Below are 72,089 nucleotides of genomic sequence, written 5' to 3'. Positions count from 1 at the left end.
TTTTTTATACTCTTTCTTACAGTAAGTGTCAGAATAAGCATTTTGTTGTGGTGGTGTTCTAAAAACTGAGAAGGGACCTTCTCCCCTACATTCTGTTTTGCTATAACCTGATACAGCCTAAGAAGTTAAACTCCCCAGAAGAAGATGCTTGCTGACTCTGGGAGCTCGAAAGAGGATCCTACTGGTGGCCTAGTTTCTTGCAGTGGGGAAGGGTTCATGCAGAACAGCAGGAGAGAGAAAATTCACCCAGAAAAAGCCATTGCATTTTTCATCGCTCCCAAAGGTACAGAGAACATCAGCAGAGCTGTACAACGTGTACTGTATTTTCAAAGGCAAGAAGTCTGTGTTGTACCCTCCAGTCGGCACCATGTGTGAAATTGCAAGGAGGAAAGGAGGAGGAAGGTAATTGCATCCTTAATTACTGGCTTGAACGTGCAATTAGCTAATTTGGGGCACCTAAGTATATCCTTCCCAGTCTAGTTGCACCTGCTCTGAAAGCAACAGGGCCCAATATCTTCATCTGGAGGCATCTTAGTCTAGTCTGTGATTTTAGGCAATAGATAGAGTAGAGGGTAAGGAGACTCTCAAGGCTGCTTTGGCTCTTTACTACCCCCAAACTGTGTTTTTCCCTAGCTGACATCGCAAGCTGTATGACCTCATTAAGTTCCAGAGCGAATGAGCTAGTGTCCCTTGGTTAAAAGAACACCACAGTATACCAGACCACTTTAGGAATATTTTGCAAAGTCAAAAATGAAATGTTTGTCATGGGGTAAGGGACAGACTTCTATGATCTATTGCAGGGGGTTAGGAATCCGGGGTTCAATTTTTTTTAAATAATAATAATAATAAAAAAAAAATTAAAAGGAATTTGGGGTTCAGGGGCCATATTAACTTATTTTATTTAGAACGTTTTTGGGGACAGTACTCACCAGAATGGAGTACTGGCTAGGCTTTTTTTGGCAAAGCTGTTGATCTTTTTTATTTTTTGAGCTTTTTTATTGATAATTGCAGTATCACACCACTTTAAAACGTAATGGCTTTTCCCAAAGAATGCTGGGAACTGTAGTTTTCAAAGGGTGCTGAGAGTTGGTAGACCCCTATTCTCCTCACAGGGCCATAAATCTCAGCGTTCCCTGGGAAGAGGGGTCGACCATTAAATCACTCTGTAAACTGTGGCTCTACGTGGGGAAATGCGGTCTCCTAACAACTCTCTGCACCTGAAAAAACTACAGTTCCCAGGATCATTTGGGTGAAGCCATAGAATAAAGGAATTGTAGAGTTGGGAGGGATCATGAGAATCATCTGGTCCAACCCCTTGCAAAGCAGGAATCTTTTGTCCAACGTGGGACTCAAACCCACAACCCTGAGATTAAGAGTGTCATGCTCTACCGCAGACATAGGCAAACTTGGCCCTCCAGATGTTTTGGGACTACAACTCCCATCATCCCTGACCACTGGTCCTGTTAGCTAGAGATGATGGGAGTTGTGGTCCCAAAACATTTGGAGGGCCAGGTTTGCCTATGTCCAACTGAGCTATTGCATGTCTTTTAAAAGTTATATGATACTGCTTTAAATGTATAGTGCAGATGGAGCATAATTCTGTTTTTTTGTTATACTTTTTGGACTTTCATTTTTATTTTACTTTCCAGAACAGCACTGTCCCTGTTTTTGCTTCCAGAAGAGGGATTACCCAAAAAATGATATTTGGTCCCAGGTGTCGCAGGAAAAAAGAGCAATGGGTCAAGTGCTTCCAAAGGCCGTTGCCTCAAGGCCGGGACGCTTCGACCTTCCCAAGGAATTGCCAAGGTGCCATTGTTCCTCTGGCAAAAGAGAGGCGTGGGTCGGGCCTGCGTCATTGCTCCTTGACAAGCCACCCGTGGAGAAGGTAAGGAGACCGGAAGTCATGCTGGCAAATTGAATAAGCCACAGAGCCTAGGACTTGCTGATCAGAAGGTCGGCAGTTTGAATCCCCGCGACGGGGTGAGCTCCCGTTGCTCGGTCCCTGTTCCTGCCCAGCTAGCAGTTTGAAAGCACATCAAAGTGCAAGTAGATAAACAGGTACCGCTCCGGCGGGAAGGTAAATGGCGTTTCCGTGTGCTGCTCTGGTTCACCAGAAGTGGCTTAGTCATGCTGGCCACATGACCTGGGAGCTGTCTGCAGACAAACACCAGCTCCCTCAGCCTATAGAACGAGATGAGCACTGCAACCCCAGAGTCATCTGCTACTGGACCTAATGGTCAGGGGTACCTTTACCTTTACCTTTACCTTTAAGCCCATTCCTGACCCGAGAGTGATGGGCCACATCTTCCTTTTGAAGAAGATGACTGAGAAGAAGACACTCAACCCAAAGCCAGCACCCAGCTTGACGGCAGAGTCAGCCAAGCACTGGTCCCACTTCCTGCCTCCGATGCCATCTTGGCCACCACCCCCTGTTCCCCATAATTCTAGTTTTGTCCCCATCCTTTTCCCTGCTGAGTTCTACAAGGGTAACACTGAGATGTAGGAGGAATGCCCCATTCACACATATGCACCACCCTCCACCCTCCACTCTCCATACTGAGAGCCAGTATGGTGTAGTGGTTAAGAGCGGTAGTCTCATAATCTGGGAAACCGGGTTCGCGTCTCCGCTCCTCCACATGCAGCTGCTGGGTGACCTTGGGCTAGTCACACTTCTCTGAAGTCTCTCAGCCCCACTCACCCCACAGAGTGTTTGTTGTGGGGGAGGAAGGGAAAGGAGAATGTTAGCCGCTTTGAGACTCCTTAAAGGGAGTGAAAGGCGGGATATCAAATCCAAACTCTTCTTCTTCTTCTTCTTCTTCTTCTTCTTCTTCTTCTTCTTCTTCTTCTAGGTGGGTGCAGCTATTGTGGCATCTGGTTTCATAAAGGAGAGCTCATTTCATCTCACTCCCCCTCCAGTTGTTTTGGAGTAGAAGTCCCATCAGCCCCAGTATCTGGAGGGTACCAAGAAAGCTAGTTTAGTCCCATGTCCAAATGTGGCCTGGCTGTTCTGTATTTTATTTTGTCTGCCATCAACCTGCATTTGCCAACAAAACTCATCTAGTTGCAACCTCAGCCCTCCAGATGTTTTGAGACTACAGTTTGCATTATCCCTGACCACTGGTCCTGCTAGCTAGGGATCATGGGAGTTGTAGGCCAAAAACATCTGGAGGGCTGAGACTGAGGAAGCCTGACATAGATGAACAAAGTCAGCCAACATTGCAGATCAAAGATGGAAGAGCCTGCGCTAGCAAACGCAACTCATCAATACTTTACTCAATTTTTTAATAAAAAAAATCAATACTTTACTCCCAGAAAACTGGAGGGCTGGAATGGGAGGAGATTGAAGGCTGGGACATCAGTGTGAATGGCAGAAATAGCCTCATACCATCTCAGGATTTCCATGCTGCCTGAACAGTCAACCCCAAACTGGTTGAACACGGCACTAAATCATTAAGAGAGACATAAAACTTTCAAGCCAGGCTGGTCGCATCAAAGACTCAAACTGCTGTGTTGCCGTGGGAGGGAGAGAACAAGAAAAACGAACTGTGTGACCCACGTTGGGCAATTCCTCCATGATTTGTGGGGTGAGAATGACCTTCCCTACCAATGAGCTAGAAGACTGGTCCGTGAGCCCTAGAAAGATACAGACCCAACTAGGCAGGATGCACAACTTGGAAAGCTCTAAAAGGGGCTAGTTATAATAGCTCAAGTTCAACATGTACCCCAAAGAAATAATTCAAGTTCATGGTTGTCCCTTTGCAAAATGAATTAGTTCAGTTCGTGTTCAGTTCACAGTTCAAGTTTTTTTCTTTTTTTAAAAAATCAGCATACAGAATGTTACAAGCAGCTGTGCTGAAGCACAAAATATACTTAAGACAACTAAGAAAACATCAAAACTATTAGTATAAAAAGCCCTTAACAACTTGGGACCAGTTTACTTGCAAGATTGCCTTACCATATATGGTCACTTGACTGCATTGTTTGGCAAAGCCAGCAGGTGCCATAGTACCTGTTCCACATTTACAAGAAATCAATATTTTGTGTGGAACTTCCTTCCTATTGAGATCAAGCAGGCCCCTTCACTGTACTCTTTTTGCCACCCACAAAAAACATTTTTGTTTAGACAAAACTACCCAGATGTCTAGAAAGTTTATGCAAATATAATAATAATAATAATAATAATAATAATAATAATTTTGATGCAAGTTTTAATCTGTATTTTGTCTACTGTTATTTCAACATCTTAAGTCTTAAATTGTTATCACTTACAGATAATTTTTCATCTTTATCTTTTTTGTAAACTACTTTGTGGTTGTTGGTTTTTTTTAATATTAAAAAAATCAAGCAAGGTTTAAATTTAATAAAATTAATTATAACCATTTGGCTTAAAGGCCGAAAGAGTCTAAAGTACTTTTTTAAAAGAAACATGTTACGTAATGAACTTGAACTAGAAATCATTCAGAGTTCTACCCCAAAATGAACTTAGTTCACATTCAGCTCACCCAGCATTTATGGAAACGACATTCAGGTGCAGTTTTTGAGATTTCCGATCTAATTCGGTGAACTTCATTGAACCAAACTATTTCATTCCAAGCACTGTGTTGATGAATGGATCAGACACAGATCTGCCCCTATAATGTAGAAAACTACTGATTGTGGTGGAGGTGTGATCTGACATCAAAAGGATGTCTGTACATGAGTGGGGCTGAACCCTCCCCGCCACCTACCACTTTCCCTTCACAGTCTTCTTCCCTATTATTATTTTATTTATGATTTTCAGTTTTATATATTTCAATAAATTTACAATCATTTTAACATTTCAAAACTCGACTTCCTTCTTCCACTTTCTGTGGTTCCTTAAATTTATCTTTCTATATTTTCTGCATATTCCAAATTAACCTCATTTACTCATTTATTCATCTGCTTTAAATATATAAGACTGCAGGTTACTATAGTAATCCTGCCAATGTTCTTAACTGTCAACAGTTTATTTGTAAATATTCAATAAACCATTTCCAGTCTTTTATAAAAAGTTTTGTTATCTTGATATCTAATTCTTCCGGTAAGTTTTGCCATTTCTGCATATTTCATAATTTTTTGTATCCATTCTTTTTTCACTGGGACTTCTTCCTCTTTCCATTTTGGGGCAAGTAACATTCTTGCCAGTGTAGTCGCATAAATGAATAAATTTCTATACTGTTTGGGTAGTTCGGTCCCTATAATTCCCAAAAAGAAAGCTTCTGGGGTTTTTTTTTGGGGGGGGTTACAAATGTTATTTTAAACATCTTTTTCAATTCATTATATATCATTTCCCAGCGAGCTTTAACCTTAGCACAAGACCACCAGCTTCACAGACCCCTTTTCAAAGCACTTTCCTTCAAACGTAGATCACTTCCAGTGTTGGAGATCAGGTGAGGAAATTAGTGCTTGGAAAAGGGGTCAGACTGTTTGGAAGAAAACTATCATTGAGGGACCTCCTTTGCTCACATGACCTTTTGTTGTCCAGAATGAGCTGCTGAGGAGAGACATGGGCTGTACCCAATGATGGGGAACAAACTTAAGAGGCTGAACCAGGATTCAGAGCTGGTCCCCCATTGGAAAGGGGCAGAGCTCCACCTGAGATTTCCTGGGGTGGGTGGCTTCTGAGCTCCCTAAAGAATGGACATGCAAAATAAGGTTGCTCTTGTAGTCGAGGCTAATGGGTCGGGAGAGCTGCCAGTCATTTTGTAGGACTCAGCAACGGCTCGCTTGCTTCTTGTGCCTTGGGGGCAACACTTTGCTGTGGAGAGAGGAGAAAGGAGTTGAGAGCTGATGAGCAAAGAAAACAGGAGAGGGTGAACCAGAATCAATACCTAGAGAGAAGAGGCCAAATCCTAAACAGCAGGCTTCTAGGTCTTGTCTTCCACCATCCTATAACACTCATCAGCTGTGTCTTTTCGGTCCAGTTGGAGTCTCTTTTGAATGTAATGCTTTTATTACAATTTAAACATAGTTTGGGGAAACAAAAAAAAAATTCCTTCCAGTAGCACCTTAAAGACCAACTAAGTCAGTTCTTGGTATGAGCTTTCGTGTGCATGCACACTTCTTCAGATACACTGAAGTTTGGGGAGTCACAGCTAGGAGACCACTGTGGTTCAGGCAAAGTTCCGTCTCAAACAGAAAGCCTTATATGGCCCTCCCTGTCGGCTGGGGGGGGGGACAGGACCTGCAAATTCATAATAGCCCCCCAAGCTGCAGTTCCAGCAGTCTATCATATGGGGCAGCGTCTCCACCCCCATCATTCAACCCAAACACTGAGGTCCAGCGCCAAGGGCCTTCTGGAGATTCCCTCACTGTGACATTACAGGGAACCAGACAGAGGGCCTTCTTGGTAGTGGCACCCACCCTGTGGAATACCCTTCCATCAGATGTCAAAGAAATAAACAACCATCTGACATTTAGAAGACATCTAGGCAGCCCTGTTTAGGGAAGGCAGCCCTGTTTAGGGAAGTTTTTAATGACTGATGTTTTAATGTATTTTTAATCTTTTGTTGGAAGCGGGGAAACCCAGCTGGGGAAACCCAGCTGGATGGGCGGGGTATAAATCTGTGATGATGATGATGATGATGATGATCATGATAAACTGAGGCTTCCTTGGTGGCTTCTCCTGACATCAAATGAGATTCCTCGCTTTTTCTGAGGTTGGGGCAACTTTTCTGTAGTCATGTCTCCTTTGGCTCCCATCCTTCTAGGTCCATGGGACCTATCTTCTGATTTGTTGGTGAGGATGTGGGACACAGCGTGAGGAAACATTGAACACAGATGAATTGCAAAACCCGAGTCCTATTTCATGCTTGTCAGTCCCTTCCTGAGGCACTGCAGCAATCTCAGTCTTTACGTTCCCTGGCCCAGCCCAAATGTTTTTGTGTCTCTTTGTGATTTAGTGCCACGTTCAACCAGTTTGGCAGATGTCTCTCTTTGCAGACAAATCTGCAGAAAGGCAACATTCGGTCAGATGAGTGATTGAAATGGAGCCGTATATCAACAAGTTGAGTCCTCGAGATCCTCAAGGGCACTGCCGCTTCCTCTGGCAGCTTATCCGAGTTTTCCCTCAGATCCACCTGCTTGGGTGGCAAGCAGAGATTCAGCAACCATCTGAGAGTCCCAATCTAAAATTGCACACAGGGAAGGTACGAACCCTGTGGTCAAAAGAAACTGGGATGCTGAACAAAATCTGGTTGTTTAGCTCATGGGTCGGCAAGCTAAGGCCTGCGGGCCAGATCAGGCCCAACTGCCTTCTAGATCCGGCCCGTGGACGGTCGGGGAATCGCCATGTGGATTGCCAGTACGCACATTCTTTCCCTCTCCCTCCCTCTCCCTCACATGGCGGTGCTTTTCTCATCAGGGATGGAGCAATCTTGTCCCATGCTGGGAGATGGCTCATCAGCCTGCCCACCTCAGCAGGGCAGCACTGTGAAGGGGGCATGTGACACCGGCTGCCAGCTGTTGCTGCATTTTCCTCCTGCTGCTCCTCCTTCTCCCTCAGTCCACTCTTCCTTCCTTCTCCATGCCCCTTTTCCGCACCACTTCCTCGCACACTTTCTTTGCCACTGCCTGCCTCCCTCTTTCATTCCTCCCATGGCATTCAGGCTGGTCATTGCGGTGGCTGTGGCCGCAGCTTGTGGGTTGGCGGGTGGCTCTGTCTTCTTCTTCATGGTGCCTCTTGGGAAGCAACAGCAGCAGCATCAGGTGGTGGGTAAAAGCTCTGGCGACGCCCCAGTTCCCCTACCTCCATCCGTGGCTCCTCCGCCAGGGCTGCTCCTTCTGTCTTCACTGGCCAACACAGCCTCCATCTCTGCCATGGTACCCAGCTGGCTGGAGAAGCTCAACTGCAGTTATTGAGACGACAGGTAAAGTGAAGCATCTTCAGGCCTCTTTGCGGGTGGGCAAAAATTGTTCATTCCCCCCCCCAATATAGTACAGCCCCCCACAAGGTCTGAGGGACAGTGGACTGGCCCCCTGCTGAAAACTTTTGCTGACTCCTGGTTTAGACACATGTGTCCCTCGTAGGACGCATTTCTCAGACCAAGAGCCAGACCTTCTCATAGACAACCTTCTGGGGGCCACGTGCATGTGGTGGGTGGACAGGCCCAGAAGCAAAAGTTGATGGAGAGATGGAGGAGCAGGGGGTGCCGCTACCCACGTGCACATTGGTTTTCTGACTCCCTGGTGAGAAAAGTGAGGAGGAGCTGGGGATTAATGGTGGTGGTGAAGAGCAACTGTGGAAAGGGGACCAATGGAGAGAGACTTATATGAGAGCCCCCCAAAACCTTGAGCTAGCTGGTGCTGAATGTTCTTTCTAGCATGGGTAGCATGAGAAGCAAGCTCCTAGCAGCTTCTCCTTCTGTGGCCAACAGCTGGGGCCAGGTTGGTCTTGCCCTTGCCGTGATGTTCTTCCTGGGAAGCAGGGAGTGCAGCCTCCTATTAGCCCTGGACCACAAGAATGTGGAGGAGAGGCCTTTCAATGGCTACCGGCCACCACGGCTATGCTCTGCCTCCACCATGGGAGGGGAGAGGGCTCTTCTGCTCATGTTCTGCTCACTGCTTTTAGGGACATACAGTGGTACCTCGGGTTAAGTACTTAATTCATTCCGGAGGTCCGTACTTAACCTGTAACTGTATTTAACCTGAAGCACCACTTTAGCTAATGGGGCCTCTTGCTGCTGCCGCGCCGCTGGAGCATGATTTCTGTTCTCATCCTGAAGCAAAGTTCTTAACCTGAAGCACTATTTCTGGGCTAGCGGAGTCTGTAACCTGAAGTGTCTGTAACCCGAGGTACCACTGTATCAATAATGTGGTATATATGGGCATCAGAATCCCCTTGCTGGGTCAAACCAATGGTCCATCCAGTTCAATGTTCTGAGATGGCCAGCTGGATGCCATTATGGGAGGGTCAGGATCTGGGCATGACAGAATTATCCATCTCTTACATCTAGTGTTATCCATCTCCAGCACTGAACAATCAAGACTTTAACACCTGTGCCTGAAAACTGAGCAACTTTCTCCAATTGGAGGCCGCAGTCCTTCTGATAGCAGTTGCTGGAAACCACAGGTGGGGAACATGAAGTTGGTCTTGCTTTCTTTCAGGATTTCCAGAGGTATCTGAGAACAGGATGCTAGACTAGATGAACCATTGGCCGGATCCAGCAGGCTATCCACATGTTCTTCTGCCCTTTAGCTCTGTACTTCCAGGGAAAGTTACACAACGTCCCTGTTTTTTGCACAACACACATTTCTTTTCTTCTTCGTTTTTTTAAACCCCCCCCCCCCATATTATACATAATTTATTTTGGAGGGGCCATGAACTACAAGCCCCACTCCAAGCATCGGAAGTCACCTTCAACCTCCTCTCTGGCTTTTGAGGTTTCCACAGATATCACTGGCATAATTTCAAGGATCTTGTCACAGCCTTAAGGGCTAGAAGGACTTTTCTGTTTTATTTTTAAAATCAAGCTGGGGTTCCCAGAAGCTGTGTTCTTCGCTTTTCAGGAATCATGGAATCTGTCTTATACGCAGCCAGACCATTGGTCCATCTAGCCCAGGAGTGTTTACACTGACTGGGCAGCAGGTCTCCGGGGTATTGATGTAGAACATGGGTAGGCAAACTAAGGCCTGGGGGCTGGATCCGGCCAATTGCCTTCTAAATCTGGTCCATGGACTGTCAGGGAAACAGCTTGTTTTTACATGAGTAGAATGTGTGCTTTTATTTTAAATGCACCTCTGGGTTATTTGTGGGGCCTGCCTGGTGTTTTTACATGAGTAGAATGCATGCTTTTATTTAAAATGCACCTCTGGGTTATTTGTGGGGCATAGGGATTCGTTCATTTCTCTTTCTTTTTCAAAATATTGTCCGGTCCCCCACAAGGTCTGAGGGACAGTGGACCAGCCCCCTGCTGAAAAAGTTTGCTGACCCCTAATGTAGAATATTTAGATTTGTTCAGGGGACCCTGAAAGGTCTGCTACGATTGGAAAAGACTGGCGATTCCAAACCGAGGAGAAAAAGAAGCAAGCAGCTTTTAAAGCAAAAGATCCTATATTTGATGGCAGTTGGGTTCCCTACGTCAATATGTCAGCAAAGGTAAGTTCAGAATTACCAAGGTAAGTTCAGAATTTTTATACAACTGCAATTGTGGGTGGTCTTAATCCACATAGATTTGTCATTTTACAAAGTAAGGGGGAAGTTACATTGGACGCAGGTGGCACTGTGGTCTAAACCACTGAGCCTCTTGGGCTTGTTGATTGGAAGGTTGGCGGTTCAAATCCCTGCCATGGGGTGAGCTCCCATTGCTCTGTCCCAGCTTCAGCCAACCTAGCAGTTCGAAAGCATGCCAGTGCAAGTAGATAAATAGGTACTGCTGCAGCAGGAAAGTAAACAGCATTTCCATGAGCTTTGGTTTCCATCACGGTATCCCATTGTGCCAGAAGCGGTTTAATCCTGCTGGCCACATGACCCAGAAAGCTGTCTGTGGACAAACGTCGGCTCCCTCGGCCTGAAAAGTGAGATGAGTGCCGCACCCCCATAGTCGCCTTTGACTGGACTAAGTCCAGAGGTCCTTTACTTTTACCTTTACCATTGGTGCAGCGTGCAGAAAAAGGGTTCATGTGCGCATGATACAGGGTTGAGTGCAAATCCTATCTACATAGGTAAAATAACATTTAAAATCCAGGAAGAAAAGGTGAACAAAATGGTAATCTGGTTTTTCTAGAATAACAATAGGGATGAGTACTTTTATCTGACAGCTGAGTTCCCGCAGGGTCAAAGGAAATGGATCTGTTCGTCTGCCGCCTGATGGAAGTGGGGAGAGAAGCTGGATAGAAGTGATTAAGTCAAAACCATAATCAAGTTTGCATTTCATGGTTACAATAAAGTGTTGCAGTTTAAGTACATAGTTTCCAGTCTTAATTCCTGAGGGTGGTTACAATCATTGCAAGAAGTTAAACAAATGCTTTTGGCAAGGCATTAAGATACAAAAGAAACAATTTCATTGTGCTGATGGAAGTGTAACGATTGCAACAAGGTCAACTTTAGGAATTCTACATTCACAGATAGGAAAATACAATTTCACATTTAATGTAAGAAAACTACAGTTCCAGAAATATATTTTATTACTCGTATACAAAATAGGGATAGGGAAAATTTAAGGAAAGGGCAAGAGATAGCACAAATAAATGGAAGGGAACACTATTTCATCAGAACAAAAAAAGAAGCACAAACTAAAAGAAAGGGGGGAGAGCATGGGGGAATTTTAGAGGAATGGGATAAGGCAAAGTATTATTAAAAAGGATAGATAGATGATAGATAGATGATAGATAGATAGATAGATAGATAGATAGATAGATAGATAGATAGAGATAGATAGATAGATAGATAGATAGATAGATAGATAGATAGATGATAGATAGATAGATGAATAGATTCATCAACAACATGAGTTGTCATTATTTGGTTCATTTGGCTTTCCACCTCCTTTTAGCAATTTTCTACATCAATTTTCAGGCACAGAAAATTGTTCTAAGCCAGGCCTAGGCAAACTCGGCCCTCCAGCTGTTTTGGGACTACAACTCCCATGATCCCTAGCTAACAGGACCAGTGGTCAGGGATGATGGGAATTGTAGCCCCAAAACATCTGGAGGGCCGAGTTTGCCTATGGCTGTTCTAAGCCCTGCCTGGAGATGCCCAGGGCTGAATCGTGGCTCTTCTGCATGCAAGGCAAATGCTCTGTTGCTGAGTTACAGCCCTTCCTCATAATGGAGTGCCACGTTCCACATTTTTTATCCCAGTGGCATTACTCTGTGTGTGTGTGTGTGTGTGTGTGTGTGTGTGTGTGTGTGTGTTTTACAACTGTTGCTTTATGAGGGGTCTCCTAACTGCTCTCTGAACACATAACAAACTGCAGTTCCCAGCATCATAGAATCATAGAGTTGGAATAGACCACAAGGGCCATCGAGTCCAACCCCCTGCCAAGCAGGAAACACCATCAGAGCACTCCTGACATATGGTTGTCAAGCCTCTGCTTAAAGACCTTCAAAGAAGGAGACTCCACCACACTCCTTGGCAGCAAATTCCACTGTCAAACAGCTCTTACTGTCAGGAAGTTCTTCCTAATGTTTAGGTGGAATCTTCTTTCTTGTAGTTTGGATCCATTGCTCCGTGTCCGCTTCTCTGGAGCAGCAGAAAACAACCTTTCTCCCTCCTCTATGTGACATCCTTTTATATATTTGAACATGGCTATCATATCACCCCTTAACCTCCTCTTCTCCAGGCTAAACATGCCCAGCTCCCTTAGCCGTTCCTCATAAGGCATCGTTTCCAGGCCTTTGACCATTTTGGTTGCCCTCCTCTGGACACGTTCCAGTTTGCCAGTGTCCTTCTTGAACTGGCATCCTTTGGGGGAAAGCAACGAGTGTTTGGAATGGTATAAGAATACTTTAAATGTAAAAGGTGAAAGATTTATACGGTCTGAAGAGAAACCAGAGTAAATTGTTTAAACATCAAACAGTTTTGGGAAACAATATATAACAAAATGAAAAAAAAAATGTTCAGATATTCATTTAGGAAAACACCAGAAGGCTTTCTATTGGGAATAGTACCAGGAAGTCTAAAGGAAGAAGACAAGACATTATATGTATACGCAACAGTAGCTGCAAGGCTATTGATTGTGAAAAATTGGAAAAGTGGTATTATACCAACAAAAACAGTGTGGCTTGCCAAATTATTGGAGTATTACAATATATCCAAAACAATGGGATAAATTGGAAGGATCTCAAAAGAGAAGATAGACAGGGACTGGAAGGTGTTTAAAGGAAACTTGCAAAACCATATTGAAAAATCAGAACTTCTATTAGAATAAACAAGTTCCGTTTTAAATACTGAAATACTAAATAAGATGGATAACAATGTGTAATAGAAAAAGAAGCAGAAAATTGGGTTAAAGGTGTGTGAAAGAAAGTAATAGAAGTGGAAAGAAATTGCAGTTGAGTAGATTGGAAGTCTAACACAAGGGTGGGGTGAGGGATGGTGATGGGATTGATCTGTGGGACTGAGTGTAGGTATGTTTGAACATTTTTAAGGATTGTATGAAATGTATGTTTGTATGCTTGTATATTCGGAATATGTGTGTATTAATGCTGAATTATTTTAATAATAAAAACATTTCAAAAAAAGAGAGAATGCTTTAAATGTTTGGTGCAGATGTGACCATAGAGCAGGGGTGTAGAATCTCCAATTCTTCCACGTGCTGGGGGGGGGGTGAGCACATGTGCTGTGGGTGGGGCACACCGGGGGGGGAGCACTAACGCGCCTGAGTCCAGCAAAGAGGGGAGGGGAGGTAGCCGCTACCTCCCCACCTCCCTGCCGCTTCCACCGCCAAGTCAGGCTTGACCTGGGGATGAGGTTGTGGACAGCTGGCTCCTGTGCCCTCTCCCTCCCTCTTGCCCAGCCCATGGGCAGCCCTAACAAGGAGGAGCCACTGCTGTTGCTGCCCCAGCCCCAAAGGTTGGGTCCAGGCATGGTCCCCCCTCCCCTGAATGAGGGAGCCTGGTTGTGCACCCTCAAAAGAAATGAGACCAGGGCAATGATTTTTAAAATAAAATAATAATAATTAAAATTAACAAGTATTTGTTTATAAACGTGTGTTTAATAATTCCTGGCATCCTGATACCTGAGTCCTAGACAGGTAGCCATTCCAGAAATAACAAACAGAGATGAAGACTAAAGGGTGTGATTAACTTTGCTGGGAAGCAGGGAAATGTAAATATCTCTTTTGTTACACTTGATGGGTGTTTGGTGGAGGGCAAGGGGAACCATGGGGCAGGGTCCAGGATGCTCAGATTACTGCCACCAGACCTCCCCTTTCATGATGTAACCACGATGTGCTAGTGATGTAGTTTGGGGGGGGGGGTGTAACATGGGGATTAGCGGCTAATAAAAGTTTGGGTTCTCTTTTGTTCGGGGCTTCCATCTTGTTTCACCTTGTGGCAGGTGGGAGTCCTGTCGTGACAGTCTTCAATAAAGACCAAGCCTACTGGCTGCTGTTTTGCTCTGGTATTCCTGGTTTGTGTCCTTGTTTTTTCTCCAAGGGAGCCCTCAGATTTCTCCGTTAACACACCTAATGAAAAAATATATATATTCGCTTTTCAAAGACAGCTGTAAAAATATATTAAATAAATGAAAAATAATGGGCTGGTCAGTTGGAACATTTCTGGCCTGTATTGAAAGAGACTCACCCACTTCTGATCCTTTTCCAACCACGGTTCAAAGCATTGGTGCTCTCTCAAGGATGACTCTCCCTGCTTCCTGGCAAACAGGGGCATTGTTGTTTCCTCCTGCACATCGATTTATGTACGATCATTTTTTTTAAAAAAAAAAAATTGTAACATAGTGAGCTTTTTATTGCCACCAGGAGAGCCAGCATAGGATCCAGGAAGAGGGCGAAGGCCTAAAAGTGTTTTGAAACTAGTTTTGGAGAGAGATGAGTACAGGAAGCCCTTTGATGATCCGGCCACTTGGCTTGAAGCAGGGACAGGAAACAGCCCTCTTTGAATCAGTTTGTCCTCTTTGAATCCGTTTACTCAAACAAAGCTTCCTTCTCCAATCTCCCTTCACTGTTTCAAGAAGCTTTGCCTGAAATCTCCCACCCCCACCCACCCCTATTGGAACCCCAGTGGCCAGATTCCTTGGGAAGTTTAACTAGCTATGTTAAATAATGTGTTAATGAGTCACCGGCCCATTGTTGTTGTGCAACTACAGTGGGTGACTGCGAACAATGCAGCAATAATTCAGGACCAGGAGACAGAGGGGATATGGAGAAGGGGAGAGTTGAGTGAGATGGTGGAGTGCAACGTGTAAAGGAACAGCTCGTCTTTCGAGGCACCAATGAGGAGAACAAGGAACTCACAACAAGAGTGGCTTGCCAGAAGGCCTGGTTTGCACGTCACAGTAAGCCATCATTTATCAAACTATGGTTTATTAAACCATGGCTTAATGTTATATGAGAATCCTGCCCAGTAGCTCAACTATGGTTTGTTTGCTGCCAACGAAATCATGCTATGATTTGTTGTTGGCTTATCAACCTTAGTTTGTTTTAACTGTGGTCGGCATCACATGTGCACCCTTAACCATGGTTTGCTTGGCCCCACGCCACCCCCCAAACGCTACAGAGGCATGAGGCGAGAGCAGCTGGAAAACAAACCAAGCTCGGGAGAAACAAGTCATGGTTTGTCTGGCAGTCTATGAGGCAACTCGTCATTTGTAAAACCTGTGGTTCGGATAAACAAACCACAGCTTGGTGTTATGTGTTAATCAGGCCAAGTAAAGACGCTTTGTTAGGATTACAGATATTAGGCTGGTTTATAAGAGGTTTAACAATCAATGCTTCCCTCAAAGAAGCAAGAGTTATCAGGTCCAGCCCAGGAGATTTTGTTGCCTGAAGCAAGATGGTATCCTGTCCCATTCCATCTACAAAAGCTTTTCAGACTAGCAATTGACTCATATTTCAGTACTGGCTATGGGATATCTCGCATTGCACCTGAAGGCAGCAGGGTGGCATAGGTGTGCAGGGCAGACCATGTCACACAGCCAGCTCTGTTCGCCGGCATTTTAGTGCTGTTCTCCCCTCATGACTAACATTTGCTCCCTAATGGTGGCGCCAGGCCCAGGAATTAAAGCTTTGTATTGATGCACCGAACCGTAGAATCCAAAGGCCTTTTTTCATGAGCTCAGGTGTTGCTCAGCCCCTTGACCATTCTGCTTGTCCTTTCTGCACCTTCTCCTGCTCTACAATATTCTTTCTTGATTGTATAGCAGCATCACAGTATCAGCAACTTTCTTTCTGACCCCATTCTAATTTGCTTTTTTTGCAGTGGCTGCATTCAAACAGCAACAGAAGGCTCCTTTAGGCAGAGAAGCTGCTCTATGCTCTTTCCTTTAGTCTGGGGGCATAATAGAAAGCTCTATGTTCTGTTTAACCATATTTAGCCTATTTACTAGTAATAAGAATAAGAATAATAAAATTAATAATTTATTTATACCCCACCCATCCTGCTGGGTTTCCCCAGCCACTCTGGGCAGCTTCCAACAAAATATTAAAATACAACAATCTGTTAAACATTGAAAGCCTCCCTAAACAGGGCTGCCTTCAGATGTCTTCTAAAGGTCTGGTAGTTGTGGGAGGGCTTTCCACAGGGCAAGCACCACTACTGAGAAGGCCCTCTGCCTGGTTCCCTGTAACTTGGCTCCTCACAGCAAGGGAACCGCCAGAAGGCCCTCGGAGCTGGACCTCAGTATCTGGGCGGAACGATGGGCGGAACTATATACTGGACCAAGATATACTGGACCAAGGCCATTTAGGGCTTTAAAGGTTAGCACCAACACTTTGAATTGTGCTCGGAAACGTACTGGGAGCCAATGTAGGTCTTTCAAGACCGGTGTTATGTGATCTCGGTGGCCGCTCCCAGTCACCAGTCTAGCTGCTGCCTTGTGGATTAGTTGTAGTTTCTGGGTCACCTTCAAAGGTAGCCCCACAGAGAGCACATTGCAGTAGTCCAAGCGAGAGATAACTAGAGCATGCACCACTCTGGCAAAACAGTCCACGGGCAGGTAGGGTCTCAGCCTGCATACCAGATGGAGCTGGTAAACAGCTGCCCTGGACACAGAATTGACCTGTGCTTCCATGGACAACTGTGAGTCCAAAATGACTCCCAGGCTGCGCACCTGGTTCTTCAGGGGCACAGTTACCCCATTCAGGACCAGGGAGTCCTCCACACCTGCCTGCCTCCTGTCCCCCCAAAACAGTACTTCTGTCTTGTCAGGATTCAACCTCAATCTGTTAGCCACCATCCATCCTCCAACTGCCTCCAGACACTCATATAGGACTTTCACCGCCTTCACTGGTTCTGATTTGAAAGTGAGGTAGAGCTGGGTATCATAGTTTGGCATAAAGTAGTTAAGGTACAATTTGAAAAGTTTGTGACGGTGCAAATTTTCTGCTGTGGGCCTCCAATGGGAAGGGGGAAGAAATTTGATTCAGTTTGCATTTAAATTCACACTGTCTAAAATGATACGCAAACTGAAAAATGTCTCTCCTTTGGAATTTGCACTTCTCTGAATTTTGCAGTGAAGTTCTCCAACCAAACAGGGTTTACAGAAATGCAGCTACTAGGGAAACTTGTTTATTAAAAAACAATTAATTTTTTAAATTTATGATTAAATTTCAACCCCACCCCTTCTCCCAAAGGAAATAACATAGGAGGGAAAGCATTATATTAGGGGAGATGCTGGCAAAATTGTGTACCTTAGTCAAAGCTTCATACAGAAGTGGTTTTATTAAGAGAAATTGGTACAAAAATGCCGATGAAAGATCATTTCCTTTAAAAAATTGCATGATGCTGTAGAAATGTGAAGAACTGCATTTAAGATCAGAAAAATAAGAAATAGAGAGAGCTGAAATGAACAGATTCATTGCTCCCTAACTTCCAGTGCAAAAATTTCGAAGCCACACTCTCTGAACCAGAAACCAAAGCTGTTTGGTCCTGTGGAGTTTATTAGAAGCCATTCTTTTCTTTTTATGCCTGTCTATTATTATTATGATTATTTTATTATTATTATTATTATTATTTCTTACAGTTGTCAAAATGACAATTGCTAATAGGGTAAAAAAATAATGAACAGAGCCATTATCCTACGTCACTCACTGGATATGTTAGAATTACTAATAATGTATAAGGTTGGGTATTGGGCCAACTAGCTTATTACAGCCTACACAGACTGGCAGCAGCTCTCCGGGGTTTCCTTCCCAGCCCTACCTGGAAATGCCAGGATTTGAACCTGGGAACTTCTGCATTCAAAGCAGACCCTCTACCACTGAGCTGTATGCACCAATACATATGGTAACAGATAAACAAACTCCATTTTTTCAATAGATAAATTATTGAGTTGCCTACCCCACGACCGGGACACAGGTGGCGCCGTGGGTTAAACCACAGAGCCTAGGACTTGCCGATCAGAAGGTCGGTGGTTCGAATCCCTGCAACAGGGGGAGCTCCCGTTGCTCGGTCCCTGCTCCTGCCAACCTAGCAGTTTGAAAGCCCGTCAAAGTGCAAGTAGATAAATAGGTACCGCACTGGCGGGAAGGTAAACGGCGTTTCCGTGCGCTGCTCTGGTTCCGTGCGCTGCTGGCCACATGACCCGGAAGCTGTATGCTGGCTCTCTTGGCCAGTAAAGCGAGATGAGCATCGCAACCCCAGAGTCGGCCACGACTGGACCTAATGATCAGGGGTCCCTTTACCTTTATCCCACCACCACCCGGATTAGATTAGTTCAGGCTTCCTCAACCTCGGCCCTCCAGATGTTTTGAGACTACAATTCCCATCATCCCTGACCACTGGTCCTGCTAGCTAGGGATCATGGGAGTTGTAGGCCAAAAACATCTGGAGGGCTGAGGTCGAGGAAGCCTGGATTAGCTTCACCATACTCATTACTTCTCCTATTCTCATTATCCAGTCATCCAATTAAGGTTTTCTGGAGTTCACCCAAGGTCATTCTTTTCTAACTCAGGCCAAAGAGGCATAGGTTTCCAGCTAAAAGTGTGGAGACTTTAATTTAATATCCGTGGCACAACCAAACCTTTTGTGTGTGTGTGTGTGTGTGTGTGTGTGTGTGTGTGTGTGTGTCTTGTGCTTGCAAAGGCAACACTAGTCTCATAAGATAGAGGCTTGCGCTTGTTCGGTTGCTGATAAAGCTTTTCCCTTGGGGCAAGAGGCCCAGCTGCTGCATTGATGCTGGCTTATTCAGCTACAAAGAGAAATCACTCTTCCTTCCTTTTAAAGTGTTCTCAGACTACCAACAGTGACCTACATATGACAGGTTGCTATTCTTCGCCAAGGCGGTTAGAGAACGGGGAAAGGGGGAATCTTAACACGTATTTACAACCCATAGGAGGAGGCTTGGGCTTTTCACACTGTGGACATGTAGACATAAGAACCTTACAGAGGGAAATCCCAACATAGGTTTCTTCCTAAGAAACAACTGTCTATAATCTTTTAAGGAGTCCACAAGTGCAAATTAAAGGCTTAAGTGGAACAAGAGAGCCAAGGTAGTACATTTCCTGGGCCACTGAGGAGAGACGTGTGGAGAAACAGATGCCAGTGGAGACTGTATAGTAGAAATGTCACACATATCCATGGATTTTTCATTTCAGATTGGGGGACAGGATTGTTTGCTGCTGCAGATAAGCATGTTTGAGAATCTTAGATCCAGGGAAGGGAGGCCCTTCCCTCAGGTCTCATCACCCTCACAGGCACACTTGGTGGGACTGAGGGAGAGAACCTTCTTGGTGGTGGCTACCAAACTTTGGAACTTCCTCCCTAGAGAGGCTAGATTGGCACAGCATCTCCTGCACATGCATGCGGAAGGTCCCAGGTCCAGGGTCCAGGTAGGGTTTGGGAGAAAGCACCGTCTGAAATCCTGGAGAGCCATCTTCAGCCAACACAGACAGTGCTGACCTAGACAGAGCAATGATCTCACTCCGTATAAGGCACCTTCCTGTATCCCCAATGTCAATCTCCCAACATCATCATGATGTCTGGTCCCTCCTTTTTCCTTTATGGTGTGGCTTGAGTTCAAACCATGCTCAAAAGGAAGAATAAAGGAGGCAGGGGCAGAGGAAGCTGCTCAGGTGCCTGGGGCTGGCTGTGGTTTTGGGGTTTTGGGTTTGTTAGGAGTCTCCATTCCCCTCACAAAACTGTAGTTTCCAGAGTGATTCAACAATCAACGCCTCTTCCCAGGGAACTTTGGGAGCTGTAGTTCTGTGAGGGGAATCCAGGTCTCCTAATAACTCCTAGCACCCTTAATAAACTACAGATCCCATAATTCTTGGGGGAAGCTATGACTGTTTAAAGTGGTATCATAGTACTTTTAATGTATGGTGTGAATGTGGCCAGGATCAGTGTCATGTTACACGATGCAGCCCCCCAACACCCACCTGAACCCTGGAGGGACCCCATGATATTATCCCATCAGATGTCAAGGAAATAAACAACTATCTGACTTTTAGAAGACATCTGAAGGCAGCCCTGTTTAGGGAAATTTTTTAATGTTTGATGGTTTATTGTGCTTTTAATTTTGTTGGGAGCCATCCACAGTGGCTGGGGAAACCCAGACAGATGCGTGGGGTATTATTATTATTATTATTATTATTATTATTATTATTATTATTAGAATTTACTGTATTTTTCGCTCTATAAGATGCAACAGACCACAAGACGCACCCAGTTTTTGGAGGAGGAAAACAAGGAAAAAAATAATCTGAATCTCAGAAGCCAGAACAGCAAGAGGGATCGCTGCGCAGTGAAAGCAGCAATCCCTCTTGCTGTTCTGGCTTCTGGGATAGCTGCACAGCCTGCATTCGCTCCTTAAGACGCACACACATTTCCCCTTACTTTTTAGGAGGGAAAAAGTGAGTCTTATAGAGCAAAAAATACGATATATACTGCCCTATACCCAGGGGTCTCAGGTCAGTTCACAGAATAAACGATAGCTTCCAAAGTTCCTATTGGTGGGGGCAGTGGCGTAGCGTGGGGGGTGCAGGGGGGGCCCGGCTGCACCAGGCGCAACATCTGGGGGTTAGGGTTAGGGGGCGCAAATCCACGGGTTAGGGGGCGCAAATTACTTGCCTTGCCCCGGGTGCTGACAACCCACGCTACGCCACTGGGTGGGGGGACATGTTTCTAACAATCTCCTCGCTATACTTAAAAAAAAAAATAATCACTATCATAGTCCACCCCCCTTTGTTTTCTAAATGGGGGAAGAACAAGGAATTTGTAGAGAAATATGTAGGCATGCAATACTGCAGTCCGTTTCCAAGGCTGCTTTCAGCAAAGTGGCTTTAAACGGCTGAACAGTAGTCAGGCCGTCTTCTGGTGTGTGTGTGCATGTTTTAAAAAACTTTAGCCTAAGAAAATTTTAGGGGAGGAGTTTCCCCCCCAAAAGGTGGGAAAGCCTTTACCCTCAGGTTGCCTCCATAAGAGCCTCCCGCTGTGGCATTTGAAAGCCCAGCAGACATGTCTGAATGTATAATACACCCTTGAAGTATTCATTCATAATCCTGCAGAGATTTTCAAAGCTGTAAAAAGAATGTAGGCCTTTATAACCTGCTGCAGGCAGAAGAAAAATTATATTAGGAGTTACTAAATAAATAGGGGAAAATAAGTTTTTGTTGGGGGTGGGGGGGGCAAGTGTGGTTCTCAAAAGGCCTGCCAGGGGGAGGGCGTTTTGTGAGAAGGCGAATTCTCATTTTGCTAAAATAATAATAATAATGAGTTCCCATACCCTCCAAAATTTCACCGATGAAAATAGGGACATCCTATTCTGTAACAACAACAACAAATTTATACCCCATCCACCTGACTGAGTTGCCTCAGCCACTGTGGGAGGCTTCTAACATATATTAAAACATATATTAAAACATAATAAAACATTAAACATTAAAAAAAAGAACGGCCTTCAAATGTCTTCTAAAAATGTCAAATGTCTTCTTCGAGCTCCTGCCGTCGGGACGGAGATACAGGACGATGAAGACAAGAACGAGCCGTCTTAAGAACAGCTTCTTCTCCAGAGCGATCTCGGCCCTGAATGGGAAGCCTGGACTTTGAAAGTCATCTAATCTTCCTTGCTGTATTATACTGTATTGTTTTAATTAGTGTTCTTATAGTTGTTTTGATTTTGTGTGGAGTGCCCTACCTGGGTGGATGGAGCAGCCAAGTAATTTCGTTGTCCCCGAGAGGGGGCAATGACAATAAAGATATTATTATTATTATTATTATTATTATTATTATTATTATTATTTAAAAGGGCAGCCTTCAGATGTCTTCTAAAGGTTGTATAGTTACTTATCTTCTTGGCTGGGGGGGCGGGGAGAACAAAAATCTGCCCTTATTCCCTTATAGGGAACACAAGAGCCCTTATAGAGTCCTTTGTAGGTTCTCCATCGGTCGGAGAAAATAACAGAGGCCAGCCAGAGAATATTGAGAAGCAAAGGAGCTCATAAGCCTGATCTTTATTAAAGCTGTTGCAGCAGGGTGCTCCCCTCACATGCAGGAGGATGGAGGAGGACCCAGAACAAAGTTGTGCCTGCCCTCATATAGACATTTTAAATTCCCTGCCCTGGAGCTCAAGACCACCCCTCCATACATCATACATACATCACAGAAGGGGTGTAACCCAAGACCACCCCCCACAAACATCATACCTATATCACAGAAAGGGCGGTCTACAACAGAAATCTGAGTGCTTTGTTTATCTCCTGTCGGGCAGGTTACCTATTAATGGTCACTTGATTGGCTTACCTGGGGAGCCTGGCTAATCTTTTGTAATGATAAATACTTTAGTTCCTGAGCCAGGTCACAGGCTCACCCTATTGGTACACAGACATACCCTTAAGACAGGATTTGTGAACGAAAAGACAATGGGGAGGTTTTTCCATTTTCCTTCGACCTTGCAGAGAAATATATGAGGTCAATTTGGGAGGGACAAAATGGTTTCAGGACTTTTTCTGTGGGGTTTCAGACATGTGGTTTATATATGCAGTTAGGAACATTTATTTTATATATATATATATATATATGTATATGCAGGTTTTGGTGTCCTCGGGTGTCTTCCCGTGTAAAAGTTGGGGTGTCTAGGCGACGTTTCGACGAGGTCTCACTCGTCATCTTCAGGCTGGTGCTTTCGGCTTCTTGTTACTGGAACAGAGCGGGATCTCAATGTTTGAGTTCCTATAAATACTGTAGAGGGGGTGTGGTGTCTAGCCTCCAATGTTCTGGGCAGAGAGGAAGTTCCCAGGCTAGTGTGCCTTTTCTTCTTTTGTTCCTTAATTACTTGAGAGATACCTTGAGTGATTTCTTGAGTGATATCCTGAGTACCACTTAGGTGGGTCATTAGGTGTGGATTAGTTGCTAAAGTCTTTGTGTCTTGACCTCTTGAACTTTGTGAAGAGTTTTCCTGAGAAGATGGCTGTATTGCACTTAGTTGTGCTTTGGCTTGGCTTCGTGTATAGGGGCGAGCTGTGGTTTTGTGGCTTGTGTCAGCCAGATCTGTGTAGGGATTGCAGGGGGGTGCAGCATCCGGAGGTGCCACCATCCAGTAGCCAATCCATGGTGGCACCTCCGGATGCTGCACCCCCCTGCAATCCCTACACAGATCTGGCTGACACAAGCCACAAAACCACAGCTCGCCCCTATACACGAAGCCAAGCCAAAGCACAACTAAGTGCAATACAGCCATCTTCTCAGGAAAACTCTTCACAAAGTTCAAGAGGTCAAGACACAAAGACTTTAGCAACTAATCCACACCTAATGACCCACCTAAGTGGTACTCAGGATATCACTCAAGAAATCACTCAAGGTATCTCTCAAGTAATTAAGGAACAAAAGAAGAAAAGGCACACTAGCCTGGGAACTTCCTCTCTGCCCAGAACATTGGAGGCTAGACACCACACCCCCTCTACAGTATTTATAGGAACTCAAACATTGAGATCCCGCTCTGTTCCAGTAACAAGAAGCCGAAAGCACCAGCCTGAAGATGACGAGTGAGACCTCGTCGAAACGTCGCCTAGACACCCCAACTTTTACACGGGAAGACACCCGAGGACACCAAAACCTGCATTCCTGTACCCGTGAAAATCTACGAAAGCATATATGTATATATATATATATATATATAACCTTAAATTTTTTATTTCACATAACTCCATACCCGCCAACATTTCTCCCATGAAAATAGGAACATGATGAGAAAAAGTGGGACATTCCGGGGTCAAATCTGTAAATCAGGAACTGTACCTGGAAAATAGGGATGATCAGGCATCCCTGGAATGTGACTGTCAGAGACACACAAACACCGAAATAATAGAGATTCTCCTGGTAATTTGGGACAGTTGGAGCATTTAGAGGCCAGTGTGGTTAGAAACATGACTGGCAGCAGCCCTCCAGGATTTCAGACAGGAGTATCTCAGCTCCACCGGGAGATGCCAGGGACTGAACTTGCGACCTGCTGCTTTGAAAGATGCTCTCCACTGAGCCACAGCCAAGGGTGTCACACCAGGACCTGAGAGACCAGGGCTCAAATCTCCGCTCAGCTATGAAGCTCACTGGGTGTGACCTGTCAGTGCCTCTCAGCCTAACCTACCTTGAAGGGTTGCTGTGGTGATTCAATGACAAACAACTCTGTATGTGGTTTACAAAAATCTATTACTAACGTACGACATTTCAACACCTTCTAATTCATGAAATCTTAAATAATATATACAATGCCAAAATAATAGCGCATCTCAGTATCTCAAAGCCAAGCAGTCCAAATATTCCTGAAAAAAGTCCACGAGAACAACTCTCTGTGTGTATACTTATACTGTTGCGATTCCCAACGGAACTCCAACAACGAGATACCCAGATTTCAATCTCTGTTTTGTGACTCTTCTGGCCCAAAAAGGAACTATAGATACAGAGTGGTTTAGTTTGTGATTTATCTCTCTGTATTCCTTGGGCATGGTATTGAGCTTGGTAAAAGGTAAAGGGATCCAGTTGTGACTGACTCTGGGTTTGCGGCGCTCATCTCGCTTTATTGGCTGAGGGAGCCTGTGTACAGCTTCCGGATCATGTGGCCAGCATGACTAAGCCGCTTCTGGCAAACCAGAGCAGCGCACAGAAATGCCATTTACCTTCCTCCCAGAGTGGTACCTATTTATCTACTTGCACTTTGACGTGCTTTCAAACTGCTAGGTTGGCAGGAGCTGGGACCGAGCAACGGGAGCTCACCCCGTCGCGGGGATTCAAACTGCCGACCTTCTGTTCAGCAAGTCCTAGGCTGTGTGGTTTAACGCCACCTGTGTCCTCAATTGAGCTTAGTAGTGGAGATTAAATGAGCAGGGGAGAACCATGAATGCTACCTTGAGTTCTCTGGAGAGAAAGGAGGAATAGAAATTAATAATAATAATAATAATAATAATAATAATAATAATAATAATATAGAGTTGTGCCTACAGAGTCAAAAACAGCAGCTCAGCTTTGCCATCACATCCTGCATTTTCTCTCATTACATCCCAATTTGGCACATATCCAGAGACTATGAAACCTGTTGAACTCACACCCCAGAGCTGATGGACTGGAGATGATAACATTTGGCTCCACCAAAAAAGGCATTCAAAAGAGATGACTTTGGAAAGCTTTGACACACCAAATGCTTTCTGGAAGAGCAGAAACGCCAATGTCCTTAGGTGACCTCCCACACTTTAATTACTTGTGGTTTGCAATCCTTGAGTTGATAAGGATGCATTCCCCATTGCCTGAGTGTGACTTAATACTCGGGCTAACCTCAATGAATCACTTTTCTGAGCACAAAAGTACTGTAGCTTTGCCAGTAGGGGAACTTATGCAGAACATACAGCGTATCTCGGCAAAATTACGATCACATTAAAATGTGGGAGATCTAGAAACTGTGGGTGAGGTTTTGAAAATAAAATAAAATAATTGCTAAGCCTCCTGATGAGGAAAGGAAGAGATTTTGCGTAATTTGATGATTAAGAAAGGAAAGGGTAAACAGCCCGTCCCTGCAGCCTGCTGTGTAAGCACTTTAGTTCCACTGTGATGAATCAGGCCATTTTCCGTCCCCAGACCCCCCCCCCCAGTCTGAAGCAACCGTATCCGGTGTGCCTCTTCAGAGGCAAGATCAACCCCCTCAGTGCGGGTGGGAGAAGACTGACATGAGAACATAAGAACAGCCTGATGGATCAGGTCAGTTGCCCATCCAGCCCAGCATCATATTCTCACAGTGGCCAGCTAAAGGTAAAGGTAAAGGTAAAGGGACCCCTGACCATTAGGTCCAGTCATGGCCGACTCTGGGGTTGCGATGCTCATCTCGCTTTATTGGCCGAAGGAGCCGGCATACAGCTTCCGGGTCATGTGGCCAGCATGACTAAGCCGGTTCTGGCGAACCAGAGCAGCACACGGAAATGCCATTTACCTTCCCGTGGGAGCGGTACCTATTTATCTACTTGCACTTTGACGTGCTTTCGAACTGCTAGGTTGGCAGGAGCAGGGACTGAGCAACGGGAGCTCACCCCATTACGGGGATTCGAACCACCGACCTTCTAATCGGCAAGTCCTAGGCTCTGTGGTTAAACCCACAGTGCCACCCGCATCCCTGTGGCCAACTAGATGCCAATAATAATAATAATAATAATAATAATAATAATAATAATAATAATAAATTTGTATTTATACCCCGCCCTTCCCAGTTCAAAACCAGGCTCAGGGCGGCTAACAACAAATTTAAAACACTTAATTATAAAAGCAGCATGAAATACAGTATAAAAACATGAATGAAAATAAAATTCAAAATTCAGAAATCAATTTAGGGGAAATAAGCATTAGATAATCCCCAGGGCTACAGGTGGCACTGTGGGTTAAACCACAGAGCCAAGGACTTGCCGATCAGAGGTCGGCGGTTCGAGTCCCAAAGTCTGGGAGCAGCCACCGAGAAGGCCCTCTCCTGCATCCCCACCAAGCGTGCCTGTGAGGGTGACCGACAGAAGGGACTCCCTAGAAGATCTCAGAACCCAGATGAGGGAATGTGCACAAAAATTACGTCTAAACAAAGAAACAAACAAACAGAGGTTGCTGTTTCTGCAGTAGCAGAAAACCCCAATATTTGGGTCATCGCCTAATGGCATCCTGTAGGGTTTTGTGCCATGATTAGAATTTTGCCAGATGATCTAAGTAATCTTTCAGCTCTATACAGGAGCAGGCAGTCTTTCTGCTAAGCTGGACCTGAATCATAAAATCATAGAATCATTGTAGAGTTGGAAGGGACGCTGAGGGTCATCTCGTCCACCTGGGGGCCCCCAAAGTTGATGGGCATTGCCCTTCAAATGGTGTCCACAGGCTAAATTCAGAAGGCAATTGGGCTGGATCCGGCCCCTGGGCCTTAGTTTGCCTACCCATGGTTTTGACTATGCACTGCGTGAATCACTTTCTTTTATCTGCCCTGAATCTCCCATCATTCAGCTTCATTGTACATTCAAAAGTTCTATCATTATGAGAAAGGGAGAGAAAACTTTTCTCTGTCCACTTCCTTCATGCCATTCATAATCTTATCAACTCTATCATGTCACCTTTTCTCTAAACTAAGAAGTCCTGAACTCTGCAACCTTTCTGCATAGGGGAGCTGAACATAGGCTGAACAGAACCAGTGGCTTCCTGCTCCATCATATTAGCGAGAGTGCCGGCTTTTCCTTCCCAAACATTAACAGAAGTTTTCAAGGGAGACCTGAAACACCATGTCGCAGTGGTCACAAGGGGTTGAAGATTTGTTACTATTTTTGCCACATGAATTTTACTGTGGGGTCTCTGCCCATTCAGCATGAAACGGGAGCCTTTTGATGAGGTGAGGTTACAGCGAACCAGGCAGAGGGCCTTCTTGGTGGTGGTGCCTGCTCTGTGGAACACCCTTCCATCAGATGTCAAGGAAACAAACAACTACACTCATACCTTGGGTTACAGGCGCTTCAGGTTGCGTTTTTTTGGGTTACGGACCTGCTGAAACCCGGAAGTACCGGAATGGATTACTTCTGGATTTCGGGTGTCGCGCATGCACAGAAGCGCCGAATCGCAACCCGCACGTGCGCAGACGCGCCGCTGCAGGTTGCGAACGTGCATACTGCATGGATCCTGTTTGCAACCCGAGCGTCCACTGTATCTGACTTTTAGAAGATATCTGAAGGCAACCATGTTTAGGGGAGTTTTTAATGTTTGATGTCTTACTGTGTTTTTAATATTCTGTTGGGAGCCGCCCAGAGTGGCTGGGGAAATCCAGCCAGATGGGCAGGGTATACATTTATTATTATTATTGTTGTTGTTGTTGTTGTTGTTGCCACTGAGAGGAAGCCTTCTCACCCTTTGTGCTGACTGGAGTCCATCAGAGTGAACGCAGGTGAGCTGGCCACTGAAGATGGGCTCCCACACACTAACCCTGGAGAAGGCGCATGAGAAAAACACTGAGGAGTTTAGGGACACTGAATACACAAGGTACTGCAGTTTCTAGAAAATGGTGTGCAAGTTCGGTTATGCGCAATGGAACTTCAAGGAAAACACGGTTTAAGGAATTCCAAAATGCACTCCAAATCATTTACCCGTCTACATGAGCAGAAAATAGTAGTGCTAGCTGAAAGGCAATACACAGAGATCTGCATGAACATTGCATTGCATCATTCATTCATTCGTTCGTTCATTGGTAGTGGCGCCCGCCCTGTGGAACGCCCTCCCAGCAGATGTCAAACAGATAACCAGCTATGTGGCTTTTAAAAGATATCTGAAGGCAGCCCTGTTCAGGGAAGTTTTTAGTGTGTGGTGTCATATTGTGCTTTTACTATTGGGAGATGCCCAGAGTGGTTGGGGCAACACAGTCAGATGGGCAGCATATTATTATTATTATTATTATTATTATTATTATTATTATTATTATTTATTTGTACTCTGCCCGTGTGGCTGGGTTTCCCCAGCCACTCTGGGCGGCTTCCAACAAAGATTAAAAATACATTAAAATGTCACACATTAAAAACTTCCCCGAACAGGGCTGCCTTCAGATGTCTTCTAAAAGTCTGGTAGTTGTTTATCTCTTTGACATCTGGTGGGAGGGCGTTCCACAGGGCGGGCACCACTACCGAGAAGGCCCTCTGCCTGGTTCCCTGTAGCTTTGCTTCTCGCAATGAGGGAACCGCCAGAAGGCCCTCGGCGCTGGACCTCAGCATCCGGGCAGAACGATGGGGGTGGAGATGCTCATTCAGGTATACTGGTATATTATTATTATTCCCTACCTTTTCCCCTGACGGGATCAAGGCAGTTTACAGCTTAAAACATGGTGGAGGAAAAAATCATTTTTTAAAAAATCAAACATTAATAAAAGTGAAACTATAAATAAATATAAAAGATTTCTTAAAAACATAAAGATAATTGCAATAAAAAACAGCAGGGTACCAGCCGTTTCATTAAAAGCAGGCAGTTCCCAAAAGCCTGATGGAACAAGGAGGTCTTCACCTGCCCAGCGGAAGGACCACAAGGAGAGAGCTTCTCCAGCGAAGGAGTTCCAATGTCTGGGAACAGCCACTGAGAAGGCTCACATTCCTACCAAGATTATTGTATAATCTTAGAAAAGGAGTGGCTTTGGGGGACGAAACTGTGAAGGGCTGTGACAACCCTGAAGGGCCCCTGCATTTCTGAATTTACAGTCAGCTGTTCCATGCTCTGTTCCAAACCCCTCTCTTCTTTTTCCACACACCCTTTCATTCCAACGGCATTTTGTGGCCACTGAGCATGCTAAAAGTTCATTAGGATGATCTGGATTCCCATCCAAGGTGAAGTAAAAGAATGGGCTATGCTATTTTGAGCTGCAGATGGGGTTCGTAAAAAAAGAAAAGAAAGAAAGAAATCTCCCCGCAAGTAGAAAAACAGCAGACAAGGCTTATTGTCTTGCCTTTGCCTGATTTTCTGCCCCACCCCATTCCACCTGCAGGGTTGTTTACTTTTTAAAAACAGGGTTCCTTCCCTTGGTGGGGGGGGGCATGAAGGGGAGAAAGAAAGGGGCATCATCAGAGCAGGATGCTGTTCACTGCCCCCTTAACCTGCCGCCTGGGGCTCCTGCCCCCTTTGCCCCCTCCCCTCAATCCAGGCCGGCATCAGAGAGATTTGGGAAGTGTCCAACTGTGCCTGCCGCATCTCACTGTTTGCCTGAGTCAGCAAGCACTTCGCCACTGCCTGCGGATGTTAGCAGAATGCCGCCGCCTTTGCATCTCTCAGCGGCAGACACCTCTGAGAAGAGGACAGCGGGAGGCTGGGTTGCTTGCAATGGAACTGCGTGACAATCGGAGGGAGGAAATCCACTTTCTTTCCATCTCTGTGGCTTTGCCTTCATCCTTTCCCTTTCTGCTTCCTTCTGCTCCAGTTCCCTTCTTCCCTTCTCAAATGCCTTTCCGTAATCTGACTTCTGGCTCTTTATTTCCAGAATTAGCTTTTACTCTTCTTCCCCCCCCCAAAAAAAAAAACAGGGAGGGGGATTTATTTCATACTCCACTAATTGGCTTTTTCTCCCTCCGAATCTCACCCCCTGCTTTTGCCACCTCCTTCTTGAACACCATCTTAGTAGTCTTTTTTTTTTTAAAGGCACCTAATCCTGCTTTTCACACTTCGGTTCCACCATTCTCTCTGGCTTCCCTTTGACTTCCAGCCCAAATCAGTCCAATTGTTCCTTGCTGAAGGCCCAGGGGTTTTTCCCCGCTACCAAAATTAAATTCTCTTGGGGTGTTTTGGTGGTTTCAACCCCCCCCCCCCTTTGAGCTGCCTGCCTGCTATTTATGCCATCATTGCTAAATCAAAAGTGAAAGGCATTTTGTGGAGCATCCAAGTCTATACAGGTTTAACCATGCCAAGCCTCATCAGGTGTGGAAGGTGCCCTTAGCTCATGGGTAGGCAAACTAAGGCCTGGGGGCCAGATCCGGCCCAATCGCCTTCTCAATCTGGCCCACGGACGGTCCAGGAATCGGCGTGCTTTTACATGAGTATAATTTGTCCTTTTATTTAAAATGCATCTCTGGGTTATTTGTGGGGCATATGAATTCGTTCATTTCCCCCCCCCAAAAAAAAAATAGTCCGGCCCCCCACAAGGTCTGAGGGACAGTGGACCGGCCCCCTGCTGAAAAAGTTTGCTGACCCCTGCCTTAGCTGCATGCATGGAAGCAAATCCAGTTGAGATCAATGGGACTTTCCCCCCTGGGTTAATCTGATTAGGTTTTGCTGCTAGTTTCCTCACTCCATTATATACCATATTTTTTGCTCTATAAGACACACTTTTTCCCTCCTAAAAAGTAAGGGGAAATGTGTGTGCGTCTTATGGAGCGATGGCAGGCTTCTGGGATTCAGATTTTTTTTTTCTTGTTTTCCTCCTCCAAAAGCTAGGTGCGTCTTATGGCCTGGTGCTTCTTATAGAGCAAAAAATACGATACTTGTGTTTAGTAATTATGCTTCCTACAAGCACCCTTTTTCTTCCTAAAGCAGCTGATCCACAGGGTGCTTTCTTGCTCTTGTATTATGACAGCAGCAAAATCTTGCGCCTAAGCCACCTGTGCAAATCCGCCTCTGGCACACCTGGACCACTGCGACAGGTGAGGACAAGCAAACCGAAACATTTAACTGGAAAAAGGCTCAGCAGCCCTAGTGTAGGATGAGCTCCTGACAACAACGTCATTCCAAGAGATGATTCCTAAAGACACTGACCTTTGGAAGACATACAGCTATATCTGCAGACAAGGCTTTGGGGTCAAGAGAGAGAAACACTGGGAGGGGGGTGTTTAAACAACTGCAAAATAATGTTGGGAGGATAATATGGATTTTCGTAATACTTCCCCATGTGGTGATTGACTAAACTGCAGTCTTCTCAGTGAAGGACCTTCAGGCCCTAGGCCAGGGGTTGGCAACCTAAGGCCCATGGGCCACAAGTGGTCCATGGGGGTCATTTAATTGGCCCATGGACCCCCGCCACCCACTTGGGGACCCCACCGCCTGTTTGGTCTGCTCACGTGCACTGCACTAAACCGGCACGGAGCAGAGCAGGGACCACCTTCTGCGACGCTGGCCGGCTTCCCATTGGCTGCAGGAAGCTCCTGCAGCTAATGGGAAGCTGTGCACGCCTCCTCCATGCAGGAAGGAGACCAGAAATAGCATTTGCACATGCGTGAGTGTGCGCGCACTCTGGCCCACCGCGGCATCTGTGGAACCATGAACCAGCCCAAGCCACAAAGACTTTGCAGACCCCTGCCCTAGGCTGATTCCACCTACCCAGGCTGGACAACGAGTCCTTCTATCATCTATCTATCTATCTATCTATCTATCTATCTATCTATCTATCTATCATCTATCTACAGTATCTATCTATTTACATGTTCTTTGACATGTTTATTAGAAAAAATTAAGCCACATTGGTTAGAAAGTTAAGCCCAGGAGAGAGAAACACTCCTCTTCAGGTTTTAGATGCATAGTTGAAGCTTGCATTTTGGCAAGCAACTTACTGGATGATATTCAAGGAAAAGCATGCAGTACATTGGTGCATCAAATGAATACAGTGGTACCTCAGGTTACATACGCTTCAGGTTACATACACCTCAGGTTACAGACTCTGCTAACCAAGAAATAGTGCTTCAGGTTAAGAACTTTGCTTCAGGATGAGAACAGAAATCGTGCTCCGGCAGCACAGCAGCAGCAGGAGGCCCCATTAGCTAAAGTGGTGCTTCAGGTTAAGAACAGTTTCAGGTTAAGTACAGACCTCCGGAACGAATTAAGTACTTGACCTGAGGTACCACTGTACTGCCATGTACAAGTCACATTAACTTTTGAAATTAGCCAAGAGCTCATCTAGAACACCAATAACTTATCCCCCTGTGTAAAGTACATTCAAGAGGCAGAACAGAATCTCAGATGGTACAACACTCCCAGACCAAATCTCCCACCATCCTCACACCTTTATGTATGCCAGCAGAAGCAGCAACTGAACAGGAAGATCACTGACTGAAAAAAAACAACTTCTGCCCTGACAGATACAACACAGTTGAGACAACTGCATTACAGGAAGGCAAAGGCCAATATTTCCAAAACCTACTCCTTCAATATTTATAAGATCTCAAGCCATGATTGTCCTTAGCAATGGTATAATTATTGGTACCTAATTGCCAGCATTTGGTGCCCTGCTTTACCAAAGCAGCCACACCCACACCCACAAAAGAATGAACTCTACAATGCTTCTTATAGCCTCAAGTGTTTGACAGTCTTCCAAGACTCCACAGCAGTCTGGTGGGGCACAAACCACTTAGGAAATGAAGTACGTCTCCGGTGTGATCTGATCAATTTTGTGGTCGGCTAGGTTTGCTGCTGCTTCGTCGTTGCAGATCGTCACTTCATCTCGATGAGGTTCTGTCCATTCTCCCCTCAGGCCTGTGTAAAAGATCTCCATTGGCTCAGCACAACTTGGAGATGTGGATAGACAGATGATAAACATTTGAGAAGCGAGCAATTTTTGTAGGATATTCCAGTTCTCCAGTAACATCACGATTCAGGCTGAACATCTGATCTGGTTCTCTGGCAGTATCAGCAAAAGACATGTGAGGAATGTTCTTAAAAAGTCTCATTTCTGATGGGTGTGTGTCATCATCCTCTCCCATCACAATTATCCCTTGTAGTTTCACATTGCCGGTAAAAGGAATATTAAACAAAAGTTCTTCATCATCATCGCTTTCTACAAACTTCTGGCAGTCCCCACGGTCCCAGGCGTGGAAGATGAAAGCCCCACTGCCTTCCCTCTGCCATAGCTGTCAGCTTACAGATTTGAAAATAAGGGACCAGCAGCCTCGAAAATAAGGGATCAGCAGCCAAAATAAGGGATTTTCCGGGCACAGGTATGTTCAACTTCTGAGCCCCTCTGAGCCAAAGGCAGAAAGCCCAGCCAACAGCCAAACAAAGCCTCATCAATAAGGGACAGCAGTGGGACATGGCGCTGGGATAAGGGACTGTCCCACCAAATAAGGGACGCTTGACAGCTATGCCCTCTGCTTGTTCAGGCACTCCGGGCGCTCGCGGTCGATGCACAGGTAAAGGTCCCAGGCCTGCACAATGAGTCCTTCTAGAAGAAGAGGGCTTCCTGAGCCAGTTGATCTTTGCTTGGGTGATTTGGTCTTCTTGAGCGCTGATGTGTGCGTATCCTTGGTATTCTCAATACTTTCTCTGTCCTCAGAGCACTCCTCCTCCCCCCCCAGCTGCTTTGACAACTAGCTGGTGGGAAAGCAGGATGTAAATCCACAAAACAGGCTCACAAGGCACACAGAGCACATGGGTGTTGCAAGAGAGAATCGGCAATACAAAAATGAGCAATTTGGGGCAGGGGGGAGGCCACCTGTGGCTAAGCATCCCATTTAGACCTTCCTTATTCTCTGGCGTTATCAGAGCCATGAAATTCAGATGAAAGGAAGTTAAAACACAGAGAGAGGTTGGTCCCAGAGTGGCCATCCCTTTATTTGATTTTTTGGAACTGTGTTTGGTCTCCGTTGCAAAGCACGCTCCCCGCAAAATAAAAGTCAAATCTTTTCGCGTACAGTTTTGAAGCGGAAACTTTTGACGAGCGGGCTTTGATCCACAAATGCAATTAGCATTAGAATTAGAAACGGAATGGAGATTTGTCTAAAAGCATTAATTCAAATCCCATGCCTGGCCCCACCACTCCCAGTTACCCCCCCCCCCCGCTGCCCGTTATCGCAGCTGTAATTCTAACAGCGCCTATAGCAGATTCAGAAATCAGAAGAAAGGTTTAGCGATAATAGGTCTCCAACTGGTACAAAAAGGTGGAGCCATGGAACCCAGAGTCCTCTGATGGAATTAATGTATACATTATATCCTCTCCCCAAATATGTTTTCAAGGGCAGAATGAGTCATCTTCTAGTCTTTACAAACTCCCCAGTGTATCTGCATTCATGATGAGAGTAGCATAATCAGGTGTTGGGTGCTTGGGGTGGAACGGTGCTGTCATGGCAGAAATCCTGTGCCTCACATTGAGTCTGCTTCCACATTGGGTCCAGAGTTTAAAAATACCTGATTGCGCCACTTGAGTCAATGGGGACATCTGCCTTGATTACCATTTGAGTTGGGGATAAAGTTGGATACCCGGGATCATTAAGTATCTTGGAAGTTATTTAAACTTTCAGTATGGGATAACAACACACGTATTCAAGGCAGTTAGCAAGAAGCTTGTTCAGAGGCTTAGTAAGGGCAGCAGGTCAGGCAGAAGGCTGCAACTTCTCATTAGATTTTGCTACAACCAGTGCCAGCCAAGGGCATTTGAAACCTGAAGCAGAAACCAAATGCTTTCCCTCCCCACCAGCTTGAGCCAGCACCTTAAGAAGTCTCGCTCCATTGTGGAGACACCAGTTCCCCCCATGAGCAGAGAAACATTGGTCCATCTAGCCACCAGGTCATTGACTGGCAACAGCTCTCCAGGGTTTCAGACATGGAGTCCCTGCCAGCCCTGACTGGAGATTCAGCAGATTGAACCTGGGTTTTTCTTCTTCTTCATGCAGAGAAGAAGAAGAATTTGGATTTGATATCCCGCTTTATCACTACCCGAAGGAGTCTCAAAGCGGCTAACATTCTCCTTTCCCTTCCTCCCCCACAACAAACACTCTGCGAGGTGGGTGAGGCTGAGAGACTTTAGAGAAGTGTGACCAGCCCAAGGTCACCCAGAGCTGATAATGGACTTGATACTAGATCTGAAAACAGGCAAAGCCCCTGGGCCGGATCTAGTCCCTGCTGAGGCTATTGTTGCGCAACCGAGGTGGTGGGCTGAAATTCTGGCCAAAGTCTTTGATGCAATTAATTCTACGGGGCTTATCCCTAGGTCATGGAAGGAGGCCGTGATCGTACCAGTCCATAAAAAGGGTCCCCCTGCTGACCCAGAGAACTACCGGAACATCAGCCTTTTGTCTATCATCGGGAAAATCTATGCAAAATTTTTGCTGTCTAAGCTGTCCCATTGGGCATACGACTCAAATTTCATTGGCCATGAGCAAGCGGGCTTTAGGAACAATTATTCGACCACTGACCATATGGTAATTATGTATCATCTTGCCAGAAAATATTCTGCCCCGAGTCGGGGGCGCCTATGTGTCGCTTTCATAGACCTAAAGGCCGCCTTCGACAGTATCCCAAGAAACTGTCTATGGAAGAAATTAGAGAGATGGGGCATAGATAGAAGGCTGTTATGGCTTATAACTCAATTACACCACGGGTCGTCGGCTAGAGTGAGACTCACACCGGCGGGAAACCTATCCAATGAGGTCCCAATAAATAGAGGAGTGCGCCAAGGCTGCATTTTGGCCCCACTCCTCTTCAACTTGTTTATTAGCGACATGAAGCTCTTTCTGAGTGAGTCTCAAGCCAACATTCATGCCCCCTGCCTAGCTGATTTTCGCTGCCCTCTGCTCCTATATGCTGACGATGCAGCGATCCTTTCCTACTCTAGAGTCGGTTTATGCAGAGCTCTAAAGATTTTTGCGGCTTATTGCAAACTCAACCATCTGACAATTAATCATGGAAAATCTAAAGTACTGGTCTTTACCAGGTCTCGGAAAACTTACAGCTGGAAGTTAGATGGAGTCCAATTAGAACAGGTTTTCAAATTTAAATACCTGGGAGTCTTTTTTCACTACAACCTAAGCTGGAAGCCACAGATACAGTATTTACTGAACAAAGGGAAAACAATACTTTACACTCTACTCCAATTTTTTGCGGTCGACGGAGCCTCCCACATCCCTTCTGCATTGAAGGTGTACCACGCAAAAGTGGTTTCCACCCTCTGTTATGCTGCCCCACTCTGGGCCCCAGGGTCCAATTTAACATCGCTGGGGACATTGCAGAATCAGTTTCTCCGTCGCCTCCTCAAACTCCCCATGTGTGTGAGCAATGCAGCCATACATCTGGAGCTAAGGATTGCATCATTGGAGACTGTCATCTGGAAGCGAGTCTTTGGCTACTGGCTGTCCAGCTGGCATAGGCTTCCCGACCATTATCTCTTTCAGTGCCTCTGGCGGGATGACTTTGTTAATCCGTGGGTAGGAAAAATCCATGCCAAACTTCTGAGCATCGGAATTTCCCCAGCGGACTCCTTAAAGATGAACCTACGGTCAGCCAAAAGCCTTATCGAGCAAAGATTAGCAGACATTGAAAATCAACACAACCTCTCCAGGGGTGGGGGTGTCTGCTCCCCCAGGTATCATGGAATAACCCCACCACTTGGCCTTCCATCATATATGTCATCTCTTTCATCTGTACCACACCGACTTGCATTTATTCGTGCAAGGTTCAATGTTTTTCCATCGAACCTGCTGAGCCACAGATTTTCCAAGGGTTTGGTGTCTCCGCTATGCGAGTGTGACGGGAAAACAGTTGAATCTCTTCCACATATAATGTTCAACTGTCCCTTACATAGCATAGCCAGGACTAAATTCCTGGGTCCTGCTTTACTGTGCTTGGTTGGCAGGCCTGTTGAGTCACATGCCGCACTGCTTTTGCAGGATACAGATCCTTCTGTAACTCTGCAGGTGACGAGATTCCTGAATGTGGTTATCTCACACACAAAAACCACCAAAAAACAACATCAACAACAAAAACTAATCGGACAGTTATGATGAGAGTGCATGATGGATCTCGTCTCCAGTTCTCCTTTTTCTGTGAACCGTCCCTTGGATCTTTCCGGGCCCCAAGCTGTTATTTGTCACTGCTCAATGACCCACCCTTGCATCGTGGTGTTCCCCTTCTGTTGTTAGATGTATTGGTTTTTATGTTTCTGTGCTTTTATGTTTGTACATATTTTATGGGCTAATAGCCGTAAATAAATAAATTTGAAATTTGAAATTTGAAGGAGCGGGGAATCGAACCCAGTTCACCAGATTGCAAGGCTACCGCTCTTAACCACTACACCACACTGGCTGCCAGTGTGCTCTTACCACTCTTACCACTGAGCTACAGTTGGAAGAATGACAGCTTTCAGGCCAGAGGGCTGACCCTTTAAGTTATTTAAACATAACTCTTTAAGTTACAGTGGTACCTCAGGTTAAGAACTTAATTCGTTCTAGAGGTCCGGTCTTAACCTGAAACTGTTCTTAACCTGAGGTACCACTGGAGCTAATGGGGCCTCCCGCTGCTGCCGCTGCGCAATTTCTGTTCTCATCCTGAAGCAAAGTTCTTAATCCAAGGTACTATTTCTGGGTTAGTGGAGTCTGTAACCTGAAGCGTCTGTAACCTGAAGCATCTGTAACCCAAGGTACCACTGTATTTAAAGTTATTCACACATTGTAGGGGGTTGGACTAGAAATGTCCAACCAGTAGATCGCGATGTACCAGTAGATCCCCGGTTGATCCTGGTACATCGCGGAACCCTTATTGATCATGGGATTAAATAAAGTTTACCGAAAGTTAAGAAATAAAAGCTGAAGAACTCTGGGCTCAAGAACTCTGGGCAATCCTCCACAAACAAAGCACAAATCTGGGCAATCCATCCATCCCATGCACGCTCTTCCTCCCTCCAATGGGTAGATCACTGCCAGTTTTTTTTATCCTAGGAGTAAATCACAGTCTCTTGGGGGTTGGACGTGCCTGGACTAGATGACCCTTGTGGTCCCTTCCAACTCTACAATTATGTGACTCTATTTATTTATTTTTTACTTCATAAAATTTATATACCGCCTCATTGTGAAAGAAACTCAACAACATCAAAGCCATTCCCAGAATCTAGATTTATCCACAAGGGAAAGGAGCCAGTGAGAAATAGTCTTGGAGCAGACGCTTAGAAAGGCTTGGTTTGCTTTCAAGCCGCCAGAGCACGTTTCTCACTCAGAGCTGTCTGTGGTCCTGAAACTTGCTGAGGCATCCAATCCAAGCATGATAGGCTATAAGGCAGGAAGCTTGATGCATTCGCTGTACTGCTGGACCAGTGAGGTACTGCAGGAGGCATTGGGTTCCTCCAGCTCAGGGGAAGGTGCCTATGAAGGTCTTGGCTCTGCCTCTATAGGTCCTGTTTCTACAGGGAATTGGTCTGTGGGTTGTCTCTCATCTGCAGGTCAAGAGACCTCCTGACGTATAGCAGCAGGCTCACTGTCTTGAACCTGGTTCAACTCCTTAGCTGATGCCTCTGCAACCTCCAACTCTGTGTCTGGATTGGTGCTGAATTCCAAGGCCATATCACCACACAGAGTGGCCCTGTCTACCATCTGACACTGTAAAGCACATTGAATAGGAGGGAGAAATTGGAGTCAGGCAAATTTGCCAGTGGTCCACCAGCAGGATTCGGAGCTTCACAAAAAAGTCAACTGCTGTGACTCTCCTTGTACTGTAGGCTTCAGCACCAGGTTGAAGTAGTTATCCCACTGCTGCTTGCAGTTGGATGGCCACGATTCTGAATGTTCCCCTACATTTAGAAACCCCATGCAAAATGAATACTCTCCAACATTTCTCTGATGAAAATAGGGACATATTTCCCTATTATTATTATTATTATTATTATTATTATTATTATTATTACTACTACTACTACTACTACTACTACTACTACTACTATACTCTTGCTAAAGGCAAAGGGACCCCTGACCATTAGGTCCAGTCGTGGCCGACTCTGGGGTTGCGGCGCTCACCTCACTTTATTGGCCAAGGGAGCCGGAGTACAGCTTCCGGGTCATGTGGCCAGCATGACTAAGCTGCTTCTGGCGAACCAGAGCAGTGCACAGAAATGCCGTTTACCTTCCCACCAGAGTGGTACCTATTTATCTACTTGCACTTTGAAATGCTTTCATACTGCTAGGTTGGCAGGAGCAGGGACCGAACAACGGGAGCTCACACCGTCGCGGGGATTCGAACCGCCAAGCTTCTGATTGGCAAGTCCTAGGCTCTGTGGTTTAACCCACAGCGCCATCCGCGTCCCTTACACAACATATATGAAAAAACAATAAAACATTAAACATTAAAAACCTTCCCTATGCAGGATTGCCTTCAGATGTCTTCTAAAGGTTGTATAGTTACTTATCTCCTTGGCTCAGGGGTTGCATAACTCCAAACCTTCCAACATTTCTCCAATGAAAATAATGACGTCGGAAGGAAAAGCGGGACATTCTGGGACCAAATCTGAAACCAGGGTGGCTTCTGTAAAACTGGGACTGTCCCTGGAAAATAGGAACACTTGGAGGGTCTGGGAGAGGGATAGCTTAGAACTTTCTGCCCTGTGTGAGAGTGTTGTGTGGAAATTTGAGTTGTTTGTTATTCAATGTGGGGAAACATTTGGAAATGGAAAATTATGCCCACCATCTAAAGTGTCGTATTTCACTCTTGCTTGTGGGCTTCCTACATGCATCTGGAGGTCTATTGTAAAGACAGGATGCTGAACTAGATGAGCCTGATCCACCAGGTCCAGCTTATGTATTATGGTCTGATGGGTCCTGGTTGAACCAGGTTGGGAACTAATGCCAGTGGATCTCTGACTGAGCTGGGGTTGGGGGCTTAAATCTGTGTGGCCCAGCTGTTCCCGGAACCAGCTCACTGAGCCAGGGATCCACAGGATTCCTGAGCCGCTCATCCCTGCAGGTCTGATCTTAGGATTGATCCCAAAATATCTTTTTAAAAAATCAGTGTAATACATGTCTAATTTGGCTAGGCGATTACTGACTGCTGGAAGGGCAAAGTTAGGGTTTGTATAGCCTTTTGTAAACCCAGCACCTGCCTGGCAACAATCTGTGCCCCAGATCTTCCTGCCTACTTTGAAAAATAATTTTAGAGGCTTAAAACTTGCCTACTTGCATTCGGAGATGTGCACTTCTTCGACCCAGATTTTCTGCTCTTTGTTTTCATCTCTTCTGAGTGTTACTGTTTCCCTCACACATAACCACTGAGTTTTCCCTGACCCTTCTTCTCCCCGTTTTTTTTCTTTTTTTCTTTTTTTTTTTTTTTTTGGAAGGAAGAAAACAACTGCAGTGGGGAACAAAGGCTGAAGTGGCTGAGCAAAAGGCAGCTCTTAAGAGCGTTATCAAAGCTCCAGCAGGGTGAAAATAATTATTTGCACGCAGTTGGGGGTTCTGGAAAAGAAGGGCATCTGAGCCTTGGCTACGGAAGGAATTTAAAAGCAACACTGCAAAGAATTTTGGAAGTGGGGAGACAGGAAGTGAAGCCCTTGCGGTTTCATCCTTTCCCCCTACACACACTGTATTAGCATCCTTTTGACGCAAATGACCCGTGAAGACCAGCATGAAGAGTCAGTTGAGCAACAAAGATAAGAATGAAGATTAATATTTGTCATAGGAGTGAGCACAGAGAGGTTTGATTTTGTGGGATGTGAAACACAGAGCAGTCAAGTACAACATCCCTAGAGTGGACATAAAAAGGAGATGTCTGGACCAGCCAGTCGGAACTTTCTGTTTCCTCTTAGACAGATTTACTCTACATGTGACCAGAGGTGGGCATAGCCTCACCTGTGGGGGTAACAAAATACCTCAACGGAGGCCGCCATCTCTCTCTCTGACTACATTCGTCAAAGAAGCAACATCTGCTTAGCCTAAGATGCTAAGAGAGAGGACAAAGGAGCTATCTCCTTATGGGATAGTTTCCAGGTGTATATTACTTTTGTAACTTAAGTCTGCCTTCTGGGATCCATCTGTGAACAGAATGTGTGAGTAAACTCTTTTTATACTTTTATAGAAGACTGTGTCATGTCTATTTTTTATGAGGGGCTGTGGGTTAAACCACAGAGCCTAGGACTTGCCGATCAGAAGGTCAGCGGTTGGAATCTCTGCGACGGGGTGAGCTCCCGTTGCTCCGTCCCTGCTCCTGCCAACCTAGCAGTTCGAAATCACGTCAAAGTACAAATAGATAAATAGGTACCGCTCCGGCGGGAAGGTAAACGGCATTTCTGTGCGCTGCTCTGGTTCGCCAGAAGCAGCTTAGTCATGCTAGCCACATGACCCGGAAGCTGTACGCCGGCTCCCTCGGCCAATAAAGCGAGATGAGCACTGCAACCCCAGAGTCGGTCATGACTGGACCTAATGGTCAGGGGTCCCTTTACCTTTACCTAAAGGGGAAATTACCAAGGAAACTTATTTTAGAGGCTTTAGCGAGCCTGAGCAAACGCATCCGTTGTGCAGGTTTAAAAAGGGGAATGTTACTCTGCTAAATTGTAGAACTTGTTAACACAAGTTGGAAAGGATATAATCAAAGAACATATCCTCTCCTGCATCCCTGAACATTCCCACAGATTTTTGTAAGAGGTGTGCAATGGATTTGGACCATGCCCAAACCCTGCAAGCACTTACTACCTCAATTACTACCTTTCTGGGTTGTTGTGAAGGTAAAATTGGGGAAGGAACCATGCTCTTTGGAGGATGTGTTGGGCATACAAGTAATAAATATGCTGAGATATAAGAGCAGAGAGATACGGGTGTGTGTGTGTATCTAGAGACCATATACTGAAAGCGCTGTTATACCATGGGAAGAAGCCATGACTCTTTAACGTGCTCTGATGCTGCTTTAAATCAACAGTGCAGATGGGGCGTTGCATTCTATAGCCCTTGCTATCCTAATATGTGGCTTCCCAGCAAGCCCAAGGAAGCAATTCCAGCAGATTTACTAGCATGACAACGTGTACAAGCGTCGTTCTGGTAAGTGCAAGGCAAATTTCATTAGAGAAACAGCAACAAGCCAGTAACTGAATCCACAGTGAGAAATTGAAGCATACGTTTATCATATTGAAATGCTGCAGCGATAAAGGGTGTTGGAGATGCTCAAACAGACCAAGAACCCAGGGTGCTCTTAATGATGCTTATTATGCAGGCTGCATATGTTGCTTAGGATAAAATTTGCAAAACCAAACAAAACCATGTGTTTTCCTAGCTTGTATCGTTTATTTTGCAGTGGAAGCATCAAGACAGCAACAGCACTGAAATCCAAGTCCTTCGTAGCTGGGAATTCTGCTGAGCTTTGGAACAATCAGGACTGACAGAGGGAAGCCCTTCATCACACAGTGCCTATGGCCACCAACTTCGATGGCTTTAAAAGAGGATTAGACAAATTCATGGAGGAGAAGGATATCAGTGGCTACTAGACATGATGTCTCTGTTCTCTCTTCACTGTCAGAGAATCAGAAAGCCAGTTGCTGGGATTCACAAGTGGGGGGGGGGTTAACTATGCGCTGTTTGAATTCATGTGCTAGGTGCCCCTCCCCAAAGGAAAAACAAACTGCAGGATGAGATGTCAGCCTGCATACAGCCTCCTTCTTTCAGAAAGCAAAGCTTTGTGTGTCTTAGCAATCAGACGCCCAAAGTCTGAGGCTGCCATCATATTGCTATAAATGTGTATTAATGTGCCACTCTAGTCTCCGAGTGGTGAGAGACGCCAGGGGCTTCAAGCACTTGCCCAGGGTTCAGATTCCTTGCAGGAAGGTCAGTGCAGTGTTGGAGCTTCATGCTCTGGCACCGGGGTGGGGGGTGGGGCGGAGAGCAGGCGGGGGCGGGGCTGGTGCGCGTCCTGGGGGCGTGGTGAACCACCCACAGAGGCATGGTGGGCGTCCTGGGGGCATCGCATGGCATGTTGCCTGCAGGTGGGGGGCAGCTGTGATGGCACCCCACTGGGATCACATTGCCAGGGGCAGTTCGCTCCCCCCACACTCCTCTTCCTCCACTGGGTCAGGGTAGACTTTGGTGTCTTTAAGATGCAGTGGACCCTCTGGATACGAATTTAACTCGTTCCAGGCATCCGTTCTTACCCTGAAATATCCGTAAGTAGAGGCACCGCTTCTGTGCAGAGCACTTCTGCGCATGTGTGCACGGCAAAACCCGGAATAATACTTCCAGGTTTGCCGCATTCGTAACCTAAAAGTCACGTATCCAGAGAGGTACGTAACCCGAGGGTCCACTGTTGTTGGTTTTCTTTACACATATATTCAACCTAAGCATAGACTGGAGAGGCCCACAGCATTTACACTCCAACAAATATTGCTTCTTTGCAGGAGTGCCAACTTGAATAAAATATGGGGGGGGCAAGTAACCCCCACCCCACATAATCAATCACATAATGTGGTGTGCACACACCATTTGAAAGGTACTGCCTATCAACTTGGGGCCCCAGCCCCCTCAAATATTTTATTGGGGGACTCTGAAGACCCCTCAGCCGCTAGGAGTTGGCTCTTATGCTTCTCTGTTAGTCACAGCTTTGAACCCAGCACAGAGCAAGGGCTGTCCCTGTAATGTCTTCCTCCAGCCTGCTTCCAGCTCTCTCACAAGCAACTCCATACTCTCCAACATTTCTCCAATGAAAACAGGGACATCCTAAAGAAAAGTGGGACATTCCGGGATGAAATCAGAAACCGGGACAGTTCTCTAAATCAGGGACGTCCCTGGAAAATAGGGACACCTGGAGGGTCTGCAACTCTGATTATTGTCTCGCTCAGTGAGGAGTGGGGTGGCTCACCCATTTGCTGCATGGCACAGAGAAACTGATGCTAAGGCTGGTGTTTAACTAGCCAGCCCAAGCCATTACAGACAAAGGAACTGGTTTGGCAGGCTTGCTCTGACAAAACCCAGGTTCCCTCCTAACGCAGGATCAGAGGTGTGGAAGGAACACAGCGACCCACCTGCAATCTGATCTGACTTTTGTCTCTGTTGCCGGTCCTGCTGTCATCAGCAGAAACAAAGAACAGCAACTCTGTGTGTACATGTGACCGAGTATGTATTTAACAATTAAATTGTGCAACGATAGCTACGCTTTCCAGTTTCCACAAGTTATTTTCCACGAGAAGAGGAGGCTTTGAAGTGTAGTGCGGTAAAGATGTGAATGACGTTTTCAAGAGAAGTTAAGTGTTCTAGTCCGGAATTTGGGTTCGCAGGGGAAGAAATTAGCCTATTGATATTCAGTGCTTTGACCTGCTGACAATAGCAGAGGGATGGAGGTTACCATAGCTTCCCATCCCCATAGGGAGTATCACTCAAGGGAGACCAACCATATCTGCTTTGATGGGGGGGGGGGGGAGGCACACGAACTGAGCAAGGTTTGGGGCCATGTAGGGAAGGATCTATTTCATGTCAGCATACCCTCCAACATTTCTCTGGTGAAAATAGGGACATCCCATTCCATAATGATAATTTTACTATTTATACCTTTCCCCCTACATCTTACAGGGTTGCCCCAGCCACTCTGGGCAGCTTCCAACATATATAAAACATAACTAAACATTAAGCATTTTTTAAAACTTCCCTATACAAGACTGCCTTCAGATGGCTCAGGGATTGGATAATTCCATATCCTCCAACATTTCTCCAATGAAAATAGGGACATGCAAAGGAAAAGTGGGACATTTCGGGATCAAATCAGAAACCGTGATCAGGGACGTCCCTGGAAAATAGGGACACTTGGAGGGTCTGTGTTAGTTCTCTAAGTTTCTCATTTTTCCAGTCTCCACGTTTTTGCAGCAATTTGTGATGATGATGATGATTTTAATCGTCACGAAATGACGATTATTTTAGAATGTAAAATGCTATTTTATTTATTGATTGGTTTTACCTTGTGGGCTTATAGCCAAATAAAGTATTATCTATCTATCTAATCGTCACGAAAACTCTTGTGCGTTTTTTGTGTGCGAGTTTCTCCTGTTTTGAGTAAGGTACAAATTTTTGCAAGCACCTTCTAATATAATGCATTTGTGTGTGTTAGTTTCACAAATATATTTATTTTTATATATGTACTCCTCCCCCTAATTATATGCATAACATGTATTACCCACACAGAAGGAAAGATTCAGAACAGCCTTCATTCTGCTGGATTTTGGCTCAAGGAACAACTTAGCTTAAGATGTCAAATGCAGTTTTTTGAACACACACACACACACACACACACACACACACAGAGAGAGAGAGAGAGAGAGATGGATATATGTTTGTGTGTATGGAACATCCAGTGGTGGTTTTTAAAGGGCAGATGCTGAGCAAAGCAACTTCCCACTGCTCCCCTACTTTGAGATATAAAAATAATGTTTTCATTTTGAAAATGGTTTTTTTAAAAAATAATCAAAGCAGTAGATTTTATTTTTATTTTTTAATAAAGAAAACTCGTGCTGTAAATGGGCTTTCCCTTGGTTCATCTCCCATTTTCAACAGAATGTATCTACCCTTGCAATAAGACACAATGGCCCAGGGAATGAGTTTTGAGTTCTACAAGGGCAGCACTGAGACTAAGGAGAACGAAGCTGACAAGGCAATGTCACCCACTCCCTCTGGTTGTAAACAAGAAGACAGGCAGGTGGGGCCGAATGAGAGCAGGCTGAGGCTGGGGGGGGGGGCAGCCTGGCCCCATTTTCCCAAATAGATCAGCCTCCACTGTGGGAGACTTTGCGTTGAGAGCCGGTGTGGTGGTTAAAGTGTCAGATTAGGACCCAGGAGTCCAGGGTTCAAATCCCCACTCAGCCACCTGGCTCACTGGGTAGTCTTGGGTCAGTCACTGCCTCTCAGCCTAACCTACCTCGCGGGGTTGTTGTGAGGATAACATGGGCAGGGGAAGAGGAGAACGATGTATGCAGCTTGAGCTCCTGGAGGAAAGGTGAAATATAGAAGCAAACACCTACTGTGATGGCCTGGGATTCAGATGCTGAAGCTGAGGGATCCCAGCCTGCACAGGATTCCCTGCCTCCAGAACCAGCTGAGCCGGGGCTGGGGCATGGGCCTGAAGGGTCCTCACCTGTGCCGGATCCTCAGGTGCAGGCACCAGCTGAGTCTGCTCTAGCTCCTGAGGTGATGGAGGACCCATTGCCTGCAGGTGCTCCACTCTCAGCCCCATCAGGGAAAGCTGAGGTTGCCTCTGGGTCCGGTAACCCTCCAGCCTCTCCTGATTTTCAGAGGCTCAGGGCAGAGAGGCGGAGGGAACTAAGTTACTGCAGGAGGAGTGCTCGCCTCCAGGTCAGGAGAGGCGAGTCACCTGAGGATCGGAGCCACCCTGTGCCTGGAGGCAGATAAAAGTCAGCCAGCCCCAGTCCCAAGTTGCGGGAGCAACTTTGTTGGTTGTCAGTTCCTGCCTGAACCCTGTCCTGCTATCCTGCTGGAGCTCCTGACCTCACCTGACTACCTGTCCTGCATCCAGCTTCAACTTTTATGGACTGCCTCCATACTGCACCTTCGACCTCGGACTGGACTTGGGCCTCGCCTCTCAGTTAGCCCCCAGGACCAGCACACCTACATTGGCTCTCAGTACATTTCCGAGCACAATTCAAAGTGTTGGTGCTGACCTTTAAAGCCCTAAACGGCCTTGGTCCAGTATATCTGAAGGAGCGTCTCCACCCCCATCGTTCTACCCAGACACTGAGGTCCAGCCCCGAGGGTCTTCTGGTGGTTCCCTCACTGCGAGAAGCCAAGTTACAGGAAAACAGGCAGAGGGCCTTCTCGGTAGTGGCACCTGCCCTGTGGAATGCCCTCTCACCAGATATCAAGGAGATAAACAACTATACAACTTTTAGAAGACACCTGAAGGCAGCCCTGTTTGGGGAAGCTTTTAATGTTTGATGTATTACGGTATTTTAATATTTTGTTGGAAGCTTCCCAGAGTGGCTGGGGAAGCCCAGCCAGATGGGTGGGCAATCAATCAATCAATCAATCAATCAATAAAATTAATTGCTATAAATAAAAACATAACTAACCAACTGACTAAAATCCCTACTCACTGGATGACATTGGGCTGTTCTCTCTCCCCTTCTCCTCCCCCTCTCCCTCCCCCTCTCTCCCCCCCAACCTACCCCACAGGTTGCTTAAAGGATTGAATAGTGAGGACTATGTGTGCCAATCTGAGCCCATTGGAGGAAGAGTGGTATAAAATACACAATCGTACCTTGGATCCCGAATGCCTTATTACTCAGACGTTTTGGCTCCCGAACGCCGCAAACACAGGAGTGAGTGTTCCAGTTTGCAAATGTTCTTTGGAACCTGAACGCCCAGCAGAACTTCTGCGGCTTCCGAATCGCTGCAGGAGCTTCTTGCAGCCAATCGGAAGCCGTGCTTTGGTTTCTGAACGTTTTGGAAGTTAGACGGACTTCCGGAACAGATTCCGTTCGACTTCCAAGGTACGACTATAATTAGTGGTAATAATAGCCATGATGCCCTTGATGCTAGGAGGTGCTGACTGTCCTCTAAAATAGAGGTGCCCCCATCATTCTGCCCGGATCCTGACGTCCAGCGCCGAGGGCCTTCTGGTGGTTCCCTTGCTGCGAGAAGCCAAGTTACAGGGAACCAGGCAGAGGGCCTTCTTGGTAGTGGCGCCCGCCCTGTGGAACCCCCTCCCACCAGATATCAAAGAGATAAACAACTACCTGACATTTAGAAGATATCTGAAGGCAGCCCTGTTCAGGGAAGTTTTTTATGTGTGTCATTTTAATGTATTTTTAATCTTCGTTGGAAGCTGCCCAGAGTGGCTGGGGAACAAATAAATTATTATTATTATTATTAGCAGGTGAGCTCCATTTACCTTCACCAGTCTGCCAGATCCTGCATGCCAGTGGTGCAGATGGCCCTCTCTCTGGCTGCCCCCAGACAGTCACTGTTTTGTGGGAGGGAGTCAAGGGCACACCTTGTCTTTAGGTTTGTGCAGCAAAAGTGGATTAAGCGCTTTGCCATCCAGAGAACATAAGAAGAGGCTGTTGGATCAGGCCAATGACCCATCTAGTCCAGCAGTCTGCTTTCGCAGATGCCTACGGGAAGCCCGAAAGCAGGACCTGAGCGCAAGAGTACTCTTCTCTCCTGTGGTTTCCAGCAATTGGTACCCAGAAGTATGCCATCTCCAGCATAGAGGCAGAACATAGCCATTGGGGCTACTTACTTTGATAGCCTTAACCATCATGAATTTGTCTGACCCTTTTTTGAAGCCATCCATGTAGGTGGCCATCGCCGCCTTCTGGTGGGAGCAAGAGCCATTGTTTGTGAAATGAAATGAAACACTTTATTGTCACTTGTACAACTTGTATACAGTGAGATTACATGAGCACCCCCTACTCAGCTCTCTTAGTCTTAATTCCCCTCGTTTACTGACGGACACCCACCAAACCCAAAAGTCAGTTGCCCTGTTGTTATCTTTTCATTCAGCAGCCCAACAGCCCATGGATAGAAGCTGTTCTTTACCCTGTTGGTGCGACTAATCATGCTTCTATATCTTCTGCCTGAGGGCAGGAGATCAAGAAAGTGCCGGCCAGGGTTTGAATCATCCCTGAGAATTTTTCTCACTCTCCTGAGGCAACGTTCTTCCGCTATTTCATCCAGCGGATTCACGGGACAGCCCATAATATTTTGTGCTGTATTCACCACCCTCTGTAGGCACTTCCTATCAGTTGAGGTCAAACCAGCGTACCACACCAATGATGCAGTATGAAAGGACACTTTCTATTGTTGACCGGTAGAAGGAGATCATCAAATGTTGATTGACATTGTTCTTTCACAATACTCTGAGATGGAGTCTCTGTTGGGCTTTCTTAACCACCTGGGTTGTATTTACCGGTATTTTCCAAGTAAGGTCTTCCCAGAGATAAACTCCTAGGAATTTAAAGGAATAGACCCTCTCCACACTGCCCTCCCCAATGTACAGCGGGACTAGTTCTCCTCTCTTCCTCCGAAAGTCTAATACCATCTCCTTTGTCTTGCTGACATTAAGATGCAAGTTGTTCCCTAGGCACCATGTACATATTTTTTGGACCTCCCCTCTATACGCTGATTCATCTCCACCTGTTATTAAACCCATTATGGTGGTGTCCTCTGCAAACTTAATAATTGCAGTAGACGGGTCAGATGATACACAATCGTATGTATACAATGAATACAGGTAGGGACTTAGCACACATCCCTGTGGTGTGCCAGTGCTGATTTTGTGCCGTGCAAGGAAGCCATTTCTTTTGTCTGCCTTCTTCCAACAGTCTACTTCATTCACCTGCAAGTTCTGGTGTTAAGAGAGGGGAAAACATGGACACTTTGGGGGAAAATGAGAAATGGAGAGCAGCACAAATTGACAGTTTCACCCATCCCTACTGCCATTTTGTCTTTGGAGGAGGCAGAAAAAATGTGTGTGGGGGGGGGACACTTTATCAGGCCCCCCAGGCCAGTGGTTACCTACACCTGTTGTATTGCCTACTTTCTGGCTTGCTATATGGATATGACATTGGTTTCTTCCATCCCTAAAAAATATGGATGTCAACTCTGCTGCTTGACTTGTGTTCCACCTGAGTTCTATGTTCCCCCACTTTGCCTTTCTTTTTCTCTGTTCTGTCATGCCATTTAGAAATTATGTGCAGAAGTGGACAATTAGAATGATAACTGTATTTAAGGAGCCTCTCCATTTATTGCAAATCTATGGGAAAACATTTGTAGAGCCCATTTAATTCATTTAATGGTAATGCAAACATTGATATAAATTAAGGCTCCAGAATTCTCTCTCACATCTATTCACACCCCATGAGAAGTGAATGAAGATGATTTATTACTTGTGGATGATAATTGCCTAAAATAGGTTATGATGTAGGATGGAAGTGGGGGGAGAAAAGAAACTGAACGGCCTTCTACCAAGCAAGAGCAAAATTCTACAGACAGAGAAATTACATTTAACGCCAGTGTGTTGAGGAAGAAACGTGGTTGTTCTCCCTTTGGGGAAACTCTTAAGGACGTCTTTTTAGAACTGTCAAAATTCACAAGCCGTGATAAATTATTCTTTTTCATTACCCACTTATTAAGCAGGCTGTTTGGTATAATGGCAGAAAAATTCTGTTTTAATTTCTGCCGTATTACACAACCTCTGATTTCTGATTTGAAACAGCCTAGTTATCAAGAGAAGTGATGCATTTTATTTTGTACTCTGGGACCAGCCGTTCAGCCAAAAATGTGAAGACAACTTAAAGTGAGGGGAGGGAAGAAAGAAAGAAAGAAAGAAAGAAAGAAAGAAAGAAAGAAAGAAAGAAAGAAAGAAAGAACTGCTGTCCATCAGACTGGCTGTATCTCTAAGCAACAGGCTGAACTAGTAGCTGAATTCAGATGTAAACCAACAAACCATGGCTTGGCATTGTGAGAAGACCACTTCCTCTTCCCTTTCCCACATGAGGGGAGGAGATTAGAAGTTTCCACTTCTAGTTTGTTCCACAACAGCTCAAACTAGGAACTCAAACTATGATTAAACCTTGGAACTCAACAATTCATTCTGCTCTCCATGTTGTTGCAGATTCCAAATGCAGAGCAATAGCTGTAACTATGATTTTTTCACTCAGTTACATCAAACTCCTCCTCACCCCCAAACCATGCTCTGAAAGGCCCCTTCAAATTATGGTTTCTGGTACTGATTTGACAGACGGTCGTATAGCACAGTTAGCCAAATCAGGTATTGCATCCAGCCATGGTTAAACCTTCTGAACTGAACAGTGGAAAGGAGATGTGGACCCTTTGAGGGTTGTATCGAACATAATGCTAAGTTAAAGGGAGTCAGCATTGAACTAATTCCACTGCCCGATTGAATTATGCAAGAAGTTATTATTACACAAGAGGTTCCAAAAGCAAACAAGTTATATTTTTATGTAGAATTTGTAAAGAACAGGAAAATAAAATGTAGTTTCACAACATTTCCAGTAGCATAAACTCTTAGCGCAACAGCTCTGCCAGTGGGACCTATTGCATTAGATTCCTCTCCCGAGCAACACTGCGAAACAGACCTCTGTGAGTGCAAAGGCCCTTAAGCTAGCAGACCAATAGCTTTGGGTGCAGCCTTCAGTTTGCAACAGAGCTGTGACTTCCGTTTGTGGTGCTGTATAAACCAGAACTATGGTTAGAACTTGCCCACCAAATGAGAACTGGGAACCACACTCGAAAGGGGGACTTTCTATTCCAGTCTGAAGGGCAAACATTAGCCATAGTTTACTGGTTTATACATCACAGCAAACTATAGTCAGTGTTATATGATGAACTGCAAAGCCACATGACTCATTTGCCTGTGACTTAGTTGCACTGGATCAGTTAAGACATCACATCAAATTTGATTAGAGAAGCTTAACTGGTGTTCTTTGTGAATTGACAAGCTATGTGCTATTTCACAAGGCCCCAAACTTAGAAACGAGCCTAAAGAGCAGCATATTGTTTAGTTCACAAGGGCAGGTTCACATGTAATGCACGCTGCCGATGTTGGAGATTCTGCAGCAGCCTTCCCCTACCTGACACAATCCAACTGTTTGGACTACAAATCCCATCAGCCTCCATTGCAATGCTAATTAGTGGTCAGGGGCAATGGGTGTGGTAGACTCAAACACCTGACATTGGGGAATGCTACTCCGAGGGGACTGAACTGGGAACCTCATAAGTACACCAGAAGAGCCCTGTTGGTTCAGGCCAAAGGCCACCATCTTGTTCTCACAGTGGTCAGTCAGATGCTGATGGAAAACCCAGAAGTGCAAGAGCATTCTTCCCACTTCTTATTCGCAACAACTGGAATTCAGGTGCAGTGGCGTAGCAAGGTGAGGTGGTACCCGGTGCAGAAAATTTATTGTCACCCCCCCCACACACACACATTGGAATTATTAAAAGAAGAGAAAATAACATACTTACAGCTGCAAGTGTTATTTTCTGGTTTATTTACTTCTCATTGTGATACGATAATCTTTATTGTCATTGTCCCATACAGAACAATGAAATTGAAACATCTACACAAGACATTCAAAACCCAACAAGCCTGCTATCCCAGCTATCCCAACCTGGTTAGCCCCTAAAACTCTGATACCTCGTTTTTAAATACAATGTACTCCCATACAGACTCCTTACAATGCGTTTAAAACCAAAATCTACATTTGGGTAGAAACTGTTTCTCAGGCGGCTAGTCCTAGCCTTTATAACCCTGTACCTTCTTCCAAGGGGACGCAGGTGGCGCTGTGGGTTAAAGCCTCAGCGCCTAGGACTTGCCGATCGAAAGGTCGGCGGTTCGAATCCCTGCGGCGGGGTGCGCTCCCGTCGTTCGGTCCCAGCGCCTGCCAACCTAGCAGTTTGAAAGCACCCCCGGGTGCAAGTAGATAAATAGGGACCGCTTACCAGCGGGAAGGTAAACGGCGTTTCCGTGTGTGGCTCTGGCTCTCCAGAGCAGCGATGTCACGCTGGCCACGTGACCCAGAAGTGTCTCCGGACAGCGCTGGCCCCTGGCCTCTTGAGTGAGATGGGCGCACAACCCCAGAGTCTGTCAAGACTGGCCCGTACGGGCAGGGGTACCTTTACCTTTACCTTACCTTCTTCCAAAAGGCAAAAGCTGAAAGAGATCATTTCCAGGGTATGCACTATCCTGCACTATCTCTGCAGCTTTCTCATGGCACCTGGAAGCATAGATTTGATCCAAGGTGGGAAGAGTGCACCCAATTATTCATAATTGAGCTTAAGTACTTAAAACCAGTGAGCATAAGTACTTAAAACCTTTCCCCCTAACTTTGTGCTCTGCGCTTGAGCAGGGCTGTGTGGGCGCATGTGCACAGCTGTGGCCTTGCTTGCCAAGTCCACCTCACCTTTCCCTCGCTAAGCCACCAGGGCGAGAGAGGGGTCTCCTGGCGCCTTCCCCCAGGCATGAGCCGCCACAGCTGTGAGGCGAATGTAGGCAGGGAGGGAAGATGGCGCTCCGAGTGTTTGTTGCTTCCCTCTGGGGCTCCATGGCGGTGAGTGGGGAGGAAGGGGAAAGGGGCGGAGGCAGGCAGGAGCTGCCTTGCGCTGGGCTCCTGAGGGGACTTCCTTGGGCAACTGGTGGCTGAGCCCAAGGGGAACGCTGTGTCCCCTCAGCGCGGAACCAGACTCATCAGAACCTCCAGCTTGCCTCTTCGCCCTGCATGTGCAGAAGGAGGGAGGGGAATCCCAGAGAAAACCGACTTGTGACACATATTTTTGCCATTTTGTCACCCCCTCAGTAATGACACCCGGGTCGGTCCACACCCACTGCACCCCGCTTCCTACGCCGCTGTTCAGGTGCAAGCTGCCTCTGACAGTGGCGGTAGAGCATAGACGTCATAGCCTGGCCTCTGCTATATGGGTATAATAATGTGAATGAGTCTTACAGGACCATGGTATGAATCAATGAGAAGCACTCTGACGCATTTATCATTGCCAAGCGCTGAGGCCCTTCACAAAAACGTAGCAGCAAAACCTCTCAGGTGCTTGTCCCCACATCCCTCACTTAGTCTAGGCCAGGATGGGAAACCTAAGACCCAGGGCTCATCTGTGGCCCGCTAAGCTACTCTGTCTGAGCCTTGAGACTCTCCCTGGGCCACCTATGCCCTTCACTGCTGCCTATGGGCAGGAGTCCTAGACTCTGAGCCTTTGCAGAAGTCTCTAGCCCTCCTGGAAAGAAAGTTATGAAGCACTATGTGTAGGTGCCCTTCCATACCCCTCAACATTTCACCAATAAAAATAGGGATGTCCTAAGGAAAAGCAGTGGACGCGGGTGGCGCTGTGGGTTAAACTACAGAGCCTAGGGCATGCTGATCAGAAGGTCGGTGGTTCGAATCCCCGTGACTGGGTGAGCTCTCATTGCTTGGTCCCTGCTCCTGCCAACCTAGCAGTTCAAAAGCAAGTCAAAGTGCAAGTAGATAAATAGGTACCGCTCCAGCAGGCAGGTAAATGGCGTTTCTGTACACTGCTTTGGTTCGCCAGAAGTGGATTAGTCATGCTGGCCACATGACCCAGAAACTGTATGCCGGCTCCCTCGGCCAGTAAAGCGAGATGAGCGCTGCAACCCCAGAGTCATCCGTGACTGGACCTAATGGTCAGGGGTCCCTTTACCTTTAAGGAAAAGCAGGACATTACAGATCAAATCTGAAAATGTCCTATTCCATTGAAAAAAGAGGAAACTTTATTATTTATACCCTGCCCATCTGACCAGGAGGCACCAGTCACTCAGGGTAGCTTCGAACATATAAAAAATAATAATAAAACATTAAACATTTAAAAACTTCACTATACAGGGCTGCCTTCAGATGTATTCTAAAGTTTGTATAGTAATAATCTCCTTGGCTTGGGGGTTGCATAAGTCCAACATCTCTCCAATGAATATAGGTAAAGGTAAAGGGACCCCTGACTGTTAGGTCCAGTCGCGAGCGACTCTGGGGTTGCAGCGCTCATCTCGCTTTATTGGCCGAGGGAGCAGGCGTACAGCTTCTGGGTCATGTGGCCAGCATGACAAAGCCACTTCTGGCGAACCAGAGCAGTGCACGGAAACACCGTTTACCTTCCCACCAGAGCAGTACCTATTTATCTACTTGCACTTTGACGTGCTTTCAAACTGCAAGGTTGGCAGGAGCAGGGACCGAGCAACGGGAACTCACCCCATCGCGGGGATTAGAACCACCAATCTTCTGATCGGCAAACCCTAGGCTCTGTGGCTTAGACCACAGAATATAGAGATGTCCTAAGGAAAAGCGGGACATTCTGGGATCAAATCAGAAACCGAGAGAGCTTCTGTAAATCCAGGACAGTCCCTGAAAAATAGAGAAAATTGGAGGGCCTGCCCTTCTAAGCAATTTCTGTGAAATGAGCAAGCCTGGCTGCTCCCTCTGGTCAGTGTTTTTCCCCAAGGAGTGAAGTCAGAGCTGCATTTGATAAGTGAGTTGTTTGTACACCAGGCAATAAGAATACCTGGTGTGTGCTTGTATCCCCTTTAATGCACTTTCCCTGCTTATTTTCTAGAAATCCAACAGGTTAAGACTTTCCTCGTACAGAAATACTGTTATTGGAAAACCTTCACCACAATGGAACTTCCTCTAATTTTGTGGTATTATGCCAAGCCCTCCCATGACAGACTGGCAACCCCAACACTCTCTTAAACATCAGAGTGTGCACTGTGGGCCGAAAACGGTTGGCGATCCCTGCTGCAGGTGTGGCATGGGTGGCCAACCTTTCATAACTCAAGGGCCACATTTCCTCGTGGACAAGATGGGGGGGCACTTGCCAGTAGTGGGTGGGAAGAGTGACAACAAGAGCAAGGGATGTGAGCCTTGGTCATTTTTCAGGAAGTCAGTATTCCAGCCACACACATGCAGAGGTTTCTATGTATACACAAACATCTCTCCATCCATTCGAGCAAGAGCCATTATCAGAGCTCAAGGATCAAATAGAGAGGACTGGGGCCACCTGTGCCCCCCTGGCCTGAAGTTCATCACCCCCTGCTATTGCCAGTGGATGCAAGCTGACCATACAGATGGTCTGAGATGATCCGATGCCCCAAACGCCTTGAATTAGCATGTTGCAGCTAACGATCAAGAGACTCATCACCATTAGAGGGAGGATCTGAATACTAGGACAGCACCGTTCTTAACAATATGTTATGGCATAAGAATTAGATGCCGGTGACCCATAAAATCACTGCAAGCAATGTTTTCGTTTCAACAAGTGCTTAAAAGCCCCCCCTTTAGAGAGAGAGAAATATAAAGAAAATAAAGCAGGAACAAAAATAACAAGGCTATTAATCTTTCATTAAGCTAAAGGGATGAAAAGGAATCACTTAAAGTATAGTTCTTTCTTTGCTCCGCAAGCTGGGATACCCCCTGCTAACTTCAAAAGCACTAAAAGAACTTAGTTAATATTGTTGGCTTGGAACCAGATTGTGGTTTACTTTAGGTTCTCTCCCCCCCCCCCCTCTTTCTACCCCTGTATGATTTCTCGCCTTCCCTAACAAAGGAAAACCCAATGAGCCAGAGTATTGGAAAAAGAACAACACACCAATAACATTGTGGACGGCGATTTTCTCAGTGTTCTGATATTCCCCAGCCGTTTGTCAATGGATGTGTAGAGGGTGCACCATCCATCGATTCTGTTTGTTCTAACAGCTTCATATCAAACACGGGGTTTGGGCAGTGTGCACTGCGCTCTCCTGAAGAGCCAATAGAATCAGGGTTCTGGGTGACCTGAATAAGGCAGATAAAAAGGATTACATTTGCATATAACTGGCTGTTTTGTAGAACCGCATTCTGCTTCCCCAGGCATTAGGGGTGGGCAAGCAGGTACCCAAAACAGTAGCACCTGCTTCCTGGCTGCATCTCTCAACCCCTGCTGCCTCCAAACGCCCAGTATTTTGCTGGAGGGATTCAACTGTGTACCAAAACTTTGGGTTTGCAAAATTAAGAAGAGCCCTGCCAAATCAAGCCAAAGGCCCATGTAGTCCAGCGTTCTGCCAATCAGATGCTTGCTAGAAGCCCACCAGCGAGTGCAATGGCCTTCTCCCCACTTGCGATTCCCACAGGGGCATAGTGTGGGGGGTGCCAGAGGGGCCATGGACCTGGGCATGGATTTTTATGGGGGAGCGGAGCAGCCCCCCCCCCCGGACCCCCCCAGCACAGCCTGGCTCGGTGCTCCTCTCACGGTATCAGAGGAATCAATGCTTGCAGAGAGGACCACCGCGCTGGGCCACACTGGGGGCACTGGGGGGGCACCTGCTTTGCATCCGCCAAGGGCTGTGTTGGCTAGCGGGCTCCCCCCTATGGGAATGTTCAAAGTGGCAGGAGAGGATATGTTTATTAATATCCTTCCTAACTTGCTCTAGCAAGTTCCTTTATGTAGCAGAGTTACATTCCCCCTTTTATATGTACAGCAGATAGCTGGTTGCAGGCTTGTGTGAGCCTCTCACTATTCTACAATTCAATCTGTCTCAGACTGACTTGTGTGTTCCTGGTAAGTTCCCTTGAATCCCTCTTAAAAGAATAAAGACGCAACAATCTTATTCAAAGTCAATAAAAGAAGTTTACTCACATCAATTCACAGTTGGATTCCTGAAGGCAGACTTAGTTACAAATATGTGCATGTGGATCTACCCCATTTGGGGGAATAATCACACTGCTTCTGCTAGCTGAGAGCTAGCAGAGCACTCCTAGATAGAACATGGTCATACAAAGAAGGACGTCAAAAAGAGGAAGATGTGCTGCATGACTCGTCCTTTTGTTACCTGGACAGGTTAAGCCACACCCACCTTCTACCATATGCAAAAGGAAGGATGCTCCAGCCAGGAGGAACAGGAAGTTTCGACTGGCTGGACCAAACAATCCCTCACATGTTTTTTCTAGCATTACAAGGAATGTTGTACTTGACTGCCTCTCATGGATCACATTCCACACTCCCTGCTTGGCTCTGGCGGTGTCAGTGGCAAGGGCTGGGGTGTCAAGATGGGCTCCTGCACCTGCCACATTGCACCCTGCTCCTCCCGGCGCATGCACACACCCCTCCGGCATGCATGCACCTCCCCCAGGCGTGGTTTGCTCGTGCAACGCCACTGATTCCCAGCAACCGGCATTCGGAGACTTACTGCTACTGATAATGCATTAAAGCCCTCTGTCATTGCAGTGCAACAAATCCATTCTTCCCCCCAAATGACTTGGGGTTTTTTGCAATTTAGAAAGTGACCATAGAGTCCTGGAATTGTATAGATAGAAAGGGTCTCAAGGGTCATCCAGCCCAACCCCTTGCAATGGAGGAAAAGGTTGGGTAAGTGCAGTGGAAAGTGTGCAATGCACAAACAGTCAATGCAGGGAAACATGAACACCCCCACAAGCAAAATTGGGAGAAATGCAGGATGAATGCTCATTTTCATAGAATTGCCCTGTAAACATATCAAAACCAAAGCTCAATAAAGACGGGACACAAGCTAACCTCTATGGAAGCTTTGTGTAAGCAGAGCAGGATGAATGCTCAATAAACATCTGGAGGGACGCGGGTGGCGCTGTGGTCTAAACCACTGAGCCTCTTGGGCTTGCCAATTGGAAGGTCGGCGGTTCAAATCCCTGCGATGGGGTGAGCTCCCGTTGCTCAGTCCCAGCTCTTGCCAACCTAGCAGTTCGAAAGAAGGCCAGTGCAAGTAGATAAATAGGTACCGCTCCAGCGGAAAGGTAAACAGTGTTCCCATGTGCTCTGGCACTTGTCACAGTCCTCCGTGCACCAGAAGCGGTTTTGTCCTGCTGGCCACATGACCCAGAAAGCTGTCTGTGGACAAAGGCCGGCTCCCTTGTCCTGAAAGCGAGATGAGGGCCGCAACCCCATAGGCGCCTTTGACTGGACTTAACCATCCAGGGGTCCTTTACCTTTACCTAAACATCTGGAGGAGCCGCAAGACCCCACCAAATTAAATCAGGGAGGATGCAATTGCACAGGAACCAAAAGGTAAACCATGGACCTCAATAAATTCCAGGGGCCATCCATTAGGGATGGATCAGTCAGTGTGTTTTTGGTCCAGATTACTTTTGCCTGTGTTCAGCCAATGCTGCTCCTACTCAGAGGAGACCAATTCAAATTGATAGACACCTAAGTTCGTTAATTTCTGTGGATCTACTCTGAGTAGAACTAAGTTAGATGGCTCTTTCTTTCTAGGTTTTTTTTTTTTTGTCTTTTGTCTTTTGCTTTTTGCACCTTCCTCAGGTTCACACCTTCAAATGCATTTTTATTGCATGTATCTTGGGAGGGGAAAACCATCCTTTCATTTACATTCCAAAGTCCCTATGATATTCAGCAAGATGTTGGAACATGAAACCAAGCACTTCTTCAGCTCCAGATTAGAGAGGTGCACTGGGGAGAATAAAGCAAATCAGAGTCCTCCAGCAAGTTGCTTTGAAATCAAATTCAAAAATATAGCTTTCCCATCCTGCTCTCGGTTTCCTGGAACCAACCCAGATGGACCAGCAGGATATCCCCATCATCCCTCTTCAATGTTTTGAGAGCCTTTAAATTAATAACCATTGAAGAATGCATCATGGTGTGTGTATATTGTGAAGTATTGAGAATACAATCTGGCTACAGTTCCTGGCCCCTGTTGCTTTCATGCCATTCCATCTGAGTCCGGATTATTAATTGCATGGGGGGGAGGGGACACACACAATGGACTGTGTGAGGGCTAGATTACATTTCATAGAACTACGCAAGTGTTGCATGTTGCATCTTTGCTAAGATGTGCACCAGGGTTTTTGCCTCAGACTGCAATCCTAGGGCCACTTACCAAAGAGGAGTAAGCCCCCATTGAACTGAATGGAACTTATTTTTGAGCAGAAATGTAGGATTTCACCAGACCCTTATACAGTGGTACCTCGGGTTACATACGCTTCACGTTACAGACTCCGCTAACTTGGAAATAGTACCTCGGGTTTAGAACTTAGGATGAGAACAGAAATCGTGCTCCGGCGGCACGGCAGCAGCAGGAGGCCCCATTAGCTAAAGCGGTGCTTCAAGTTAAGAACAGTTTCAGGTTCAGAACGGACCTCTGGAACGAATTAAGTACTTAACTTGAGGTACCACTGTATATCATGAGAGGGTGGGGAGGAGTATTACTCAGAAGGGTGGTGGGAATGGGTGATTGGCTGATCGGTGTGGTAAACCTGTTGATGACTGTTAACGACTGCAATTGGTCTTACAGGAAAAAGCAAGGGGTGAGGTGGCTAAAAATAGCTTTATCATGTATAATGAGATAAGAATCCAATGTCTCTATTCAGACCAGGTCACTCCATGGTTTTAAGTTTGGTAATAAGTTGCAATTCAGCAACTTCTCTTTCCAGTCTATTTCTGAAATTCTTTTGTAATAAGACAGCTACTTTGAGATCTTGTATAGAATGTCCTGGGAGATTGAAGTGTTCTCCTACTGGTTTCTCTGTCTTCTCATTCCTGATGTCAGATTTATGTCCATTTATCCTTTGGCGTAGGGTTTGTCCTGCTTGTCCAATATAGAGAGCTGAAGGGCACTGTTGGCATTTCATTTGATGGCATACACAATGTTAGAAGATGAGCAATTAAATAGTCCTGAGATGGTATGTTTGATGTTGTTGGGGCCAGTAATGGTGTTGTACAGGTATATGTGGCAGCAAAGTTGGCATCTGGGTTTATTGTAGGCTCTGGTATCAGTGTCCATGTTAAGTCTGGTTGTTGTATTATTGTGGGTGAGGAGTTGTTTAAGATTGGGTGGCTGTCTGTAGGCAATGAGGCTCTGTCTGTAGGGGCTCTGAAGTTGCCATACCTAGGGAGGATCTAGTCAGCAGGCACACAGGGTCCCTGGTCACAGCTTTCCCCATGCTATGACGAGACACCTTGTCTTTCTATTTAAATTATAACAATTTCTCAATTGGCACCTATGCATTGATTGCAAATTTTATGCAAATCTATGTCCTTCTGGGTAAATGGCCTCCGTGGTTTTAGTCCAGGGATAGCCAATGCAGTGTCCCCAAAATGCCGCTGCACTACAATTCTAATCAGCCCCATTCAGTATGACTAGGGATAATGGGAGTTGTAGTCCAGGAATACCCAGACAGTGCCATGTCAAGTTGGCTACCTCCAAGTTAGGCAGATGGTTGTGGCATGTGTGCTACAAAATATTTTAATTTATTTATTCTACTATTACTATTTGTCACTGTGGAGGCCAGTTTCGTTTTGGTTTGTTTGTTTTTTAATTTTCCACCTCAGGTGCCAAATAGGCTTGGCCCTGCCCTGCCTGTTTCCTATCCTAGCTGGGTGTTATCATCCATCCCCATTCATGTTGGCAGAAATGAGTAGGCAGAAATGTGTCCATCTCCCCTACTGGCTTCCATGCCAACCTGCCCTTCCTTTTCCTCTCTGATTTGCCAGGATCGTGTTACTATATAGAGCCACCAATGGCAAATTCACAGCAGGCATCAAGGTGTAAACAGCTTAGCAGTTGTATGTTAAAAGAACACCAGTTTTCACACATACACACCCTCTGCACACACACAAAATCCTGTTGGTGTACTGATTTTCAGCTGTGATTTCCAAACCCCTATATGGCTGGAGTTCTCCAGAAAGCCTATGGCCTACAACCTAGGGAGGTTCTAGACTTTTCCTCAGACTGGGACCCTGGCCAATGTTTTGACAAGTGAGCAGTCATCGCTGAAAGCAATTTTGAAGCGGTACAGGACATTTTTCTAGCATTTGAACTGAGGAAGGATCCAATACGACTGGTGCTCAGTGCTGTAGAGTATTTAGCCTAGGTCTCCAGTGCTTGTGGCTAAAGGCTAAACAATATTGTTTTTACTAGGGGCTGATGCTCCTGCTCAGTCCACTCGCCACCCCCTGTCCCTAAGCTTCCCCACCCGGTTTGCCTCAAATCCTCACCCAAATGAGAGAATCTGCAGCCAAATCACAAATGCCTGATTGCCAGAGAGCCACAAACAGGGGACGGTATGATGTCATACCCTCTAAACATTTGAAGCAGGAGGGGAAACAATAGAAAATTCCTCCTCCTGTCACAGCACAGTTTTCTTCTTACCCACAACAGAGAAGGATGCCCACTCTCTTCTAGAGAGCACACTCTATTTTGAATTGGGCTATGGACTTTTGTAACTTTTAAGGATTATTGCCTGCTTGATTTCCATCACTGAATCTGTTGTATCCTGGCAAGTCTTTTGATGTGAGTAAACCTTCTATTTTTCTTGTTTACTTCGCCTAAGGATGATTTATTTGTTAAGAGGGAAACAAAGAAGGGAGGTGATCCATGACTTCCTAAGCATCCTTGGATATCACAATTGTTCTAGAAGGTTATGCAACCTCTTCTCCAAAAGCTTCCAGAGATAAGCTGCACATAGATGGTGATATTATGGTACTCTCCGGAAATAGGTGCTTGCATTCTTACATAAGAGGAAGGATAGTTAATGGGGGAAAATATACTATCCTATTCATCAAAATCCATCCAGCAACCCGCTTCCCTCTCAGTTTGTTGCATGTTTAACAGAGTGGAGCTCCTCCAGCAATGTTTAATGGAGGATGGGTACGATTCAGAGAAACCCTATGTTCTGATCTCTGGAGCTCAGTCAATACTCTGACAGCTGCATTTTGGACCAGCTGAAGTTTCCGGAGGGCCACACACCTCCAAAGGATCCTCTTAAGGCCCCCACATGCCATGAATTCAGCCTTCAGCTACTAGGCAGCCTGTCCTATTACAAACACAGTTCCTCAGTGTAATTGCCCAATTACTAGCTGGTAAGTGCAGTATTTTCCCCACACAAACTTATTATTAATTTTTAGATGGATCACAGATTTTTAGGCAACGCTCTTATCAGATGCAAGAACAATATTCTGAAAGAAGCTTTTTGCTTTTTACTTTTTTCAGAGGTCGCTAAACATGTAATTTCCCTCTGTCTTCTGCAAATTGTGTTTCGGCCTAATGAATTCCAAACAAATCTGCTAACTTTGTTCCTCGCTGAATAACTGCAGCTAAATAATGAGATGCTCCAGCATCTTCTTACGCTTTTGTCCAAAGTGGAACGCTCTCCTAATTCGCATAAAGTGGGGCCTTGCGCTCCTGATTAGTCAATTTTGCCTTCAAGTACTTCTCTTCTTTTCAGGATAAGGAGAAAATTATTCCACTGCCACACTTTTGATTCACTGTATAACGATTTCTGTCCTGGCTCATAATCGCCTCCATCATGAAGGGAACTTCTATTATCACCGTTTAAAAGGGAAGAGAGGTCCTGGTTTGCCTCTTTTAAAATATTATCATTAGGCTTAAGCGTGTTAATAAAAGTCAGCCCAGCAGTCTAGGCACTGTCTCTGCCACATGCTCTCTTTTTAGCTTGTTAGACCTCCAACCAGAAGCCTGAAAGGGAAGGGAAGAGATGAAGAAAGAAGACAGAGCGAGATTCAGAGGAGCAAGAAGAAAAGCGATTCCAGGCGGCATGAAACAAAAGGGAAAAGATGTCCCCGTTTGTTTGCTCCCACCAAATTTGCCTCTACCCAGTTCAAGAGTAACACCTCTGTTCAGGTCAGCAATTGATTAAAATGCAATCAAATGGTGTCACTTCTGCAAGTCGAGATGTACCCCCTTGGGGAAGAAAGGATGGCTCAACTCAGAAGAACCCTCATTAAGGGGAAACTTCAAAAGGCCATTGATGTCCACAGGAGCATTTCCATAGACTTCAATGGGGCTTGAGAACGGTCCGATTGCGTATCACTGCAAAAACGCTGTGTGGAGTTTTGAAACCCAGCTCTGTGAAGTGCCGGTGTTTCGCTTGCAAACCAGAGGAGTCGTCAGACGGATGAAACCCCTTTATATCCCTCCGAGGCCTGATTCTGAGGACTTAACTACAAAGGGCATTTAGCTTAAGCAAACAGGGAATGGAAGTCAGGTTTTGGTTTCGACACGGTCTATAAATGAAGATGCTGGGGAGAAATAGGGATTTGGGTATCTCCAGAAGGTGTCCGCTTGCACCATTGGTGTTGCATTGTAACGAAGAGGCATATATGGCCCTGGTAGCATTTAATAAGGTGCAAAATAGAGACGGGTGCTTTAGGGATCAGCAACCAGAAGACCTCTAGTTAAATCTGGCCTGCTGCAGTATACCAGCTGGCCCTCTGTAGTGGTGGGGGGGAAATTTGATTGCTTGCACTCCAAGGCAGACCTATCTAATACGCACTTCCTGAAACAATAAGCGGACTGAAACACAGCCAGCATGCATATTTGGGGGAAGCATGCATTAAAATACATACCATATTTTTTGCTCTATAAGACTCACTTTTTCCCTCCTAAAAAGTAAGGGGAAATGTGTGTGCGTCTTATGGAGTGAATGCACGCTGCGCAGCTATCCCAGAAGCCAGAACAGCAAGAGGGATCGCTGCTTTCGCTGCGCAAAATACGGTATATTAGTGAAAATATATAGGAAATTAAGAACCAATGCAACCAACTTCAGGTTGCATTTGAGTTCCCTCCAGAAGAGCTCCATACCTACCTAACAGTCCTCCTAAGTTCTTTTTTTTTTTTTGGTCACAGTAGAGTGTGACAAACATATACCACTTGGAAAATATCTTTTCTGTACACCAGGGGTAGGGGAACATTTCCAACCCAAGGGCCACAGCCCCTCCTGGGCAACCTTCTGAGGACCACATGCCTGAGTCAAAAGTGGGTGGAGCAACAAATGCAAATTTAAGCTTCCTACAGTAGGCCAAGTTCTACACTCCACTCTGTCCTCCATTCTGCCAAGCCAGAGATGCTATCAGCAGTGGTGTGAGGTCAGTGGACTAGGGAGACTAGGCTAGGATCACACATGTGACTCATTCAGGAAACACCGCTCTCACTCTCAATTGGCTTAGTTTACCTTCAGCTATGCCATTGAGGATGTGAGGGCGATCTGGCTGCAACATCTGTCACCCCATTGATCGCCAGGGTTGATTCGGCTGATCTGGCTGGCTAGGCGGGTGTCCCCTTCCTCCCTCACCGCTCCATGTGCGTCCCTCCCGAAGCTGCATGCTCGGTGGAAGAGGACGACCATCCCAGATAGAAGGAGTGTACCGTTCTTCGGTCAAGGGTATACGATAGCTGCGCTCCCCTGCTAGAACCTCCAAACAAGCTATGCCATTGACTAGGGACACAGGTGGAGCTGTGGTCTAAACCACTGAGCCTAGGGCTTGCCGATCAGAAGGTCAGTGGTTCGAATCCCCGTGACAGGATGAGCTCCCGTTGCTCGGTCCCTGCTCCTGCCAACCTAGCAGTTCAAAAGCACATCAAAGTGCAAGTAGCAAAATAGGTACCGCTCTGGTGGGAAGGTAAACGGCGTTTCCATGTGCTGCCAGAAGCGGCGTAGTCATGCTGATCACATGACCTGGAAGCTGTCTGTGTACAAACACTGGCTCCCTTGGACAGTAAAGCGAGATGAGCGCCGCAACCCCATAGTCGTCCATGACTAGACTTAACAGTCAGGGGTCTCTTTACCTTTCTTTACTATGCTCCAATATGGACTACGCAAACTTTTTTAGAGCAAGGTTTGGGAACCTTTTTAGCCTGGTGTGCCAGATCATCAACTCCCCTCACCCAATGGGCCAACTTTAGCAGCTGGGCTAGACCACCTACCAGTCAATCATCTGGCACCCAAATGACTTGGCAGGTGATTGGCAGGTAGGTAAGTGGTTTCTCCCACTGGTCAAAGTTGACCAATGGCAGTGGATGGAGGATCCAGCAAGCAGTACTGAACTCCTCATACATCCATTGATGCATGTTGTATTCAATCTTGTTTTCTTCAGGCTTCAGTTACCAGCACCTTATTTTTATTTTTTATTAAAGAGCTCTCTCTCACCCCCCCCCCCAAATATATACATGTCAGCATTGCTTCAGTAGCACTGGCTCTTTCACAAAAGAAAATCCTATTAACTACTTGACACAAACAGAACATTTTACATCATATCCCCCCGCCTTGCAACTTGATCAAAAGGTTGGCATTTCTTTTTAATATTATGTCTGCCCAGTTTTGGGGTTCCCCCCCTTTCCCCCCGTAGGGGTTAGTATTTATTCCAGGATCATAAATATTTTAAAAGTACGTGGACTCTTCATGTGCTTTGTCTGACAATCATTTTTTGTTATTTCAAACTGGACTTGGATATGGGTATCTTACTGGAGTAAAAGAAGAGAAAAAGAGGGAAAGATCCCCCCCCCTTCCTTCTCTTTCAAAACCAGCTTTGAAAAATAAAATAAAATAAAACATTGTGAACTGAAATGGCTCTTATTTGAAAGTTTAACTTTTTCTTTCATCAATTTATAATCAGAGTTCTTCTGGTATGTTTGATTCCTGACAAATAATGATAAAAGTCATGTGCCCCCCCTTGCTAATGAGATGATAAAACAGCAGGGATCAAGTTTTTAATTACTAGAGGCTACGCATTGGAGAGGTACCAATGATATTTTCTACTGCATGTCTAAGTTGTAACTTCAGGCTTACGACAGTCCTGCTGTGTTCCTCTGCCTTTGATGCTCACTCATCTTTGTCTCCCGAGAACGTACAAAAACTTTGAGCCTGGATCCTGGGGGTGGGGGGTGGCTTGCAATTATTGCCATAGCCTGCTACAGGTTCCACTGTCAGCTGTCCTCTCCCAGCGAGGGGTCCTTCATGCTGCCCGTTTATAATGGAAAGGGAAATGGGATGCTCAGGGTCACCCTGATCTAGCAAAGAGAGGAGGATCGTGTCAGAGCTGAGCCACCAGCAAGTGTCCAAGGGGATCTAGGAAATGTCCTAAGTTGCCAAGTACATAACAAGAGCCCTACTGGATCAGGCCAATGGCCCATCTAGTCCAGCATCCTGTTCCCAAAGTGGCCAACTGGATTACTCTGGGGAAACCTACAAGTGGGATCTGAGTGAAACAGCACTCTCCATCTCAAATCAGACTCTGTCATCTGCGCATGGGGCTGGAAATGTCCCCTGCCTGAAACCCTGGAGAACTGCTTTTAGGTGGCCCTTTGCGAACTGCTTTTGGGGGGCCCTTTGAGATCATTGCTATCACATACCCTCCAACATTTTCCCGATGAAAATAAGGATGTCCTATTCCATCATCATCATCATCATGCCATCCATCTGACTGTGTTGCCCCAGACTAAAGGGACCCCTGGCCATTAGGTCCAGTCATGACCGATTCTGGAGATGCGGCGCTCATCTGGCTTTATTGGCCGAGGGAGCCGGCGTACAGATTCCGGGTCATGTGGCCAGCATGACTAAGCCACTTCTGGCGAACCAGAGCAACGCACGGAAATGCCGTTTACCTTCCTGCTGGAGCAGTACCTATTTATCTACTTGCACTTTGACGTGCTTTCGAAGTGCTAGGTTGGCAGGAGCAGGGACCGAGCAACGGGAGCTCACCCCGTCGCAGGGATTCGAACAGCTGACCTTCTGATTGGCAAGTCCTAGGCTCTGTGGTTTAACCCACAGCAAAAAAACATAATAAAACATAAATTAATAAACAGAGAACCTATGAATCGCCCTGAGACCCCCGGGTATAGGGCGGTATATAAATTCAATAAATAATAATACCCACATGACGCTGGCACAAAAATCTCGCACATACACTATGTAAAAGAATGAAAGTTTACTATCCCCCTTCTCCCTGTCTCCACTTTCTTCCCTCCCCTCGCTTCTCCCACAACTTTATACTGTATACAACATTTTTTAAAATAAAAAAACATAATAAAACATTAAACTAAAAAAACTTCCCTATACAGGGCTGCCTTCAGATGTCTTCTAAGGGTTGTATAGTTACTTATCTCATCAGCTCAGGGGTCACATAACTCCATACCCTCCAACATCTTCCCAATGGATATAGGGATGTCCTAAGGAAAAGCGGGGCGTTCCAGGATCAAATCAGAAACCAGGACAGCTTCTGTAAATCCAGGACTGACCTGGGAAATAGGGACACTCAGAGGGTCTGCAGTGGCGCTCCCCTGGGAGGGTCTGCTATTATTGTCAACTGCTCCATCTCTTTCTCAGCACTGCTACCAAATCACTTGCAAATCAGCAGGCAGGCAGTGGCACCTGCCACTCTTCTTTCTTCCTTCCACTGTGTTCTGGGCTGCAGTGAAAGGCAAACATGTTGCAATGGTCTGCAGGATCTGATTTCTTTCCGCAGGGCCTATAAGGCAGAGTTGTTCCGCCTGGCCTTTGGCTTGGAATCAACTTGATCCCCTCCCCCCTCTTTCCTTTTTCCTTTCTCCTTCTCTGATGGAACTCCTATTTGGGGACTTCCCTGGCTTTTTTCTGGCCCATGTAGGACCAGTCTGGATAGTTGGCCTTGGTGAAGACTTGACGTTTTCATCCCCCAAAAAGTTTTTGATTTGAGTTTCTACTGAAATGAGGCTGCATTTTAATGTTGTATTTTAATCTGATTTTTAAGTTGTATTTTAATCAATTGTTTTTATACCTGGTGTTAGCCACCCTGAGCCCAGTCTTGGCTGGGGAGGGTGGGGTATCCAAACCAGGCAGGGTTCAAGATCCAAGACAGCCATCAACAAAAGGGAGCAGATGTTTAGGTGGTGTCTGTACAGAGAAGGCAGACGCTGGGGCCAAAGCTTTATAGTTGCTCATTTGCCTTCAGAAGAGGCGGGGGGACCACTGCACACTCAAAATGGGTTTAACAGGCATTCTTTCTTCCCAGAGAATCATGGGGAATGGGAGCATGGCTGAGAAGATGGAGTTTTCAACTCAACAATGCCCCCGGATGCTTTGGAAGAAGTCCATGGCCATTAAAGTGATGAATGTTTATGGAGGAAAGATGTCCGTTCCACAGCAGTCCAGCTTCTGACAAAAACAAAATCATAAGAATGCAAAAAGAGGCAGCTGGATCCAAAGGCAGAGAAAGCTGCTCTGGTACCCGGAGCGGCACCTGTGGGGGCGGAGCTATCTGCCCACGGGGGTGGGTGGGGCTAGCTGCCCATGGCGAGTGTCCCAGTGTTGTGCCGGCCGCGGTGAGTGTCTGGGTGGTGGCGTGGCAATGTCACCCCCCTCAGGGATAATAATAATAATAATAATAATAATAATAATAATAATACATTTTATTTATACCCCACCCTCCCCGGCCAGAGCCGAGCTCAGGGCGGCTAACACCAATAAAATCACAGTGAAAACATAATAGGAGGAAAAACCAAAACCAAAACAAAACAATTTAAAATACAGGTTAAAATGCAATATAAAATGCAGCCTCATTTTAAAAGTAGCCGATAAATCAAGGGATGACACTCGGGGCAGACCACACTCCCCTTTCTCCGCCAGTGGCTGGATCAGTGGCTGGATCAGTCCAGCATCCTGTTCTCACAGTTGCCTATGCAAGGCACACAAGCAGGACCTGAGCACATGAGCACTTTCCCCCTTCCTGTGGCTCCCGGCAGCTGGCATTCAGACACATTATTGCCTCCTGCTGTGGCAGAACAGCTTAGCCATCGTGACTAGTAGCCATTGACAGTCTTCTTCACAAATGTGTCTAATCTTTTAAAGTCATCCAAGTTGGTGGCCATTGGTGCCTCCTGACAGGGTGAGTTCCATAGTTTAACTTTCCATAGTTTATTATGTGTTATATGCAGACTGAAAACAACAGTAGGAGCCAATTGTGTTAACTGTCGGAGCCTCCGTACGACCGAGCTGTAATGGCTACTCTTCCGGCCGTATCTTCGGAACCCCATCCAGGCTCTCCTCTGGCAGTGATTAATGACCTAAGCCTTTGAATGAGACTTCAGGCACACTCTCCATTGCACAGAGTACTCAGACAGCAGGAGGAGGAGCCAGAAATATGTGCTACATTGCTACTTTATTTCTAACTATGCAAGACAGAAAAGAATATGTGTCTGCTCTCTGTGAGAGACAGAAAACAACAGGACACAGAAACAGGAAACCAGTAACTTCAACATCCGTCTCCCATCTCTCGTGAGACTTCCAACAGTTTGGAATGTCAACAGAGTCTTGTGACTCCAAGAACTGCACAGTGGCATAACAGAAACCTAACATTAACTGGATTGCTTTTCATTCCAGACATGGAACTGATAAGTGAACACACTGGCAATTTCTGCTCCTGTTTCCATCAGAATCCATTTCCATCCCTACTTGAAATGCAGTTCCTTTCTTCCCTGACCACTGTCCGAGCTGGCTATGAATGATGGAAGTTGCAGTCCAGCAACATCTTGGGACTCAACATTGAAGGACACTGATTTGAATAGCACATACACACTTGCAAATGTGAAGTGCCTTGGGAGAGGGTGGAGATAGGAATATGGTACGGAAAATAAGTTACAATTTGAGAATTATTCAACAAATGCTAATACGGAAATGTGCCCTTAATACATTACATAATGTACCATGAAATGAAATGGGCCACAAAATGTAAATATAATCTAAACAGCAGGACCGCTCTGTTTTTTAATGATCTGCTCACTGAAACATTTTTAAAGCATTTAAGAGATGTTTGCAAAATTGGAGCTTGCAATACTTCGGCAGAGGAATAAATGATTCCTATTTTGCTTAGGGAATCGTTCGGGTAGATTTGATAGCATCGACTGCATCAAGGACTATATTAATCATAAAACATGCAATTAATTATCTATTATTAGAGTCGAGATCTAGTCAAGACTGGATCATCCTGAAGTTGAAGATGTTAAAAAATGAAACAAAACTGTAAAGTATTGGTCAGAAACCAGCTTGGCCAGAGAGCTGCTTTGAAAAAAGAGTGAATATTAGTCAGCCAAAACTCTAACCTCTTCAGCTCGTGCCAGTCTTCCAGTCTTACTGATTCAGTCACCATTCTGTTGCTTTCCCCTCTGAACTGGAGGGCCTAAGGCAGTGATGGCCAAACTTGGCCCACCAGCTGTTTTGGGACTACAATTCCCATCATCCCTGACCACTGGTCCTGTTAGCTAGGGATGATGGGAGTTGTAGTCCCAAAACATCTGGAGGACAGAGTTGGGGGATGCCTGTCCTAGAGCAACACTTGCCTTTTGTTTTGGATCAGGGGTCAGCAAACTTTTTCAGCAGGGGGCCGGTCCACTGTCCTTCAGACCTTGGGGGGGGGGGGCTGGACTATATTTTGGGAAGAAAAGAAATGAATGAATTCCTATGCCCCACAAATAACCCAGAGATGCATTTTAAATAAAAGGACACAATCTACTCATGTAAAACACGCTGATTGTCCACGGGCCGGATTTAGAAGGTGATTGGACCGGATCCGGTCCCCGGGCCTTAGTTTGCCTACCCATGTTTTGGATGAACACAGTGGTGGCTGAATCTGTTGAAGATGGTAGGGAGGTTGGCAGGGAGCCCAACAGTAGGTGGCGCCAGAGCCAACAGCAGCTCAAAGCCAACTAATTCTAGTTTTCTCCCTGTCCTCCTCTCTGCCCAGCTCTTCAAGGGGCAAAACTGGAGGAAGCCAACAAGCAATGCCACCTTCGGGCAGGATGTGAGTAAGAAGCCTAGCAGGTGGGGGAGGTCAGAGCAGAATGAGGTTGGTGGGACAGGGCCCCCTTTTCCTAAACAGACCATCCTCCACTGGCTTAATGCCATAGTTTAGGCCATGGGGCTGCTTCATTTTAATGTTAACTGGTCAGGTTGTTTTTGCTCCTATGGTTCTGAGAGACCAGGGCTCAAATCCCATCTCAGCCATGAAGTCCATGGCTGGGTGACCTTGGGCTGGCAACATTAACCCCACCCCTTGCAGATGACCACAGTGCCTGGAGACATTCAGTCAGGTTGTGCATCCATAGCAATGACCAGAGGAGGAATAACCTATGGGAGGATCACAGAGAGAAGAATCGCCATGGTGCATCTGCAGTAGCACAAAGGGAGCTTTCATCTGCCCTAGAGGTGAATTTAAGGGAGCAAAACCGGTTGACCCACATGGGGCGCTGAGTTGAGAAGGCACAACAGGGGGCACCACAACAACAACTTAGAATGGAGGGCGAGAGGCTGGGGGGCGCCAAATTTTTGTGTTGCACAGGGTGTCACTGAAATTTGAAATTTGAAAACTCAAAGCCCACCACGGTCTGCCCCAGCTGCAACAAAACATATCTCACCCATATTGATCTCTACTGCCGCAGATGCTGTAATTCTCTAATGGTTTCATGTCACCCCTAAAGGCACACTCTTTCATTGTCTCCCAAGACACAAGGATGTCAACTCTTCTCAGCTTGATCTAACCTACCTCACAGGGTTGTTGTGTGGG

At 46.0% G+C, this 72,089-nt stretch overlaps 1 pseudogene across 1 annotated transcript; it reads right to left on the bottom strand.

The window, feature by feature from the left end:
- Positions 1–32,763: 32,763 nt before the first annotated feature.
- Positions 32,764–38,042, bottom strand: LOC310834461 (PITH domain-containing protein 1 pseudogene; annotated as a pseudogene). Its single transcript has 2 exons — positions 37,965–38,042; positions 32,764–33,428 (listed from the first exon to the last, which is right to left on the bottom strand). The product of its transcript is annotated as a PITH domain-containing protein 1 pseudogene (transcript).
- Positions 38,043–72,089: the final 34,047 nt, after the last annotated feature.

The sequence above is a fragment of the Podarcis gaigeae genome, assembly GCF_964106915.1.
Source record: "Podarcis gaigeae genome assembly, chromosome: 16".
In the NCBI taxonomy this organism is placed as follows: domain Eukaryota; kingdom Metazoa; phylum Chordata; class Lepidosauria; order Squamata; family Lacertidae; genus Podarcis; species Podarcis gaigeae.
The sequence above is the reverse complement of the archived record's forward strand: the minus strand, read 5'-3'. Positions and strand labels throughout refer to the sequence as shown.